Source organism: Capsicum annuum, chromosome 10 (assembly GCF_002878395.1).
Source record: "Capsicum annuum cultivar UCD-10X-F1 chromosome 10, UCD10Xv1.1, whole genome shotgun sequence".
NCBI classification, from domain to species: Eukaryota; Viridiplantae; Streptophyta; class Magnoliopsida; order Solanales; family Solanaceae; genus Capsicum; species Capsicum annuum.
Genome location: NC_061120.1, coordinates 30703264 through 30775352, shown reverse-complemented (window position 1 = coordinate 30775352; position 72089 = coordinate 30703264). Strand labels below are relative to the sequence as shown.

At 34.7% G+C, this 72089-nt stretch overlaps 1 long non-coding RNA gene across 2 annotated transcripts; it reads left to right on the top strand.

Annotated features, from left to right (window-relative positions):
* The first annotated feature begins 56415 nt into the window (after positions 1 to 56415).
* LOC124887962 lies at positions 56416 to 69373 on the top strand. 2 transcript variants are annotated; one of them, XR_007045621.1, is made up of 5 exons: positions 56421 to 57207; positions 65405 to 66044; positions 67076 to 67171; positions 68672 to 68778; positions 68916 to 69373. It is a non-coding gene; the product is annotated as an uncharacterized LOC124887962 (long non-coding RNA). The 2 variants fall into 2 exon arrangements; XR_007045622.1 differs by lacking the exons at positions 67076 to 67171; positions 68672 to 68778; positions 68916 to 69373 and having other exon boundaries at positions 56416 to 57207; positions 65405 to 65915.
* Positions 69374 to 72089: the final 2716 nt, after the last annotated feature.

The window sequence follows — 72089 nt, the reverse complement described above, 5'->3', positions numbered from 1 at the left end:
AGCACCGTTACATACGCTAATCAATCAATGACTCAAAATGTAAATTAGCCTCATCACATTGCATATCAAACTAATGAACAAAAGTAGTTTTAATATCTTTTTATTGTTTGTTGGTCTTCTTCAACAAATTCAAAATGACAATATTGGCTTGACATGGAAATTATGCATCATACCAATCAAAGAAATTGCAACTAGTTCGAAATCAGGATGACAATTCATAGAACAGAAAAAAAGTTATCAATTTAACTTGTTACAAAACATAAACAAAAATGAGATAATATAAAAAAGGAATTACATACACCATAATGCATACAATCGAGGAATCTACGTCTAGGATTGTCATCCGACCATGAAATTCTCACAATTGGAGGAGACCCACATGCACACACAAGTCTCCTATTATAATCCATGGAGTTAGAAATTTTTTTTAGTAGAAGTAATAAAATGAAATTGAGAGAAGTAGATTGGAAGTGGTGGAAGAAGATGATCGAGAAGATGGATAATAAATAGGAGAAGAATAATTAACTTTTTATTGAATAAATTAAAGAGAAAATGGATTTTTTTTGTTTTGTTACCGTTGGAACGGGTGACTTGGACAAAAAAAACTCCATCATGCACGTGATGGAGTTTATAGTCAAACAATTATCTACATCAGACAAGAAGGGTCAGTCGAAGTTGTGAAAAAATAAGTTTGGGGGGTTATTTAAGACGGTTAAAAGTTCAGGTGTACCATGAATAAAAGTTGACAAGTTTAGGAGGATAATTATTACTTCTCTCAATAGTATAAGTTATCATCGCTATCCACATATGAACAGTATGAATAAACTATTGTTCTTGAACAATGTTGTCGATGATCTTTTTCAAGGATGAGAGCTTGCAAATCCTTATTTAATTTGATTACCTTTAGGATGGTGATCAACATTTTTTCATTAAAGAAGATAGTATAATAGCTCATTAAGTTGTATAAAGGATAGATTCTTTTAATAAAAGAGAACAATTTTTATATAGAAAAATTTCTGTTTCTTTTAGCATACAAGCTTCATATATCATGTCAATTATTGTGATATCTATAATAAAACATTTCCAAAGATAATCTTGCATCTTTGAAATATCTTTGTTAAGAGTTTCTATCCATTTTTTAGATTTCCAAAATCTTTTTCTGATTTTTTTAGTTGTGGTTGAACAACTTTCATTATTGAAATGTTGAAAATTTCATGATGATGTTATTACCTATAGGTACTTAGTATCATATAGTATGTATGAATATGCATAGAACAGATATGAAGAAAGATTTCTTCTTATGCTAATAGCTTTATGAAGTATAGAGTTTATAATTAAACCTTTCGACTTTTTGTTATGCTAGTTGTATCAGTACTGCAGTACGTCTCCTTCGATAATAAAATATTGTTTAGCTTATTATGACACTAAGTCTGAGGCTTAACCTGGTATCTTTCCTCCTATAAGACTGAAGATCGCAGCCTTGACTTATGGCTAACAATTTAACTGGAGGAAGGATATAGAAACAAACTCTTTATTCCATTAAAATATTACATAATAAAAATCTTTAATCAGATCTTTCTATTTTACATACTTACACACTAATAAGATACTTTTCCCTAGCGGGAGAAGTGTTTTTCACTCACTCATCCTTAAGGTACCTAACAATTTTTCTAAGATTGGAAGTCTCTAAGAAATTATAGTCTGTCTTCTGTTAAGTTTCTATCGCTCCTTGTATAGATGTAAGGAGGCGTAGAAGTATAATTTTTTATTTCGTTCGGGTCATCCTTCAGAAGTTTTTTATTTCATCTTTGGTCCCTTATCAAGATAAGATTCTCTTTATGGATACATTTTTGTAGAGCTAAGACTCACTTTTATTTGTCTTCTTGTACTGATGGTTTTGACGTAAGTGCTTACATCTCTTGCTCCGTTATTGCCTTTTTGTTGTTTCTACAGATGTCAGTCACATTTTTTCTGACATTGATATGTTGTCGTCATCATCTCCATTGTTGTGTTTGTGATTTAGGAATTTGCATGTTATGGTCCATGTCTCTAGTGTGGCATTAAATTGGTGTGTTTCGAATTCTATAATTTTTTCCCTTAGTACTTCAAATTTTGATCTTTCTTTGGTCATTAGAACCTAATATGTATCCCTGTCAAGGACTTTATAGTTATCCTCATAATGTTTTTTAAGGATGTAATATAAGGTATTCATTCCTAAGGCTCTTCTTGTTCGAATCTATTTTGAATTCAAGTATGGGAGACTTTTATCAATGCCTGTTGCACTGATACTAAAAGATTTTAATTTCTCCACCGCAATATAACTAATTATGGGAAAATATAATTCTGTCTTGAAATTCCATGGATATGCTAAAGAATCTGTTATAAACTCCTTGTCCTTCAGCATAATTTTTAATTGAATTTACCAATTGTCTTGGCAAGTCCTTTAATTCAGCTATATCTAGATTAGAGTAGATTCCATCCTGATATCCAAATTCAAATAATTTTGCCAAATAAACTTGGAATTTCTCCTAGAAATATTGAAATTCTTGGGTACAAACTTTTTATTCCTAGAACTCCATAAGTTTCTGCTTTCATTCAGTAGATTATAAATATATCTATTGAATGCTAGATATTCTTCTTCTTTTGGATGAATTCTTCCAACCTAATATGCCCAAATTACACCTCTCTTACGAAAGAGTAAGCGGTCGCTGTCAAATATAGAACCCAACTAGGTTGGGGTCGAATCCCATGGGGAGTATGGTGCTAATTAAGTTGTATGCAGATTAGTTGACTTTTAATCATTCGTTTTCATAAAAAAAGGGGGAGAATTTAATTCAGTTCACAAATTAATGTTTACAATTTAACAAGATGAAATATGTGTAGTAGTATTCAAATTCAGAGAAATAGCAAGCAAGGGTTATGTCCACCTTGTAGTTTTCAATACTTTCTAACTATGGGCTTTATGAATTCATACATGTATCATGCTTACAGAGAAACATATTGTATTTAATAACACAATCCTAGTGTTTCTCAACTATCATGGACTAATTCACTTTAGTTCTCTCGAATCAAAAGTGTTTACAAAAATAATACGAAATCTCCAAGTAGCTAATCCTGTTAAGGCATTAACATATGAAATAGGGGTTGTAAATCCTATTTTCTTATCTCTACTCTCTTTTTCAAACCTCAACCTTTGTATCAAACAAGTTGAGTTTTAAGGCACATACTCTATGTTTGGAACCACGAGAATTCAAGATAAACGAAGAGAGTATGATATAAGAAGATCAATAAATGATGAATTAAAAAACCTAAAGTAATAGATTGTACGCTACAAGGCTTCCATAACCCTAACTAATAGACTTATCTACTCATGAATAAAACGGAAATTACAATAGAAATATTCATCATACCAAAAACTAGAAGACGATCTTGGTGTGCAAATAGTGAAAACAAGAGAGAAACATTTTCTCTCTCCACCTTAAGCTGCTATATCCTTCTTAAAAATACTACAAAATATTGAATAAAGACAAAAATTCAGCATCAAGTCTTTTTAGTAATCTTTTCTCTTATAATTGCTTTCTAAGTCCTTGAACTAATTATAAATGACAATTAGTCTAGGACATAATTTCTAGGTGCCACATTTGGTCCAACAAGCTACTTTTCTCTTGTGTGATCTGTCATCCGCAATCCATAGTTCCATCACGTCTTTATATACCTCTTTAACACCTAAAATCATGCTAATCACATAGTTTAGCTCAATTACACCAAAGTAGAGTAAAAACATGAGAAATTAGGCACTTTGTTCTCAAACCTTAGCTAAAATATGGGTAAGTTATGGTGCTTAGACATATAAATACACCCAAGATCACCACCCCACACTTAAAGCTTTGTTCGTCCTTGAACAACTTATCTATTTATGCATACTACAAAAGTCTTAACACCCACGAAGGAAGCACAAGATGCTCAAATAGGCCCACACAACAATTATGAACAAGAAGTAGATTCATGAATCATTACTAGAGACAACCTACCCTCAAGAATAGACTCATTAAGTTGGCAAATTCATGCATACCTTTTAAGCAAAGAAATCATATAAATTACCCAACCTTCATCAACCATGTGCCCTCACAACAAGAAAGTTACCCATAATTACTCACAATTATGCAATTTCTAACAATATGGGTATAAGAATCAAGTTGCACTCACTCTCACAAAGAATTCTCAAATTACAACTGATGACCATATGCTTGCCTTTAGTGTTATGCTCCACTAATATCAGAAGGACTATCTTCCCTAAGCACTTTAAGAAACTACATTATGCAATTAATACCAATCTCTAACAACCAATTTCTACTTCTGCTATCTTCACAGATTTGCTTTTCACCCCAGCTCGTTAAGATCAATTAATAACACTATGGTGGGAGTATGCAACCATTTCAAATATTTTTTGTGCACCCATTTCACGTTACGTACCCCTATGATAGCCACCCTCAACTTAAGCGATTTACCTTAGTTGAGGTGCACAATGTCCAAGAAGGCCAGGGACAAAACAGGTTCACTGTAACATGTCCGGGATTAAATTTGGAAATTTTTCAAAAATTTTCGCTACTCCCAACCATATCAATTTCACACGCCAATAACTAGCTTTTAGGGCATCAATTTCACTTTTTTCCTCTTATGATTAAACTCCTAACTCAAATTGATTTTACACTAAAGAGCTTTAGAGATTTTGGATCAAATTATGGTCTATTAAAGAATGAGTTAGGCTATATATGAGGCTAACAAAAGAACAAGCTAAAGTTTCAACGGGGCTAGCTAAGATAATGTCCAAAGGTAGGTCAAAAGAAGGCATGAACAATGGCTGTCAAAGAAATGTCTAAATCATTTCTTAAACTCACAATCTTTATTTCACTTTACACACACACCAGGAAAGTTCTAGCATCAGTTGCAATAAGGAATATACAACAGTCTTACATACTCATGGCAGATGGTAAACTCAAATTGGAGCATTATAGATTCTCGACCCAACGTTTGAATGAATTCAAATAAAACCAACAATCATAACAAGAGTCACAACTTGAGCCTAGGTGTTTCAAATGTAATAATCCATTATATACTTATATTATAATATCATGTGATCAACAAGAATCGTTACATGCAAGTAAATGACTAAATTCCTCTTAAGACGGTCGTCATCCATCCAATATCGAGAAAAGCACCTAATTATGACTAAATCAAACAAACAAACATCTAACAAGAAACAAAATAAACAAAATAACTAATTCTATCACAGAAGTATACTAAGGAGAAAGTACTAATTTCTTACAAAACAAGTAGCAAAGTAACCAACCATCCCACACTTAATCTAGGCATTGTCCCCAGTGTAAATAACAAGCTAAAGAACCTGGCCAGTAGTACTCTTCATCCATATTAGAAGTCATGCCACCTGAATAGAGATCATCATTGGAGCCATTTTTTCTGTATTCATCACATCACTCATTTCATCCACACAAAATAAAACTAACTACAATTAAGATGAAGGTGGTGAAGTTACCACCTTACACTTAATTTGTTAGTATAAACTAATTAAGTTTTATTGTTGGGTACTCAGACTTCTCCGACAAACACTTCGATATGGTGCACCAACATTAGTCGCAATACAATTCACTCACTTTAAATTCCCCAATTCTATTTCAATGAAGCACTTTTTGAACAAAATCATACCCTACAACTTCAACCATGTAAAGATATACAGAACACCATCACTTTCACATAATTTTATCAACATTATGTTCGACACAATAAGATGGAAACTAATGATTACATAACTACCATGTTGGTTGTGAACAATTCACTCACATGTACAAGCTCAAGTACTACAACAATGGTGCTTATCTTTCCAAGATGTTCAAAATCCTTCTTTGACATAGACATGGAAAGAATTTAATTCATAATCCTCAAGATATCAATTAACTATAACAAAAGGTCACAATAACTAAGGGTTAAGAAATTAAAACTTACCTTGAAGATGGAAGATTGAGGAAGGAAGGGGAAAATTCTTGAGATTGTTAAGCAAAGAGTAATCTTGAAGGAAAAAGAGAATGGTAAGGGAGAAATCTTGTATGGCTTGGGGGTGAAATAAGGATGAATTTTGGTATTTAGGGTGTGGAGTCTATTGAAAAAATGAAATCCGGGTTGGGTTGACCCAATTCAAAGATGAATATATGTTGAAATTGGAAGGGTGTGTGGCACATAAGTTATCACACAAGTTTAAGTGTGCGCAGTATTAGTCATCGCACAAGTGAAACAGTGAGCCTATGCGGTATGGTGTGCGACACACATGTTAACACAAAATGGTAAGTTTGCGGTACATATGTTATCACATAAGTTTAAGTGTGCACCGCCCAAGGTATCACATAAGTGAAATAGTGAGGGTATGCAGTTGGGTGTGCGACGCACAAGCTATTGCCAATATAAAAGTGTGTGCCGCATAAGGTGTTGCATAAGTCAAGATGTGCGCCGCACATGGTAGCACCTACTTGAGGCAGTGGGCTTAGGATATGTCTTACGTGACACCTTTGCCATGGCCAGTGTAAACTTGGACACCACACACCCTATAGTACACTTAAACTTGGATGCCATGAACCCCATTCTTCATATAAAGCATTGAGAAAGGTCTATACCATAGGGCTTCGCCCCCACAGACCTACTTAAAAATAATAAAATAAAGTCGCACCGTAAAACTTTGGGGGGCATATTAACATAATTTGGGTCGCAACTTTAGGATGAGTCATGACTCGAGCCTTAACATTTGACCACTCCAACTTACCTGTAATGTCACTATAACTCCTAACTTACCACCATTGATATGGCTCAGATCCAAACTAAATTTGGCACCAATCACCTCCTTAGTACTTCATGCACCTACACTTAATCAAAAACAACTAAAAATGATTCAAAGGATAGGTTGCCTCCCACCAAGCGCCGTAGTTTTAGTCGTGAATTGACTCTAATTTTTGTATTTTTATTTAACATGATAAAATAAAAATAAAAATAAAATCATGGGTTGCCTCCCATGCAGCGCCTGATTTAAAGTCGTGGAATGACTTGATTATCTTGACTACTCAGACTTTGTCAAGATACATTGATGATACCATTTGTACCTCATTTGTTGGATCAAGAAAATTCTTTATTCTAAGTCTATCCAATTTGAAGTCACTCACATCCTTGCTTGCAAGTTCAACTAAACCAGTTGTGGTCTCCATAGAAGGTTTATCCTTAACTAGTACATCTCGCTCATATTCATAGAATACATCAACAATTGAAAAGACACTCACCTTCATTTGTTGTTTCATGGATTTACATACTTCAAAACTAACCTCTTTCTCATTGAGCCTAAATTTCAGCTCATTCAACTCTTGGTCAACTAATACTCTCCTGGTTGCTAAGAATGGCTTGCCCAAAATTATGGGTACTTCAAAGTCCACTTCACAATCAAAAATTACAAAGTCAGCAGAAAATATAAAATCGGCCACCTTTACAAGTGCATCATGTAGAATCCCAACTAGTCTTTTCACGGATCTATCTGCCATTACAAGTAACATTTTTATGGGTATGGAGTCTCCCAAAACCAACTTTTTATAAACACCTAGCGACATCAGATTGATGCTAGCTCCCAGATCATATTAGGCCTTAGCAAAATCTAGAGACCCAATTGTATAATGGATGGTGAATGATCCTGGGTCTGTCGTCTTCTGCACCAGAGATCTTGTAGAAATAGCACTTCAATGTTGGAGATTATCCACTAGTTCATAGCTTACTACTCTTTTCTTCGTCACAAGATCTTTCATAAATTTAGCATATCTTGGCATCTTCTCAAGTGTTTCAACTAAAGGCACATTCACTGTCAATTACTTTAACATATCCATGAATTTGTTAAACTTTCCTTTATCCTCTTTCTTCTTTAATCGTTATGGAAATGGGGGTGGTAGCCTTGGGATTTCAACTGGAGAAACTTCTACCTCCTTTCTTATGCCTTGCTCCACATCACTAACATGCTTTAGCTTAGGAGGTTGTTCCACTTCTGCACTCTTCTCTTTTGAATCTCCCTACTCCACAGGCACCACTGAAGATTCATCAACTATCTCCCAATCCATTTCGACTGCATCAGTATGAGAGGATGCTTCCAATCCTGTACCAGATAACATCGTATCGCTTTTAGTGGTAATATCCATACACAATCAATCAATCCTTGAATTCTAAACTATATCACTTGGTCGAGTCCCATTCTTTCTTTGGTTGAATGTTGTGGATAATTGGCTCATCTACTGCTCCAGTTGTTTAATAGCGATTGAGTGCGAATTTACTAGTTGACTCATGGAAGATATGTTACTCTTCCTAGTAATCACCCCAGAATTTGTCACCTCAACTTCCTTTAATAGTTTCTCAATCATGTCCTCCATGGATATTTTTCCTGAACTGGTGGTAGAATTATCATGGCTTCCAGGAGGTACATACAATCCACCCCTGTCACTTTTATTCTTCCAATCTTCTTGATGGTTCCAACCTTGGTTTCCTTGATCACCGATCTAAAAACCCCCTGGTTATGCAAGTAGTTAGCCTCTTTCTCGGTGTTTGATTCAGCTCCCTTACCTTGGGACCTCACAACTTTTACCTTTTCTATATTCCCGAATAGAAAATGTTTCATGAGCAAATCCATCTAGGTTTTTATGTGAGCCATATCCTGATTATGCTTCTCTTCTCTCCTATATTGCTCTGCTGATATTACACTAGACCCAGTATTACTTGATACCACAGAATCTCTAGTATGCCAAGATCTACTTGTCTTAGTCATTCTTTCTAACATATCTGCAGCCTCAGTAACGGTGAGCTCCATAAAAGGACCTCCTGTAGCATTATCCACTATTGGCTTTGTAAGTGAGTTCAAAGCTCTGTAGAATGTTTCCATCAAGTCTTCATCAGTCATCTTATGGTTTGGGCATTGAGTCAACTTCTTTTTAAACCTCGCCCAAGTCTCATATAAAGCTTCATTAGCGAATTGGAAAAAGTTGTTGATCTCATCCCTCAACTATAACATTCTGGGGGGCAGAAAGAACCTTTCTAGAAAAGCTCCTTTCAATTACCTCTAGTTTGTTATAGAATCAGGAGTTAGCTCATTCAACCACATAATTTCCTCTCCAGACAGAGACAGTAGGAAAAATCTTAAGCAAATAGCATTTTTTCCCACTCCAAGATTATCAAATGACTTACAAATACTGATGAAATTCACCAAAAGTTGATTTGGATCATCACCAGGTAATCCACCAAAGAGTCCTTTCAGATTCAGTGGCTGGATCATAGTACTGGTGATGTTGAATTTCACCCCAGGAGCTAGTGGTGGTAGAATGATTACACCTGTAGATCCATCTCCATCTAAATCATACTCATCATTATCAATGTCAAAGTGCACAGCTAGGCTGTCTAGTCTTTCTCTGAATGGACGATTTTGATTTACAGGTGCAACTACTCACGCTGCACGCCTCCTATTAGCCGAGTCAATTAAATCATGATCTCCCAAGTCCTCTTTATCTAGATTAGGTACCCAACCTGGGTTATTTGCATTCTGTTGATTTAATTGAACATTACCGAAAGTGGCTAATCTTTCAGCTTCTTGTTGGTTAGCCATTCTTTCAATGAGATAAGGTTCAGGATTGAAGGGTAATAATGGTTCTCCTGAACTTCTGGTTCATGGAATAAACAACAATGATCCTGTAATGAACAAAAACAACAAATAAACGTACAATAAGGAAACTTGACTAACAGTCAATTAACACACATAAACTCAATTGACAATCATATTCCCTAGAAACGGTGCCAAAATTTGATACGCCCAAATTACACCTCTCTTATGAGAGAGTAAGCAATCGCTATTAAATATATAACCCAACTAGGTTGGGATAGAATCCCACAAGGAATATGGTGCTAATTAAGTTGTATACAGATTAGTTGACTTTTAATCATTCGTTCCCGTAAAATAAAAAAGGAGAATTTTATTCAGTTCATAAATTAATGGTTTTGGTTTAACAAGATGAAATATGTGTAGTAGTATTCAAATTCAGAGAAATAGCAAGCTAGGGTTATGTCCACCTTGTGGTTTTCAATACTTTCTAACTATGGGCTTTACGATTTCATACATGTATCATGCTTACAGAGAAACATATTGTATTTAATAACATAATCCTAGTATTTCTCAACCATCAAGGAGTAATTTACTTTAGTTCTCTCGAATAAAAAGTATTTACAAAAACAATACAAAATCTCCAAGTAGTTAATCCTGTTAAGGTATTAACATATGAAATAGGGGTTGAAAATCCTATTTTCTTGTCACTACTTTCTTTTTCGAACCTCAACCTTTCTATTGAACAATTTGAGTTTTAAGGCATATCCTCTATGTTTGCAACCACGAGAATTCAAGATAAATGAAGAGAGTATGATATAAGCAGATCAATACATGATGAATTCAAAAACCCAAAGTAATAGATTGAATACTACAAGGCTTCCATAACCCTAACTAATAAACTTAGCTACTCATGAATAAAACGGAAATCAAAATAGAAATATTCATCATACCAAAAACTAGAAGACGATCTTGGTGTGAAAATAGTGAAAACAAAAGAAAAACATTTTCTCTCTCTACCCTAAGCCTCTATATCCTTCTTCAAAATACTACAAAATATTGAATAATGATAAAAATTCAGCATCAATTCTTTTTAATAATCTTTTCTCTCATAATTGCCTTCTAAGTCCCTGAACTAATTATAAATGAAAAATTAGTCTTGGACATAGTTTCTAGGCGCCACATTTGGTCCAACAATCTACTTTTCTCTTGTGTTATTTTTCATCCACAATCCGTAGTTCCATCATGTCTTTATCTACATCCTTAACACTTGAAATCATGCTAATCACATAAGTTCGCTCAATTACATCAAAGTAGAGTAAAAACATAAGAAACTAGGTACTTTGTTCTCAAACCTTAGCTAAAATATGGGTAAGTTATGGTACTTAGGCATATAAATACTCCCAAGATCACAACTTGAAAAGAAGAAAACTTTTTTCCTATAATGGAGTTAGTCCTTTTTTCTGATTTTTTAAGAAACAAATTTAGTTTTCATAGATTTCGTTTCTATAGAGAGTTTTCCCTTTGCTCAGCTTTTGGCTTTGTCTAACAACTGAGCCATTCACATATCCGAGCTTACCATCGTGATATTTTTGGCACTAGGATCTAGTAGGACATCTTCTGCGACTTTGATAAGGATTTTTGGTCCCTGATATTTTGTATCCAGATGTTCACAAAGAAGTTGAAACTCTAGGATATTTTCACCCTCATCTGTATTGAGATGATTTAACTCATACTGCATTTTTCTAGCTTTTTTGGACAAGGCCGCTAATTCATCACGAATGTTGAACAGCATATTGTTTTTTTCATTTATGGCTTCTTAAATGTCATTCATTCTTTGGAATATCCTATTAACCATTACATGCGTTCTATTAAACATATTAGACGTTTATTAAAAGAAAATCTATAAAAATGTTGTCAAATCCTTTAATGTTTTCTACTTTGAATGGATAAAATGACAATAATACCTATCATCTGTGAAATTATCTGTATTGTAGTTCTGAAAGGAGTCTATTAAATATCAATCCTAATATTTGTGTATTATTTGTTCTTACTACAAATGGTTTTGGTAATAAAGATGCAGAAAACTTTCGTATTCCTCATATTACCACTAATAATTCCTTTTCATTTGTGGAATAATTAACCTCTACTTCGTTGACTATTCCATTGTGTATCTGCAGATTTCATTTAAATTTGTTTGTAATAATGCTCCCCAATGGTAGTCGGAGGCATCTGTTTGTAGGACTAAATTTTCCTCTGGTTCTGGTAACCTAAGCTTTGGAAGCTTAGCACATTCCTCTTTTAAGTTTTGAACACAAAGGGAGTGTTCTTTAGTCCATCTGAGTTGATTTGACTTTTGAATGCATTTTGCAAAGGATTTCTTTTCTTTGCAAGATCTGAGATGAATCTCCTGCATAGTTTAAACAACCAAGAAACCTTTGTATCTCTTATTTTTTTGTTAATTGGTCTGGAAATTCTGTTATTTTCTTTGAAATATGAGATTGTAACTCTATTTCATTTTTTGAAATAATCATTCCAAGAAATTCTATTTCGTTTTTGTTTATTTCAACCATTTTTTGGCTTAAAACAATTTCATTATTAACACACATTTTTGAAAATTCCTTAAGATGTGTTAGATGTTCTTGGTAATTTTCTAAATATAACAGGATATCGTCTATATAGACAATTACAAAATTCTTTTATTAAAATATTTTATATTTTGTTCATTGAAAAATTTGTGGTGCATTTTTAATCCAAATGACTTTAATAACAATTCATAATGTCCATTAGGGGTACTAAATGTTGTTAGAGGGATTGATTCCTCTGAGAGCTTTATTTGCCAAAAACTACTTTTACAGCTAAACTTTAAAAAGTAGGGTTTTCCTTTAGCACGGTTGATAAGATTGTTTTAATTTATAATAAAATATCCATCACAAACACAATTTTTATTTAGCCATTTATAGTTTACAACCATTCGAGTTTTTCCTGTTTTTTTCCGCGTGATTTGTAACCATGAATGCAAGACTGTTGTATGGACTTCAGCATCCCCTTATTAATTTGAGATTTTGAAGTTCTTGTATTTGAATTTTAAATTAAGCTTTGGCTTCTTCATTATACAGCATGGGTTTAACTCTTATGATGATACTAGGATTTTTAAGAGTTAAAACTGCTTTTTCAGGACTATTATCCAATTTTCTAATGGACTATCTTCATAAGAATGTTGTAAATCTTGTTTTATTTTTTCAAGATTGAGATATTTACATGAATAATTTTTTGGGTTGTCCAAAAATCTTCTATTAAAAATTTCCTTTTCTTTTACTAAAACATATGGATTATGTTTTCTTGGGATTTTTATAACATGATTACATGAGGTTCTAAAACTAACCATGTATATTGTTTGATAATAATCTTCAAACTGTTGGATGAAATCATTTCCAAGTAATAAATTAGTTTCTAGTTTATTATAGGCAAAAACATGTTTTATCGAAACAATTTTAGATACTAAAATTATTTCTACATTTTCTGTAATACTGATAACAGAATCGTTAACATTATTAGTATTCCAATCTTTTAGTTAAAAAGTCTTGGATAAATTGGCTTTGAAACCATTATCTATTTGACAACATGAAGTCAACTTTGTTTCGTATGTGGTGAATTTTACTAACACTGATAGCCTAAACGAGGTTTGTTTTGGCATTTAGATTTTAGGAATAAAACAAGTTTTTTCTCCTAATTTTATTTCAATTCTTTTCTTTTGGATGTTATATTGATCCAAACTATTAAGAAAAAATCCTCCTATGATTATATTAAAATCATTTTCATGATTAGTAATATAGTAAGGAATGGTTATTCTGATTGATTAAAGTTGTATTGGTAAATTTACCATTTTTGAAGAATTATATCCATGTCTTTCAAAGGTTTTGTAAACTTAAGGTATACCTACGTAGGTAGTTAATCCATCCAGGATGCTTTCCTTGACATGGTTTGTTGAAGATCCTGACTGAATTAGGACGGTTTATTTGTTCCTATCGCTTCCATTGAAAAATATTCCTAAAACTTTTGTAATATTATTTGAATATTCATTTGTAAATCTCTTAGAATTACCTCTTCGCTTGGAATTTTTCTATATTCTATTAAAAGTCTTGGATTTGAAGCACTTGAGCTTCCTATCTCTAGGGCTTTTCCAACCTGAATTTCATATTCGTCCGAAATTTTTGCTTGTTGATTTTTTGCTTCAACTATTCTTTCTATTCTTGCACATTCTTGATCAATTTTGACCAAGCTTTTGTTTTTATAAATATTTCCATTGTTTGAATTGGTAACTGTATGAAGATCTTGATAATAAATGCTCATTATATGATTACTTGGCTTAAAATGATCTTTTTGTTTTACCCGAAAATGCAAACTCAGCGCTTCATTAAAGTTGGCATCATTTAGAGATATACAATACCTGGGATAGTAGGTAAATAATACTTTGGTGTTAACCAAATTTCCTTTAACAATACCTAAGTTTCCTTCTAGGGTATTTATAAACCCTTCATCTGAAACGTCAATGACTTCGGACAATTAATTCCTTATTTGAAGATAGATTTGACCATTATTTGGATTCCTCCCAAATTAACTTAATTCATCATATTTCTTTTATTTTCTAAAATTTTACGTAAAATTTGATCGATCATAGGCTTCGTTAGAAGATTAAGCTTATGTCTTCTAGTGGTCTGAGTAATTACTATCACCTTTTCAATTTCTTGGTACTTATGATAAAAGATTGTATTTCTAAAAAATATCCTTTATAGTCTACTAAGTAGACAATCCTCTGCTCTAAGATTGAATTTTAATCCTTGGATCTTTCTTAATAATTCTCCATCGAGTATTGCTCTTAATGCATATCCTCGCTGATCTTCTTCACCTTCTATAACCTAAGTAGTTTCTTCTTCTAGATTCTCAATTTCTAGACAATTTCTTCAGACTCGCTACTAGAATCTGAGAGTTCTTCATAAATTTCTACATAAAAGTCATTATTTTTAATGGATGTTATTGATTTTAGATTAGAATCAATTTCTTCTCTATCTATTTTTGAGATTTTAACTCTCTTTTTGTTATATTCATAACTTTTATGGCCTTCTTTTCCACAATTGAAGAATTTACACTTTTCTGTAGATTTATTTTTGAAGTTTCTCAATTTTTTATAGTACTTTTTTCTTGGTGCATAATTTCTTTGTGAAATATTTTTCCTTTTAATTAATCATTTATTCTTTCTTTTCCTTTTTAAAGGGTTCTTATCATGACATCTCCATTGTGATCCTTCCTCAGCAAATTTGGGTTTTTATTCTTTTAGCTTTTCTTTGTACATTATGAATCATACAAAGTTTGCTAAGTCTCTGATTAAGGAATGAAATCCTTTTTTCAAGTGAATCATTTGTTTGATCTTCTTAAGCATATTCTTTCCTACTTGCCCCAAATCCTGATGGCTTTTGGAAGTTTTCATCCATGTGTCGCGTTCATGATACTATCAAATAAATTATAGTAGTATTCTTCGAATTTGCATGTATATTCTTGAATACAACTTATTTTACAAACATATAGTTTTTCTAGCCATTCTACTGCTAGTAGCTTTTGTTTCTCTTTTCCTTTAGAGACATCTCCTTGACCTCCTAAAAATTCGCATCCTACGAATCTTACTATAAGGTCTATTCTTACTCGAATTGATTTTTCAAATTGTTCTAAGACACTAATTTGAAGACCTTTTCAGAGTCCTCAAATACTCCATTAAACCAATTGTTTACCTTTTCAGTAAAGGTATTTATGGCAATTAAATATTTCTTTTCTGTGGTATAATTGACTCTTGTACCCAAAATGAAAAATAATTCTAGGTTTTTTGCCAGTAAATCAAGAAATTCATCTGGTTCTCTTTACAATCTAGATCTAAGAACTAAGTAGATCCAGCGTCTCCTATTAGAAGTCTATTCAGTATATATTTAGCCTTATAATTGTTATGGTATTAACTCGTGTAGTCCTTTCCTTTCTTGGATTTAGGTAATAAATTATGTTTTTCCATAGGCCCTGTGGAAGAACTTAGTTCTTTTTTAGATTTTTAAAGTTATCCTGTTGTCCTTCTGTATCTCCATTGTTCATCAGAACATGGTAATTTTGATCTTTTAGATCAAATTCTTTTAATGCATAGACTAACTTGTGGATATCATTCATTTTCTTTTGTTTCTTTAATATTTGAATGTTCTTCTATTTTATTTTTAGAACTACAACATTCTTATAACTCTTTTTTTTTTTCTAAAAAACTACATATAATTTTTTTCATCTAGGCTTTCTTTTTGATATATTCCCTTTTTAGAGAAAGTAGTAGTAAATATTTCTTTCCTAATTCTTTATCGAAAGCATCAGTTTTTTCGATAAAATTATTCATCTTTATAGGTGAACTGTCTTTGATGGTCTTAATTTCCTTTTCTATTAGGTTAATTTTGACAACTACATGCCTCTGTGTTTCTATAAGGTCATCAAGTTTTTGTAGAATTTCATTATTACTCATAGAGAGTTGTTATAGGTTATGTTCGAGCTTATGCTCATAATAAAAAATTTCAAGCTCTATTTGAAGTATAATTTTCCTTTGAAAAAATAATGATTTTTCACATATTCCTGCTAAAAGGTTATATTCATAATAATTTTTTTGAAAAATAAGCTCTTGCCCTTTTTATGAAAGTAATTTTAAAATTTGTTGTTTATCCATAGTCTCTGATACCAACTTGGATGTGGCTATTCGAAAATAGGGTCTTTGAGAAGAATTTAATTTTTTTATTCAGAGAAATAACTTTCATGAATGGTTTGCATGGCTGCCAGAGACTATGTTTGTTGTTTATCCATAGTCTCTGATACCAACTTGGATGTGGCTATTCGAAAATAGGGTCTTTGAGAAGAATTTAATTTTTTTATTCAGAGAAATAACTTTCATGATCCGAGTCGGGGCCTTGGCCGTAACAAACATCCTGAACCATGAAGGCCCAGGCTCCCCTTTCTTTCTGGCAGCCATGCAAACCATTCATTCAATATAAAGAATTTACGGAAAGATATAACAAAACAAAACTATGGCCAATTCATAATACTTGAACAATTTGGAAAGAAATTCTTAATATTCAAAACATATGACACCAATCTGCGAAATCTCTAATACTACTATATCTAACATATGTCTAAAAGAAATTGGGGCATGGCCCCCAGTCAGACCATAAATCAAATAAATGACAATATTTATATAAGCCCGGCCTTTCATAATAGAGAAGGGTCACCAACAGCGAGTCTCAGAACCACCAATCTACTACTTAGCTGGACCCCAGGACTGTGCGTTAGATCCTAACATATAGAGGTCAATACGGATGTACTGGTACGCAGAGAAAATCCAAAATAATGTACTTTTATATGTAACAAAAGCAGGAGCATTTCATAAAACATTACACATGAAATAATTTTAAACACATGGGCATCTTCAAATGATTTTCAAAATAATTCTGTAGATGAAATATCATTCTTTATTTTACTTCTGAGCTAGATAGTACACCCTACAATCTATAATTCTATGGGCTATATGGAATCCGCCCTTAACTCGGCGGCCAAGCCCCTAATCTAAGTTTGCAGCAAGGATTGGAGTATCTTAAGGGGGACACGCAAGATCACACAACAGGGTGCCAAATTCCCCAACAAATCAACATGTCATGTTAGCGCGTAAGATCACAAAGCAGGGCTCCTAACCACAGTCCTAATTTGGGACGACATGACTCAAGGTACAAAAGATCACAAAGTAGGATACCATAATCCCATGTCAGCAAATCATGATTTCTAGCGTTGAGTCTTTCGAATTGTACTTTCTTTGGGTAACCATCTAAATCTCTTTAAGCCCATTATTAACATTTTCTAAATATGTATCTTTCTGAATTCAAAATGTGAGTAAAATTTGTATTTTAGTCTGTTCTGAATCTGCTATGTCATTCATCTTTATGGGTATTGTCATACCAAGACTTGAAAGTCATATTTCTAAGCCATACATTATAAAGTTACAACTCTTTTCAAGAAAAATAATGTTTAGACCACCAAATCAATCAAACAATGCAAGAGAGTTCTTATTTTCAAAATGTATTTCAACTATGCAGAGATTCTCTCTTTTCAATATTTCACCAAACATGTGGTGGTCAAATATTTTGTAATAAACCATGCAACTCTTTAAAATCATCGCTTATACTTTATATAAACAATAAATACCCTCTCTTCAATTCATAATCAAAATCAAGTCTTTACCAACAGTAAAGACATTTGTAACATGTTTCTCAATATGAAATTGAATAATTCATAACATATAAAAACAAGGGAATTTATAACAAGAGAGGGATTATAATTCTTCTTGCTCTCAATTCAAATTCCAAACATCAAACCACATGTGTATATATATATATATATAAACAAAATCGAGTTTAAGGGGTAAGGCCTCAAGACCAAAACATTATTGTCAAGAAGGATTCACAATGCATAATTGTAAATGTAAATTCAAGACCCCTTTGTAAATTCATAATTTCTCAATATTTAAACATAATTAAAATGATTTCACCATGCCTATGTTGTTTAGAAAAACCCCACATACCTTATGTTGTTTAGTTAGAGGATTGGAACTCTAATCTAGACCCTTTTCTTGAAATCTTAAACTTAGAGGAAAACCCTAGTTTAATCTTATTTTTGAGAGTGGAGAAGATTTAGATATTTTAAAACTGTTAAAAGTTGATTAATAATGCTTAAGGGTCAACTTAATTCGTGGGAAAGCTTTTTTTAGTTAGGAAAAGACAAAAATACCCCTAAGGAAATCAAAGAAGTCGCAGAATTTCATCAGCTAACGACCATGGTTGATGGCCCATCACTCAGGTGATAGCTCGCCATCTAAGTCGTCACTTTTGGGCTGGATTTTACTACTTACTTCCCTAGGCTGATGACTAGAGCTGATGGGTCATCACTTAGTTGACAACCGGTCAACTTGGTCATCACCTACTTGATAAGTCATCAACTTCGTCACCACATTTTAGCAGACAGACACTTCAAAGTAAATTGAGCATAACATTCTACTCCAATATCGAATTAAGGTCAATCCTATTGTGTTGGAAAGAGGACTCAAATATATTTATTTTGGTATATGGTAGGATACGTAACTCACTATATACTAGGATTAATGGTTGTTGAAAGTCGATCCAAGCTGAAACATTTAAAAAAAAATTAATCGATAGAAACGTTCTCAACTCGTCTTTGAGTTAGGAGATATTTATGACCTCAATTTGTATCCAAAGGTACTCCCACCCTATTGAATTGATCATAAAACATACAGTAACAAAGAATCATTGGATTCAGGTCTATACACATAGGAACGACGTTTTGAAATCTAGCCTGAAAAAATGCGGGGTGTTATATTATGTCCCCCTTGGAATCATTCTTCCTCGAATGATGAGTAGAATTTTGTTGAAGCTATAGAATTATGGAATAAAGAGCATAACCTTACATTAGGAATTCTGTTTTCCACAATGAAATATACATGGTCATTCAAGAAGAGCTTTATACATCACCAAGTAAATTGTGTAGGCACAAAACATTATATAATGATGGTTGGCATAGACATGATCTTGGCATGTGTTCTATGGAACATGATCATAACATTGTAAGGCATGAATTTTCTCATGAATCCTCAGCCTAATAAAGATTGGTACAAGATATGAACTGAGATTCTCGCGGGATATAAAATAGAATAGAAACATTCTCCACCTCAATTGGTATGTCTAAAAGCCTTTAAATTTTTGCAACGCTTCTCCACTATGATTTCAACTATGAATACAATATTTCAACATCCCAAATATTATAATTTCCCCTCTAAATACATAACTGTAAGAGCTTGAGTCTAACTATATCGTACTTCTATGTTGAAGCCTAAACCGGAGTAAAAGATGGTAGCTTAAGCTATAGGACCCCATGTTCTACATCCCTCTAAGAACACTTCTCCAGCTTATCATTATAATCGAATAACCTTCTACCTTAAATCGAGTAGTACTAACCACATAGTGTATTGGTTGCATTTTCATGAAGCACAATATTCAATCCTATCTCTGCTATACCCATTTTATAGATCTCCCTACTAAAACCAGCAACTTCAATCATTCTCACAAAGTTTTTTGTCATATATCTCCTTCCTAACTATTTCACATAGCAAAAGTTTGTCTTCTTCTTCCCCCCTTCACCTATAACCTCAGCTAAATAAATCACCTCAAAATTTTCACATTTAAGAACATCTACTCCCCTACCTAAAACATCACTACTTTTCCATAACTACCATCATACTATCATAGGTGGGTCATTGAAGGACCCGAGTATGAGTATCATGAAAAGGAGAGTGACACTATTCAACTATAACTTATACTTATTTCCTACTCAAGGTAGGATATAAGATGAAGATACGACACATTAGGAACAAAGTTCTTCATATATCAAATGTCTAGATCATAAGTAGAGAGTCGTTCTTGCATAAACACAACACACAACATGGATTATTAGGATTGGGCACGGTGTAAAAGCATGAGTGCACATGTCAAGAGTTGTATAACATAATGCCAGAATTCATGAAGTCAACGATTGAAACAAGGATTTCTACTTGGATCCATTGCTCCTCATTTAAGAACTGAACATGGCCATGAGTTTTCATAATTTTATCTTATTGGGCTAGACCCGACATAGCATGAATCGGTAACACATAGAAAGAACAGTTTTCATAGAACCAAGTATGTTATCAGACATGGATTTTTGTATGGATCATGATCATCATATCATAGGTCTTGAATAAATGAAAGGCAGGATTTATCGAGACATCATTACTTCTAGTTTGGAAGTTCGAGCATGACATGACTTTTACATAGATAACTCAAACCTTAGACATCGGTAGGACTTGAATCATAAGACAATGGTAGAATGAACTCTTAAACTGAAGTAGGATGAATATGCTTGAATAGGAATAGGTTTATCCTGACTCTTCCTTGACTTGCCACAATTAGAAAATTCAGGAACTACCTTAAGTCACCATCTCCTCCTTAGATCAAAGACACACAATCCTAGACTTGAGAACATAACCTCTCATCAATCTATAACCACAATTCTCATTATAATAGATGGGTATCAATATACACCTGAACACACACTTCCCTCAATAATTCAACATAAAGACACTAAATTCTTTCTGGTACATCCCCCTCAGGGATACTAATCATAACTTCCTCTAACCCCCAAAGTCATTACCTTATGACTAACATTATCATAGGCATGGTCATCCACGCTTCTAAATATTTAACACTCCATCTTCAACTCCTTAGGATACTAGCATTAAACCTATAATCACATAACTTACAACTTAAAAAAAATTGTAAAACCATACCAAAGGCGCACATTGCCTACAATTTTTTTCCTCAATTGAACTCTAAAGAACACTATATAACAACTTTCTAGACTTCTCCATACTATAAGATTCAAGAACACAACTAGGTACGCAAAAGACCTATACATATAAAATTGTATCTAACAACAAGCTACCTTGGAGGGGGGTGTCAAACTTATTCTTATATACCCATGCTCTTATCCGCTTAATGACTCAACCATAATTCATTGTCCTAACACTAGTCTCATGTACATAAATATCGCAATTATCCACTCTTTTTCCACTAGTTACCAACCTAGGTTATTGCACACATAAAATCAAGCCTACTACTTACTCCCACAAAATATGTATCATTAACCTTAAGCTATGATTCTTACCACCACAATCAACATCTAAAGTTCAAGCCTATTGTCTAGCACCAATCATGTAACACCTATGAAGCATGTTGTATATTATGCTAGCCCACCAAATAGAAATATCAACCTAAACCTCTTACTTCACTTAACTATAGCCCATAAGTTCATCCTCTTCACGAAATTACTACTACACCTCAAAATCTACTACATACCTTCTCAAATACCGTACTAGTCTACAACTACTAAAGAAAAGCAAATCAAGGGGGTAAAGTCACATAATAAGGATAGTTGATCTTAATCTTATAATATCACCCATTACCATCTATTAACATTTCCCACTTTCTCATATTATATTCACTTACCCATGCATACATCACAACCACCTTTGAAAATTCCATATACAATAATAAGTCTATACCTATAACTTATTGAGTAATCTACTCTTTTCCCTTCACAGCCTATAAATGATTTTTACAACCACTATAACTATTCATTCTGAGATCCTTCCCTATTTTAAGTAAAGAATAATCATATTCAGCCACTTCTTTCACAGACTGTCATACAATCTATAATTATTGCTACCATATTAGTCTATCACTATAAAATAGAAACCCATCTCTCAATAAATGGTTACATAACTAAACTAACTTCTTTACACAAAATTACCCTTCTTCTGACTTCTAAGCTTATGTCTTCATGTCACCTACTTCTGGACCATCTCACTACCAATAGGTCATGACACTTTAACATATACTACTACTCGGGTGGAAATATTATTCCATCATTTTGACATATATCACTACCTTTAAGCATGATATCTGCAACAAGAATTTTAGAAAAAGGGACTAGATACACTTTATACCTCTGGCTAAAATGCATGACTAATGTAGATAAGGATATAAGCTTAAATCAATACACTTTAAAGCATGTATGGAATCCACTCAAGTCCTTATGCAACTTCACAATCTTTTATGACTTCCTTAGAAGGGACCACATCATTTAGACTCTAAGCTTCAACACTTGAATCACCTCGATAATGAAACATATCTAACTAGAGTAAGCAAAGAATTGGAATAACTTTCATATGGACAACACAATGACACAATCTACATCATGAAGAAAAAAGAGACATTCCTAAACACCTTGCAAGCCTCCTCCTTATAAGTGTAGTGCACTACATACCCGTAGAAAGGAATCTACCCGATGCAATTTTATAGACACCCTGGGACCATAAACCATGCTCTGATACCAAGTTTATCATGACTTGAGCTGGGGCCCTGTCCGTACGAGCATCTTGAACCATGAAGGACCGGGCGCCCTTTTCTTTTTAGTAATTCATTCAATATAAAGAATTTACAAAAAGGCATAACAAAATGGAACCATGGCCAATATCATAACACTTGAACAATTTGGAAAGAAATTTTTAATATTCAAAACATATGACACCAGTTTGTGAAATCTCTAACACTACAATATCCAATATATGACTAAAATAAAACTAGTACAAGGACCCCAGTCAGACCATAAATCAAACAAATGACAATATCTATATAAGCCTGGTTTTATAGAATAAAGAAGGCTCACCAATAGCGAATCTCAAAACAACCAATCTATTGCTTAGCTAGACCCTAGGATTGTGCCTCAGATCTTAAAATATATGAGTCAATACGGATGTACTGGTATGTAGAGAAAATCTAAAATAATGTACTTTTATATATAACATAAGCAAGAGAATTTCATAAAACATTATGCATGAAATAATTTAAAAGACATGGGTAGCTTCAAATGATCTTCAAAACAATTCTTTAGATGTAATACCATTCTTTATTTTACTTCTGAGCTAGATGGTATACCCTACAATCTGTAATTCCACGGGCTATATGGAATCCGCCCTTGACTCGATGGTCAAGCCCTCTATCTAAGTTTGCTGCAAGGATTGGAGTATTTATAAGGGGGACACGCAAGATCACACAGCAGGGTGCCAAATTCCCCAATCAAATCAATATGTCATGGTAGTGCACAAGATCTCAAAGTAGGTCTTATAACCACTGTCCCAATTTAGGATGACATGAACCAAGTTACACGAGATCACAAAGAAGGGCACCATAATCCCGTTTTGGCAAATCATGGTTTCTAGCATTGAGTTTTTCAACTCTTGCTTTCTTTTGGTAACCATATAACTCTCTTCAAGCCCATTTTAAACGTTTTCTAAACATTCATATTTTTGAATTCAAAATTTGAGTAAAATCTGTAATAAAGTATGTTCTGAATCTGCTATGGCATTCATCTGTATTGGTATCATCATACCAAGACTTGCAAGTCATATTTCTCAGCCATACATTATCAAGTTACAACTCTTTTCAAGAAAAATAATGTTTAGGACACCAAATCAATCAAACAATACAAGAAAGTTCTTACTTTCAAAACGTATTTCCACTATGCAGAGATTCTATCTTTTTAACATTTCATCAAACATGTGGTGGTCAAGTATTTTGTGACAAACCATTCAACTCTTTAAAATCATCACTTCTCCTTTATATAAAAAAGAAACATCCTCTCTTCAATTCATAATAAAAATCAAGTCTCAACCAACAATAAAGACATTTATAACATGCTTCTCAGTATGAAATTGAATAATTCATAATATATAAAAATAAGGGGATTTATAACAAGAGAGGGATTATTATTCTTCTTTCACTCAATTCAAATTCCGAACATCAAACCACATGCATACATAAATATATAAATATATATTTATATAAACAAAATCAAGTTTAAGGGGTAAGGCCTCAAGATCAAAACATTATTATCAAGAAAGATTCACAATGCATAATTGTAATTGTAAACTCAAGACCCTATTATAAATTCATGATTCCTAAATATTTAAACATAATTAAAATGATTTCACCATGCCCATGTAGTTTGGTAAAAAGCCACGTGCCTTAAGTTGTTTAGTTTGAGGATTGCAACTCTAATCTTGCGCTTTTCTTGACATCTTGAACTCAGAGAAAAACCCAGGTGGAGAGGATTTGAGATGTTTTAAAATTGATAAAAGTTGATTAATAATGCTTAACGTTCAACTTAATTCGTGGGAAGTGTAACACCATAAGTCTGTGCCCCGGATGCTATACGATACTCAGAATTCTGAAGGACCACAAGCTAACCCATGACTGGTACCTACTGTAATAATTGAGTAATAACACTATATAATGAGGAATAATGGGATGAAATGAGACAAGGTTCAAAAATGTAATACTGATAAAAAGAACATGATAAAGTCTATAAAACATCAGAATTTGAAATACTGAATACTGTCTAAACATTTAGTATGAAAATCCTCTAAATTGAACTGTCTGAATAAGGAGTTGATAGGACAATCCCCCAACTAACTCCATCTACTAAATTACTAAATCTAGTGAGATAATGAAATAAAAAAATATCCTCGAATGATGAGGACTCACTACTAGTCTGGTGCTGCTGGATGAATGTCTGAACCACTAAGAATGCTTTGGGGTCCGTACGTCTGAACCTATGGTATAAAACACCATAGCTCAAAGAAAAGTATATGTCAGTACGTGTGAATGTACTGGTATGCAAAGTGAGGTAAGGCTGAATGCAATGGTTCATATGCATGAATTATAACTGACTGAATAACATGAACATGACTGCGTGAGAATACATACATGAATACATAACTGTAATTGAAGTCATAAGAATTTTGAATAGTGAGTTTACTGATAATATGGATTACTGATAACTAATATAACTGATATACTGTTTACTGAATGACTGTATATGATAGACCTATTTCTGATGGAATTAGTTGAGTTTTGTACGAAGATGAGTGACTGTACTAACGTCCTAAAATCTGTAGAACTAGCTGAGTTCTTTACTGAACACTGACATTGAGATTGTGGGAGGTAATCATCCAATCGATATTCCTTTTTTCTGAATAGATTTGGGGTATAACCTATAACCCTAGTTGGAAGGTTCTCAGTACCGTGCCATGGGTAAAGACACTGAAGAGATACCCTCATTTGGAAGGTTCTCAAATGAGAATGGTGGTACCCTAAACAGTCAAGTTAACCCACCTCATCAACCATCAACTAGTAGGTTTTGATGTCTCAACCTACACTGGCTACTTAGTTCTAGAGCGCAAGGACTGCTTCTAAGAATCACACCCTCTACTGGCAGGTAAGTCCCCATCCTTAGAATTACTCGATGCTGAATCCTACTCCCCACTGAATAGACGCTAAACTTATTTCCTAGTTCATACTAGGCTATACTGATTTATTATTGATTGTACTGTTTTACTGAATTAAGCTAAGTTTACTGAGTTTTCCTGAGTTTTGTAACTGAAACTAATCATGACATGACTGAGACTATTTTGTAACTGACACTGGATCTAGGCACACAATCAAATTATCGGGTATTAAATACCCCTAAGACTCGATAACATGAAAATAATAAGACATGACTATTCTTGAATACTTTACAATAGTCAACAACTCAAATACGAGCTATAAGGCATTTAATCAATCACTTGAAAGTCATGAACTTGCACATGAATAGGAATACATACTAACACATCATAATTTAATTAAACTAATCTCATGAGCATTCCATCAAACACATACAAGGTATAGCTAACATGGAAGACATTGTGAGCATGTGGGTATAGCATAAGTTCATCGTTTAGACCACCAAATGATCACAAAGCACCATAGTCTGAATTTAGCATTTTATCAAACGTATAGTAGGCATAGGTATGATCAACAATGCTAGTGCATCATGACTTCATAATTTAAGGGTTTCAATATAAGAGAAGCAAAATTCAACTTACATGCTATCATAATATCAAGAAGCACACAAAGATTTCAACTTGGAATACATTCCACAACATCCACATGATTACATTCAAACCCACTACATGGAAATTACAATTCATGTTTTCTTAAAGAGGTTTCTTGAACTTCAAGGATAGAAGGGACCCTTGGATGAACACTTTACATACCTTATTGAAGAATTTATGGATATTAATGGTGAAGTCTCTTGAATTTGATTCTTGGATTAATAGACCTAGGGTTTTGTTCTTGAGGATTTTATGAATAATGATTGTATTATGCCTTTAAAGGGCTAAATTTTATGTTATGGGGACTGAAGATCATAGGAAAAAGACCCAATTACTCCTTGAGACACAAGTTTTAAATAAGTGAAAACTGGATTGCTGACGCGTAGGTTGATGTAGCGCGTCGATGGCACCGATACGACATCCACCGTGTCCTGCCAAGATCACATCGACTCACTAGAATTTGACGCTGGTAGCAGAGTAAAATATGAACCAACGCAATAAGCCATGCAGCACACCAAGATCGCATTGATACACTATTTTGGGATTCCAAAGGAGCTTCAAACGAAGTCTGAAAAATCCAAAACTTATCTGGGAACACCTATTGACCTTCCTGATCATGAATTAACTAAAATATAGACATTTAAAGGACTTTAAGGTCGCAAAATGAGATTGCCAACTTTTGAAGGCCTAAAATAAACTAAGTCTGAATACTTAGCTAGAATTTTCTAAGTCTGGGACCCCTTAACAAGCTTGAAGGACTGGATTAAGCTAGAAGTTTTATTTGGTCTTAAAATATATCCCCCTTGGGAAAATTCATCCTTGAATGAGACCGAATAAACTAAGAGTACTAGTAGGCTCAATCTACTTATTGGACATGAACATCTGGGACATGACTATAGGACGGATATTACTGATATACTGAATTACCATGCTGAACATGCATATCTGATGCATGAGTACATAACTGAGCTGGGTCATGAATACATGATTGGGAGTACTGATAAGCTAAGTTTCTCATACTGATCATGCATATCTGATGCATGAATATATAAGTGAACTGACTCATGAACATATAACTGAATATGCAAAGGTAATTGATGACAAGTTTGTAATGGAAATCTGAGCATAAAACTGAATAATATTAAGGAAAGCCATTACCTTAGGCTGAGTCTAGATTAGCAGAAAAGAGGTAAGGATACTTGGTCCACATATCTGCTTCTTCTTCCTAAGTATCTCCCTCAACGGACTGATTCCGCCAAAGAACTTTGACTAGAGAGACTTATTTGTTCCTAAATCTGCGAGTCTGATATCCAAGGATTTTTAATGGAATCTCTTTGAAAGAGAGGTTATTTTGAACATCTATGCCCTCTATAGGGACTATAATTGCTGGGTCACCTATGTACTTCCTTACAAAGGAAACATGGAACACTGGATGAACTGAAGATAAATCTCAAAGCAATTCGAACTCATAAGCTACTTTGTCAAAGCAACTGATAATTTTGAAGGGACTAAAATATCGGGGACTGAGCTTTCCCATATTGTTGAACCTCTTCACTCCCTTCATGGGAGAGATTTTCAAATATACATAATCACCAATCTCAAACTCGAGCTTCTTTCTACGCATATCATCATACGATTTTTGTCGACTCTGAGCTATCTTGATCCTCTCTTTGATCAACTGAACTTTCTCTAGGGTATCGAATACTAGGTCAGGACCTACAATTGTGAGCTCACCCACCTCGAACCAAGCGATTAGAGATCTACACCTCCTACCATAGAAAGCTTTAAATGGAGCCATCTGAATGCTGGAAAGATAGTTGTTGTTGTATGTAAACTCAATCAAAGGCAAGTGGTCATCCCAACTACCTTTAAAATCTATCGCACACGCTAGAAGCATATCTTCCAAAGTCTGAATAGCCCTTTCTACTTGACCATCTATCTGGGGATGAAAGGTTGTACTGAGGTAAACTCGGGTACCAAGACCCTTTTTGAATGCCTTATAGAAATGAGAGGTAAACTAGCTACCTCTATCTAAAACAATGGACAATGGAACACAGTGCAATCTGGCCAAATCTCTGATATAAAGTTTGGCATAATCCTCAATTGAATACGAGGTATGGACAGGAAGAAAGTGGGAAAATTTGGTCACCCTTTCTACGATGACCCAAACTGAATTATGTTGACGACGAGTATGAGGCCAACTCATCACAAAGTCCATTTTCACTTCTTCCCACTTCTAAGTAGGGATACTGAACACCTTTATGGACCTTGATGCTCAATCTTAACCTACTGATATGTTCAGTACTTAGCCACAAATTCTTTAATGTCTCTCTTCAACCCACTCTAGTAATAGATCTTCCATAAATCATGGTACATCTTAGTGGCCCATGGATGAATAGCGTAACACACAACATACACCTCTATAAGAATTCACTACCTTAAGTCATCCACACCTGACACACATAGAGGACCCTGACAATGCAAAACACCATCTCCCCTTTAGGAGAAAACATCCACCTTTTGATCTTTGACTAACTTTTATGACCTGACAAAATTGGGATCTCTATCCTACTTTTCCTTTACTTCAGAAACTAGAGATAATTCTGAACTATTCTAGACCCATACACTACCTTCTATTGAATTAACTAAGCGGATACCTAGTCGGGTAAGCTGATGAACTTCTTGAACTAACTTTTTATTATTATCTGCAACATGAGCAACACTACCTATAAACAATCTACTAAGAGCATCAGCCACTACAATGGCCTTGCCTGGGTGATACAGAATGCTCATATCATAGTCTTTCAACAACTCCAACCACCCTCTCTAATGGAGGTTTAAGTCTTTCTAAGAAAACACATACTGAAGGCCTTTGTTATCTATAAACACATCTACATACACCCCATAAAAGCAGTGCCTCCAAATCTTTAAGGCAAGCACTACTACTGCTAACTCGAGATCATGAGTCAGATAATTCTTCTCATGGGGTTTAAGATGTCTGGAGATGTAAGCTATGACCTTACAATGCTGCATGAGGACATAAACCAAACCTACTCTGGATGCATCATAGTATACCACTAACCCATTAGAACTATTTAGAAGAGTCAAAATTAGGGATGAAGTGAGTCAAGTCTTCAACTTCTGAAAATTCTTCTTGCATAAATCTGACCACTAAAATTTGAATTTCTTCTAAGTCAATCTAGACATAAGGGATGGAATAGATGAAAATCCCTCAACAAACCGCTTGTAATTTCCAACCGAACCCAAGAAACTCTTTATATCTGATGGAGAGATAGGTCTGGTCCAGTTTCTCACCACTTTGGTCTTTTGGGGATCTATCTTAATGCCATCACTGGAAATGATATGGCCAAGGAATGCTACTGACATTAGCCAAAATTTGCACGTACTGAATTTGGCGAATAACTGATGATTTCTTAGATTCTATAATACTATTCTAAGATGTTCTGCATTATCATGTTTACTGCGGGAATAAAATAGGATGTCATCTATGAAAACTATAACGAACATGTCCAAGTACTGCTTTAACACACTATTCATCAAGTCCATGAAATCTGTTGGGGCATTGGTAAAACCAAAGGACATGACTAGGAATTCGTAGTGACCATACCAAATTTTAAAGCTATCTTTAGGATGTCATATTCTTTGACTCTAAGCTAATGATAGCCTGATCTAAGGTCTATCTTAGAAAAGTAACTAGCATCATGAAGTTGGTCAAACAAGTCATCAATTCTAGGAAGGGGATACTTGTTTTTTACTGCGACTTTATTTAATTGGCGGTAGTCAATGCACATCCTGAGAGAATCATCAATTCTCTAATTTCTAAAGGTGCCAATCTATATGGAGGAATCGATATAGGCTGAGTATCTAGAAGAAGATCAATTCTGAAATCTATTTCCCTTTCAAGAGAAATTCTAGGAAGATCTTCGGGAAACACATCTGATAATTCACATGATACTGACACGGATTCAAGAGTTGGGGTTTTTGAACTGGAGTCCTTGAATCACACAAAGTGATAGACACATCTCTTAGATATCATTTTTCTTGCCCGACTGTAAGAAACAAGTTGACCCTTAAACGCGAAAGTACTACCCCTTCACTCTAAGATGGGTTTATTTGGGAACTGGAATAGGACAATTCTATGTCTGCAGTTGATTAAGTCATAGTAGGAATAAAGCCAATCCATGTCGAGAATAACATAAAAATAAGTCATCTTTAATTCGACTAAGTCCGCTGAAGTTATTTTCTGAGATACCATAATCGGATAGTTCCTGTATACCCATTGGGCTATGATGGATTTACTCACTAGGGTAGATACTGAGAAAGGATCTGCTAGAATTTTAGGACTGACTCTAAAATCGACTACTATATAAAGAGTAACAAAAGATAAGGAAGCTCTTGGATCTAGCAAAGCATAAATATGTAAGTGATAAACTTGTAATGTACCAGTGACCACTTCAAGTAAACTTTCCTGATCCTATTGGTACTGAAGAGCATAGAGTCTATTTGTACGTTGGCCACTAATGGTGCTAGAGGAGGCACCTTGCTGATTCAGGCGACCAGACTGAGCTGGAGGACGGTTTTACTGACCCTGAGAACCTGACTAGGGACAATCTCTAACTCTATGGACAAGCTTGCCACATCCAAAAAAAACATCACTACCAGCTCTGCAAATACCCTGATGGTTCTTGATACAAGTCTGACAAAGAGGATTGGTTTGGGCACTACTGACACTACCCTGAGACCTAGAGCCTGGAGCCCTATCTCTATTGTCGTCTATGAATTTTTACACTGGAGCACTAGCAGGGGATGGAGATAGAGCTGAAGATTTTGGGAAGAACTGAGATTGATTCCCACCCTCTGAGTAAGGCTAAGAAAAGTTGAAACTACCTATTCTAGATCTCTTGTTCTTCTTCTCTCTCTCTCCTTATTCTTTTACTCTTCTATCTACTGAACATGGATCATCAGCCTAGCCAAGTCCATCTCCTAATAAAAATTGTGGTCCTATACTATTTGACCACACTATCATTCACCCCAAACATAAAATTACTCATTTAGGATCTGTTATCTGCCACCACATAAGAAGCGTATCAAGCTAATTGAGTAAACTTGAGAGAATACTCTTTTACTGTCATATTGCCCTACTTTAGGTTAATAAACTCTAACATGTTAGCTTCTCTCAGCTCTAGGGGAAAGAATCTATCTAGAAAAGCATTGTCAAACTCCTTCTATTTAATGGGCCCTGCATCCACGGCCCTCTCTACTTTCCACTGTTTGAACCAAGTGTGAGCCATATCCTACAACTGATATATAGCTAGCTCAGCACTGTTACTAGTTGTCACCCCCATAATATTAGTAATCTTTTGCACCTAATCAATATACTCCTAAGGGTCCTTATCTACCTTAGACCCAGTAAATGATGGAGTGTTCATTTAGTTGAAATCCTAAATCTTAGCTACTGCAGTATTGCCCATTGGGTTGGCCGAAATAGCAGTTGGACGTTAATTTTGAATAGCAACTGAATGAGCTAGGGTGGTGAAAGTTGCTCTGAACTCAGTGTGGGAGACATGTTCACCCCTTTATTTGGATGAATGGGCTGAGGGGCTGACGGATCTCCTGTTCCTCTTTCTTGAGTCCTCTTTGGAGGCATTTTCTATAGATGGAAGACAAACTTAAATTAAAAAAGAGTTTATTTGGAGCTCAAGATCACTCGCATGACATGAATACTAAAAAAAAGAAAATTTTTCTTAAAATATCTCATAGCCTCCTATCCATAAATGTGACACGCTACACACCCATGCACAAGACTCTACTAGATGCGGTTTTCAGACTTCCTAGGAAACTGTTGAACCTTAGGCTCGAATACCATGTATGTAACACCCTGAGTCTATACCACAGATGCTACACGATGCTCATAATCCCAAAGTACCATAAGCTAACTCATGACTGGTACCTACTTCAATAACTGAGTAATGACATTGTATAATGTAGAATAATGGGCTAAATTGCCATAAGGTTCAAAACTATAATACTGATGAAAAGAACATGATAAATTCTTATAAAACATCTAAATCTAAAATACTGAATACTTTCTAAACATCTAGTCTTAAAAGCCTCTAAACTAAACTGTCTAAATAAGGAGTTGATGGAAAAATCCCACAACTAACCCTATCTACTGAAATGTTGAATCTAATGAGATAATGATATAAAAGAATATCCTTAAATGATGAGGACTCACTGCTAGTCTACTACTGCTGGCTGAAAGTCTGAACCGCTAAGAATGCTTTGGGGCCTGTACATCTGAACTTATGGTATAAAACACCATAGCTCAAAGAAAAGTATATGCCAGTACGTGTGAATATACTGGTATGCAAAGTGAGGTAAAGGTGAATACAATGGTTCATATGCATGAATTATAACTGACTGAATAACATGAACATGACTGCGTGAGAATACATGCATGAATATATAACTGTAACTGAAATCATAAGTATTCTGAATATTGAGTTTACTAATAACATAGATTACTGATAACTGATATAAATAATAACTGATATAATATTTACTGAGTGACTATGTCTGACAGTCCTATTTTTTATGGAACTAGTTGAGTTCCGTACTGAGCTGAGTAATTGTATCTGATAGTCCTGAAATTTGTAGAACTAAGTTCTTTACTAAAGATTAACACTGAGACTATGAGATATAATCATCTAATCGACATGCCCCTTTTCTGAATAGATTCGGGGTCCAACTTGTAACCCTAGTTGGAAGGGTGTCAGTATCGTGCCACGGGTAAATACACTATGGTAGGTTCTTAAATGAGAATGGTGGGACACTCAACTGTCAGATTAATCCACCTCATAAACCCTCAACTAGCAAGTTTTGATGTCTCAAACTACGCTGGTTACGTAGTTATGGAACACAAGGACTGTTTCTAAGAATCACACCCTCTTCTAGCAAGTAAGTCCCTATCCTTGGGTTTACTCGGTGCTGAATCCTACTCCTAACTGAATAGACACTGAATTGATTTACTAGTTCATACTAGGCTGGACTGATTTTTTACTGATTGTACTAATTTACTGAACTAAGCTGAATTTACTGAGTTTTCTTGAGTTCTGCAACTAAACAAGACTGCTACTTAGCGTGACCTGATTGAGACTGTTCTGTAATTGACACTATCTCTAGGCACACAGCTAACTTATCAGGTATTAAATACCCCCAGGACTCGATAGCATGAAAATAATAAGACATGATAATTCTTGAATACTTGACAATAGTTAGCAACTCCCAATACGAGCTATGAGGCATTTCATCAATCACTTGAAAGTCATGAACTTTCACATGAATAGGAATGCATACTTATACATCATAATTTCATTAAATCAATCTCATGAGCATTCCATCAAACACATACAAGGTAAAGCTTTAACATGGAAGACATTGTGAACATGTGGGTATAGCATAAGTTAATCGTATAGACCACCAAAGGATCACAAAAGAACCATAGTATCAATTTAGTATTTTATCAAACACATAGTAGGCGTAGCTTTATATTTGGGTATGATCAACTATGCTAGTTCATCATGACTTCATAATTTAAGGGTTTCAATATAAGAGAATCAAAATTCAACTTACATGCTATCATAATATCAAGAAACACACAAAGATTTACACTTGGAACACATTCCACAACATCCACATGATTACATTCAAACCCACCACATGGAAATCACAATTCATGTTTTTTTTTTTGAAAAAAGTTTCTTGAACTCCAAGGGGGGAAGGAACCCTTGGATGAACGCTTTACATTCCTTGTTGACGAATTTCTAGAAATTAATGGTGAAGTCTCTTGAATTTGATTCTTGGATTGATAGCCCTAGGGTTTTGTTCTTGAGGATTTTTTGAATAATGATTGTATTATGCCACTAATAGTCTAAACTTCATATTATAGGGACTGGAGGGCGTGGGATGAAGATCCAATTAACCCTTGATGCACGGATTGTAAATGCATGAAAATTGTACTGTCGATGCATAGGTCGACGTAGTGCGTCGATGACACTGATACAATATCCAATGCATTATGCCAAGATCACACCGACATACTGGAATTTGACACTGGTAGCTGGGGAAAATATAAACCAACATGATAGGCCACGCGGTGCGCCACGATCACATTGATACACTATTTTGGGATTCTAAAGAAGCTTCAAACGAAGTCTGAAAAATCCAAAACTTGTCCGGGAACACCTATTGACCTTCCTAATCAAGAATTAACAAAAATATAGACATTTAAAGGACTTTAAAGTCGTGAAATAAGATTGTCAACTTTCGAAGGCCTAAAATAAACTAAGTTTGAATACTTAGCTAGAATTTTCTAAGTCTAGGATCCCTTAACAAGCTTAAAGGACTAAATTAAGCTAGGAATTTTTTGGGGTCATACAATATATTTCCCTTGGGAATATTCGTCCTCAAATGAGACTGACTGAACTGAGAGTACTAGTAGGCTAAATCTTCTTACTGGAGATGAACATCTAGGACATGACTATAGGACTGATATTACTTGTATACTAAATTGTCACACTGAACATGCATATCTGATGCATGAGTACATAACTAAGCTGGTTCATGAAGACATAACTGGGAATACTCATAAGCTAAGTTTCTTACAAAGATCATGCATATCTGATGCATGAATACATGACTGAGCTAACTCATAAACAAACTGAATATACAAAGGTAATTGATACCATGTGTGTAATATAAATCTGAGCATGAAACTAAATAAGCTTAAGGAAAGCCATTACCTTTGGTTGAGTCTGGATTAGCGGGGAAGAGGTGAGGATATTTGGTCCACATGTTTACTTCTTCTTCCCAAGTAGCTCTCTTAATAGACTAATTCCGCTAGAGAACTTTGACTAAAGGGACTTTTTTGCTCCTTAATCTGCGAGTCTGATAGATAAGGGTTTTGATTGGAAGCTCTTTGAAAGAGAGGTTGTTCTGAACATCCATTCCCTCTATAGGGACTACAACTACTGGGTCACCTATGCACTTCTTTAACAAGGAGACATGGAACACTGGATAAACTAAAGACAAATCTAAAAAAAATTCTAGCTCATAAGGTACTTTGCCAAAGCGACTGAGAATTTTGAAAGGACTGACATATCAGGGACTGAGCTATCCCTTCTTCCAGAACGTCTTCACTCTCTTTATGGGATATATTTTAAAAATACACATAATCGCCAATCTTAAACTAGAGATCCTTTCTATGCACATCAACGTACGATTTTAATTAGCTCTGAGCTGTCTTGAACCTCTCGCTAATCAATTGAACTTTCTCTAAGGTATCTGTAATACCTTGATCATTCCCTAATTATAAATCTATCTTTTGAGTGGATAGAGGTGGCTTCCAAAGTGAGTGATGTTTATATTGTGTGTTATTTCTCCAATTTCTACTTTTTATCATGTATAGAAATGAATAAGCTTTCCATCAATACCAATTTCATCAAAATCTAACCTCGAATGACGAAGTTATGGCCATTTTACTGAGCATTACCAGAATTGCCCAGGTTTGATGGTCGATCTAATGGACCATCAAGTCCTTGGCAGACCATCAGTTTTCTCGTAAATCCTAGGTAGTAACCCCTTTTTCTGGCCATCATACGATGGCCAAAATGGTGGGCCTCCAAAAATTTGATTGACTGTCAAGTCGAGGTAGAATGTCCTATTTTTGGCCCTCGAGTGACGTACGATCTAGTGGACTATTAGTTTCCTGACAGATCATCACTTTGACTATCACATCAAGGTAGAATGTCTCAATTTTGGCAGTCGAGTGATGGATAATCTGGTGGATCATCAATTACTCTGACAGACCATCAGTTCGACCATCACAGACCCCGATCAGCAATTTTTAACTCTTTTTAAAAGGGCATTTTGGTCATTTCCACCCCCTTTTTGTCTTATATATATATATATATATATATCCAAGTAGATAAGAGCCATTCATTTTATCTTTAATCTCTTCTAAGAAAATATCTAGAGAACTAGAGTTTCTCTTTTCCAAATCCAAATCATCTCACAGAAATTCAAGAATCATCCATAGATTTCTCCAAGTTGTTCAAGAATTAAGTTCCCCAAGTCAAAGGCATCAAGAATATTAGCCTAAACGTGTGAGAAATAAGTTCCAATCAAGTCTCTTATTCTCAAATTTATAATCCAAGGTATGTGGGGTTAGAACAAGAAAACTCCTTTCATTCTTGTGCCCAAAGATTTAATTTTTATTATTTATTTTCATGAAATTACAAAGTGGGTTTACAACCAAATTACTTTATTAATGATTTTATGAGATTTGAGATGTTCAAGTTCTATATATATGATTATTTCATCATCTTATTTCTTAAATTGAGAACTTACGCCATGAATTGTACATTGCTACTATGAATTGATGATTTCTAAGTGATAAATAATAGCATTCATGATTTTAAGATTTTCCATGAGAAGTTGATTATTGAATATATGTATCAATATTGAGCTTGAGAGTCAAGGATGAGTCCTATGATGTTTCCTTGAAGCTTTTGATATTTGAAATGATTTGATAAGCAAGCGTACTTGATGTTGAGAAAGATTTTTTTGATTTTAAGTCGAGTCAGGAATCCACAGTTGTATATGATTTACAGATGAGATATATTTATGTTTCAGACTTTATGATAGACCCATGAGTTGATATTGATTAAGGTGCATTTCCTAACGCATTTTGAGCTGAGTCTGGGAGGAGTATTTAGCACCGAGCAGGAAATGTGCCATTTCTTCGAAACTACGTGACACTATAGTATTGATACTGATAATTAAGGGATAGAGGTCGAGTATGGGATTGTGATAACAAAATTGAGGTTGTACTCCCTGGAAAGAGTACGACGCTCCCGCCAATGTGGGGTTCTCTCCTTAGGAGGGCAAAATACTGGACTCGATACGGCTCACATGGTTTAGCTTATGTCGGTTATAAGAAACTCCTAAGTCCATAATGATCTAAGTTCCTTGAGTTACCAAGTCAGTCTAAGTCATGAGTCAAAGAGTTTGAGTTGAGTCCAATGATTTATGAGATTTATGAAGCATGTGTTATTATTGATTATTTGTGGAAATTATGTCTCAGGAAATTCAAGCGAAGAGAGTCATTATTGTCACCATGCATGATTTTATATTACATTTATGATATTATTTTAAAATATTGCATACACCCCCACATACTCAGTACATTCCCAAGTAGTGATTCTCATACTTTTCTGTGTTTTATATTTCCTCACGATATAGGTTCAAGTGCTCAGTCTTAGCAACGACAGTAATCTTTGAGTACCTTCATCTATTTTTTTGCAGTTGGTGAGTCCTTATAGTTCGAGGACTTATGTCCCTGATTTTGTCTTGTTAATAAATGGTTGTTTCCTTTCAGATCAGTATAAGTCAGTTGGGGGATCTGTCCCAATGGCTCCTCAGTCTTGTGCAGTAGAGGCTTTGTCAGACTAGAGTACCAGTATGTGCAGAACTTCAGTATTTTGATTGTACAGGATAGTATCTCTTCATATTCCAGTATTTTCATAGCATGATTATTCTTTCTTACTCTAGCTTGATTTTTGTAGTAGTGAGTTCGAAAAGTGATGACAGGCTTAGAGGGTTAGCTTGAGGCCACGTGTGACCTTAAGCACCATGTGATGTCTCGGGATAGGTTCTCGGGTCATTACAAGCTTGGTATTAGAACCTAAGGTTCAAAGATTCCTAGGGAGTCTAACAAGCCGCGTTACGTAGAGTCTTGATCATCAGTGTGTAGTGCGCCACATCTATGAGCAAGAGGCTACGGGGCATTTAAGGAAAAGCTATTTCATTTTTTCTAAAAGTCTATCGTGCCTATGATTATTTCTCTCTGCTATTAATTTGTGCTCTTTTACGACAGAAAATGCCTCCTCGTAGAGCTCACAAAAACAACGAACGACCTCGACCCGTTGATTCTTTAGGTGAGACAGTGTCCCACACTGAGGCAGCTTTTTAGGTGCTAGCCCAGGCAGTTACCGCTAATGCTCAGGCCAATGTTTAAGCTGCAGTTCCACTCTACAATAAAGTAATTCAGCAAAAGCTCAGGTTCACAATTTTATGCGGATGAATCCGCTAGAGTTTTATGGGTCAAGGGCAGGTGAAGACCCACAGATGTATTTTGATGAGTTGAAGAAGATCACCCAAATTATGCATGTAACAGAGGAAGAGAGTGTGGAGCTAACTTTATATCACTTGAAAAATATTTCTTATGATTGGGTGGAGATGTAGAGGAAGAGTAGAGGCAAGGATACCGCTCCCATGAATTGGCAGTTATTCTAGGATGAGCTCTTAAATAAATTCTTTCCCCCAAAGCTGGGGGAAGCGAAATTAAAAGAATTTATGAACTTGAGACAGGGCTCTATGAAAGTTAAGGAGTATTGTCATAAGTTCAACTAGTTATCTAAGTATGCTCCCGGTATGATGGCCGATTCTATAACTAGTATGAGTAAGGTTTTGGCTGGTGCATCTGGTTATGTTGTGAAAAAGTGTAGGTCTGCTATGCTTAATAGGGATATGAACCTTTCTAGACTAATGATTTATGCTCAGCAGATTGAAGCAGACAAGGTAAAAGAGAGAGAGAGAGGGCAAGAGGGAATAAGAGACTTAGATTAGAGTAGCATGGGTATGGTCAGGCTAGATTTTCTGGAGGGAATCGCCCTCAGTTGTAGAACCGTTCACTTATGCCAACGCCTTCATCAACAAGTAATCCCATATTCAGAATCAGGCAGGAGCAGGGTCATAGGTCTACTATGTCCAGGTCCCAGGATAGTATGAGACAAACCTCATCCTCCCCCATGTCCAAAGTATGGTAGGGACCATTCTGGTGAGTGCTTAGTTGATTGGAGGGGTTGTTTTGGTTGTGGTAAGTTGGGCTACAAATTTAGAGATTGCCCATATTCCAGACAAGGGAGTCATGATGTTCATCCCTAGAGTCAGGCTATTAGTGCTCCAGCCCCTTTAGTTCGTCCTACTCCTCCTCAAGGTGCCTCATCTAGTACTACAGGTAGTCAACGCCAGAATCGCTTTTATGCTATACCACCCCGCCAGGAGCAAGAGTATTCACCAGATGTTATTACTAGTACGCTGTGTGTATTTTATTTCAATGTGCATATATTGATGGACCTTGGGTCAAGTCTTCCTTATATGACTTTATTGGTGGCTGTGAATTTTGAAATCAGTGCTGAAAAGATTCCTGGTCCTTTACTGGTTTCTACACCAGTGGGTGAATCTGTTGTTGCTAAGCAAGTGTATAAGAAGTGTCCTATCACTGTCCTTAACAGAATCATGTTTGCAAATTTGATTAAGCTAGATATGGTTGATTTTGGCATTATTCTAGGTATGGATTGGCTTCACTCTTGATATACATCTATAGACTATCGTACTCGTGTAGTCAAGGTGGTCCGAAAATTTTGTAGCTCCCAAGAGTCATTTTATATCCTACCTTAAAGCCAATAAATTGATATCTAAGGGTTGTATCTATCATTTGGTTTGAGTTAAAGTCACAGAGTTCAAGACTCCGACTATTCAGTCTATTAGTATTGTCAAAGAGTTTCTTGATATTTTCCTAAAAAATCTCCCAGGGGTACCTCCCGATAGAGAGATAGAATATGGGATTGATCTTCTTCCCGATACACATCCTATTTCCCGTAAAACTTAAGGAGTTGAAGTAGAAACTCAAAAATCTCTTAGAAAAGGCTTTATTGGACCCAGTGTTTCCCCATGGGGTGCACCTGTTCTATTTGTGCGGAAGAAAGATGGTACATTACGTATGTGCATTAACTACTGTCAACTCAACAAGGTGGCTATTAAGAACAAGTACCCTCTTCCTAGAATCGATGATTTATTTCATCAGCTACAGGGTTCAAGTTATTTCTCAATAATAGATTTGAGATCCGGTTATCACCAACTTAAAGTCATAGAGTGTGATATTCCAAAAACAGCTTTCCACACCCTTTATGGTCATTTTAAATTCCTGGTCTTGTCCTTCGGGCTAACAAATGCCCCAGCAGCTTTTATGGATCTTATGAACCGAGTATTTAAGCGGTATCTAGATTTGTTTATTATTGTGTTCATAGATGATATTCTTGTATATTCCCGAAGTGAGGATGACCATGTGGATCATCTTCGAATTGTCTTGCAGACCCTTAGAGATCATCAGTTGTTTGCCAAATTTAGCAAGTGTGAATTTTGGCTAAGGCCAGTTGTCTTCCTGGGTCATATTGTTTCTTCTAAAGGTATTCGAGTTGATCCTCAAAAGGTAGAAGCTGTGAAATATTGGCCTAGACCTATCTCTCCATCTGATATTAGGAGTTACTTGGGCCTAGTTGGTTACTACCTTCGTTTTATGGAAATTTTCTCTTCCATTGCTGCTCCTTTGACCCGGTTAACCCAAAAGAAAGTTAAATTCCAGTGGTCAGATTCTTATGAGAAGAATTTTAAGGATTTGAAGACTCGACTCACTTCAGCCCCTGTGATTACCCTGCCTAATGGTGTAGATGATTTTGTGGTGTATGGTGATGCTTTGAGAGTTAGTTTAGGGTGCGTGTTGATACAAAAGGGTAAGGTTATAGCCTATGCCTCCCGACAGTTGAAACCTCATGAGAAGAATTATCTGATCCATGATCTCGAATTAGTTGTTGTGGTTTTTGCCTTAAAAATCTAGAGACACTACTTGTACGGTGTTCATATTGATGTCTTTATGGATCACAAGTGTTTGCAGTATGTATTTACTCAGAGAAAGTTAAACCTTCGGCAGAAGCGATTGTTGGAATTGCTAAAGAACTATGATATGAATGTGCTGTACCACCCGAGCAAGGCCAATGTAGTAGCAGATGCCCTTAGCAGATCGTCCATAGGCAGTGTAGCGCATATAGAAGAAGATAAGAAGAAGTTAGACTATGAAGTATATCATTTGGCTAGGTTAGGTATTAGATTTCTTAACTCAGCTCAGGGTAATGTTTGGGTTCAGAGTAGTTCCGAATCTTCCATAGTTTTGAAAGTGAAGGAGAAGAAGGATATGGATTCTTGTTTAGTTGAACTGAAAGGGTCCGTCAAAGACCAAAAGGTAGAGGTTTTCTCCCAAAGGGGAAATGGTGTATTGAGATTTCAAAATAGATTGTGTGTGCCTGATGTTGATGATTTAAGGGAGAGAATTATGGCTGAAGCGCATAGCGCATGATATTCTATTCATTCCGGTGCTACCAAGATGTACCGTAATTTATGGGAAATTTATTGGTGGAATGGTATGAAAAAGGATATAGCAAAGTTCGTAGAGAAGTGTGTAACTTGCCAACAAGTTAAGATAGAGCACCAAAGATCTGATGGGATGATGCAAGAATTTAGCATTCCTACATGGAAGTGGGAAAAGGTGAATATCAATTTCATGACTGGTTTATCTCTCTCTCGTCGTCATCATGATTCTATTTGGGTAGTTATAGACAGGTTGACTTAGTCCGCGCATTTCCTTCCAGTACATACATCTTTCACCACTGAGGACTATGCTAAGATGTACCTCCGAGAGTCAGTCAGGTTGCATGGAGTTCTGTTGTCTATCATCTCCAATAGAGGTACATAATTTACTTCTCAATTTTGGAGAGCCTTCCAGAAGGGTCTTGGCACCCAAGTTCATCTTAGCTCTGGTTTTCATCTGCAAACCGACGGTTAGGCTGAAAGGACTATCCAAACTTTGGAGGATATGTTGAGAGCATGTGTTCTTGATTTCAAAGGGAGTTGGGATGAATATTTTCCATTAATTAAATTTGCGTATAACAACAGTTTTTATGCTAGCATTGGAATGGCTCCATTTGAGGCTTTGTATGGTTGGAGGTATAGATCACCCATAGGTTGGTTTGAAGTAGGTGAGGCTACTGTGATTGGACCTGATGCTATGTTTGAGGCTATGGAGAAATTTAAGTTGATTCGGGAGAGGTTGAAGATAGCTCAAAGTCATTAAAAGTCGTACGCAGATATAAGGAGAAGAGCTCTTGAGTTTGAAGTTGATGATTTGGTGTACTTGAAAATTTTGCCCATGAAAGGGGTGAAGAGATTTGGAAAGAAAGGGAAACTTAGTCCCTGATATGTAGGTCCTTATAGAGTTTCGAATCGTGTTGGGAAGGCAGCTTATGATATTGAGTTGCCTATAGAGTTGTCAGCTGTCCATCCTGTATTTCATGTTTCTATGCTCAAAAAACACATTGGTGATTCTGTTGTTATTGATCCATCAGAGAGCTTTGATGTTCAAGATAGTCTTTCTTATGATGAAGTTCCAATCGAGATCCTAGATTATCAAGTCTGAAAACTAAGGAACAAGGAAGTTTACTTGGTTAAAGCTTTGTGGCGAAATCAATCAGTCGAGGGCGCTACTTGGGAAGCTGAAGCAGATATGCGAGCCAAGTACCCCCATCTCTTCTCCACTAGTTCAAATCAAGCTGAAGGTACTATTCTTCCTCAATTCAGTTTTGTATTCATCTATATGATTACTCTCTCTATGATTCATGCATTCTATGTAATACCCAAAAGTTTAGAGTAAAGTAAGCCCTTCAAGTGGGTCGTTCCAGCTGTGTGTCCTCATTTTTCTTTTGTTCTTAAACTATCTGGCACCATTTGAGGACGAATGTTTCCAAGAGGGATATATTGTAATACCCCGATCATTACTTAAGCATAAATTTGTCTTTTGAGTAAATAGGGGTGGCTTTCATCGATACCAATTTCATCAAAATCCAACATTGGACGAGAAAGTTATAGCCATTTTATTGAGCGTTGCCGGAATCGCCCAGGTTTGACGGTCTATCTAGTGGACCATAAAGTCCTTGGCGGACCGTTAGTTATCCTTTCAAAATAAGGCAGTAACTACTTTTTCTGGCCATCATGTGACGGCCAAAATGGTGGGCTGCCAAAAATTTGACAGACCATCAAGAGGACCATCAAGTCAAGACCGAATGTCCCAATTCTGACCCTCGAGTGATGGACGATCTGGTGGACCATCAGTTTTGTGACGGATCATCACTTCGACCATCACGTCGAGGCAGAATGTCCCCATTTTGGAACTCGAGTGACGGATGATCTGGTGGACCGTCAGTTGCTCTGATGGACCGTCAGTTCGACAGTCACAGACCCCGATCAGCAATTTTCAACTCTTTTTAAAAGGGCATTTTGGTCATTTCCTCCCCTTTTTCGTCTTATATATATATATATATCCAAGTAGAGAATAGTCATTCATTTTCTCTTCAATCTCTTCCAAGAAAATATCTAGACAACTAGGTTTTCTCTTTTCCAAATCCAAATCATCTCCAAGAAATTCAAGAATCTTCCATAAATTTCTCCAAGTTGTTCAAGAATTAAGTTCTCCAAGTCAAAGTCATCAAGAATCTTAGCCTAAAAGTTTGAGAAATAAGTTCCAATCAAGTCTCTTATTCTCAAATTTATAATTCAAGGTATGTGGGGTTTGAACAAGAACACTCCTTTCGTTCTTATGCCCAAAGATTTAATTTTTAATATTTATTTCTATGAAATTGCAAAGTGGGTTTACACCCAAATTACTTTATTAATGATTTTATGAGATTTGAGTTGTTCAATTTTGATATACATGATTATATCATCATCTTATTACTTTAATTGAGAACTTACGCCATGAATTGTACATTGCTACTACGAATTGATGATTTCTAAGTGATAAATGATAAGAGTCCTGATTTTAAGATTTTTCATGAGAAGTTGATTATTAAATATATGTATTGATATTGAGCTTGAGAGTCAAGGACGAGTCCTATGATGTTTCCTTGAAGCTTTTGATATTTGAAATGATTTGCTAAGCAAGTGTACTTGATGTTGAGAAAGATTGTTTTGATTTTGAGTCGAGTTAGGAATCCATAGTTATATATGATTTACAGATGAGATATATTTATGTTTTGGTTTTTATGATAGACCCATGATTTGATATTGATTAAGGTGTATTTCCTAACACGTTCTGAGCTGAGTCTAGGAGGAGTATTTAGCACCGAGTGGGAAATATGGTATTTCTCCGAAACTACGTGCCACCGTAGGATTGAAATTGATAATTGTGGGCCAGAGGTTGAGTATGGAATTGTGATAATGAAATTGAGGTTGTACTCCCTGGCAAGAGTACGACGCTCCCGCCAATGTGGGGTTCTCTCCTTAGGAGGGTAAAACGTTGTACTCCATGTGGCTCACATGGTTTAGTTTATGTCGGTTATAAGGAACTCCCAAGTCCACAATGATCTAAGTTCCTTGAGTTACCAAGTTAGTCGAAGTCATGAGTCAAAGAGTTTGAGTTGAGTCCAATGATTTATGAGATTTATGAAGCATTTGTTATTATTGATGATTTATGGAAATTATGTCTCAAGAAATTCAAGCGAAGAGAGTCATTATTATCAGCATGCATGATTTTATATTACATTTATGATATTATTTTAAAATGTTGCATACACTCCCACATACTCCGTATATTCCCAAATACTGATTCCCATACTCTTCTGTGTTTTATATTTCCTCACGATGTAGGTTCAGGTGCTCAGTATCAGCAACGACAATGATCTTCGAGTACCTCCATCTACATTTCTTTAGTTGGTGAGTCCTCATGGTTCGAGGACCTATGTCCCTGATTTTATCTTGTTAATAGATGGTTGTTTTCTTTTAGATCAGCACGAGTCAGTTGGGGGATCTGTCCCAATGGCTCCTCAGTCTTATGTAGTAGATGCTTTGTCAGACTAGAGTACCAGTATGTGCGGAACTTCATTATTTTGATTGTACAGGACAGTATATCTTCATATTCTAGTATGTTCGTAGTATGATTATTCTTTCTTACTCTAGCTTGATTTCTGTAGTAGTGAGTTTTAAAAATGATGATAGGCTTAGAGGGTTAGCTTGAGGCCACATGTGACCTTAAGCACCACATGATGTCTTGAGATAGGTTCTTAGGTCATTACAGTATCAAATACTAGGTCAGGACCTACAACTGTAGCCTCACCTACCTCAAACCAAGCGATTAGAGATCTGCACCTCCTGCCATTAAGAGCTTAAAACGGAGCCATCTAAAGTCTGGAATGATAGTTTTTGTTGTAAGTAAACTCAATCAAACGCTAGTGGTCATACCAACTACCTTTAAAATCTATCGCACACACTCGCAGCATATCTTCCAAACTCTGAATGGTCCTTTCTGCTTGACTATCTATCTGGGGATGAAAGGATGTATTGAGGTGAACCCGGGTACCAAGACCTTTTTGGAATACCTTCCAGAAATGAGAGGTGAACTGGGTACCTCTTTCTGTGACAATGGACAATGGAACACCATGCAATTTGACCAACTCTCTAATATAAAGTCTGGCATAATCCTCGACTGATTACGAGGTATGGACTAGAAGGAAGTGGGCTGATCTGGTCACCCTGTCTATGATGACCCAAACTGAATCATGCTAATGACGAGTATGAGGAAAATCTGTCACAAAGTCCATGTTCACTTCTTACCACTTCCAATTAGGGTTACTAAACTCCTGCACGGACCTACTTGGCTTATGATGCTCAATCTTAACCTGCTGACAAGTTGAGCACTTAGACACGAATTCTATAATATCTCTCTTCATCCCACTCCACTAATAAATCTCCCACAAATCATGGTACATCTTAATGGTCCATGGATGAATAGATTAACGTGCACCATGCGCCTCTACAAGAATTCACTGCCGCAATTCATCCACACCTAACACACATAGATGACCCTAACAACGCAAAGAACCATCTCCCCTTTGGGAGAAAACCTCCACCTCCTGAGCTCTAACTGACTTTTTCAACTTAACTAAACTGGGATCTCTATCTTGCTTTTCCTTTACTTCAAAAACTACAGATGGTTCTGAATTATTCTGAACCCACATACTACCTTCTGATGAATCAACTAAGCGGACACCTAGTCAAGCAAGCTGATGAACTTCTTGAACTAACTTTTTGTTATTGTCTGCAACATGAGCAAAACTACTAATAGACAGCCTACTGAGAGCATCAGCCACTATATTGACCTTGCCCGGGTGATACAGAATGCTCATATCATAGTCTTTCAATAACTCCAACCACCTTCTCTGATGGAGGTTTAAGTCTTTCTGAGAAAACACATACTGAAGGCTTTAGTGATCTGTCAACACATCTATATGCGCCTTATACAAGTAGTTCCTCCAAATCTTTCAGGCAAACACTACTGCTGCTAACTTGAGATCATTAGTTGGATAATTCTTCTCATGGGGTTTAAGCTGTTTAGAGGTGTAAGCTATGACCATACCATGCTGTATGATGACATAACACAAACCTACTCTGGATGCATCACAGTATACCACAAACCCATCTGAACCATCTAGAAGAGTCAAAACTGGGGCTGAGATGAGTTGAGTCTTTAACTCCTGAAAAATCTTCTCGCATGAATCTGACCACTAAAATTTGACTTTTTTCTAAGTCAATTTGGACATAGAGAATGCAATAGATGAAAATCCATTAACAAACCACCTGTAATAGCTGGCCAAGCCCAATAAACTCCTGATATTTGATGGAGAGATGGGTCTAGGCCAATTTCTCACCACTACGATCTTTTGGGGATCCACCCTAATACCATCACCGGAAATAATATGGCCAAAGAATGCTACTAACCTTAGCCAAGATTCGCACTTACTAAATTTGGTAAATAACTGATGATTTCTAAGAGTTTGCAATACTATTATGAGATAGTCTGTATGATCATGTTCACTACGTGAGTAAACCAGGATGTCATCTATGAAAACTATGATGAATATGTCTAAGTACTACTTGAACACACGGTTCACCAAGTCCATGAAATCTATTGGGGAATTGGTAAGACCAAAGGATATGACTAAGAATTCAAAGTGACCATATCGAGTTCTGAAAGCTCTTCAGTATGTCACATTCTCTGACTCTGAGCTGATGATAGCCTGATCTGAGGTCTATATTAGAAAAGTAACTAGCACCTTGAAGTTGGTCAAAAAATTCATCAATTCTGGAAAGGAAATACTTGTTTTTGACCTTGACTTTATTTAATTGGCAGTAGTCAATGCATATCCTAAGAAAATCATCTTTCTTATGCACGAATAAAATTAGTGCACCCTACGGGGACACACTGGGACTGATGAATCCCTTATCTAGGAGATCCTTCAACTATTCTTTCAATTCTCTGATTTCTACAGGTGTTATTCTGTATGGCAGAATAGATAAATTCTAAGTATCTGGAAGAAGATCAATTCAGAAATCTATTTCTCTTTTGTAAGGAATTTCAGGAAGATCGTTGGGAAATACATATGGTAATTCACATGCTACTGACACTTATTCAAGAGTTGGGGTTTCTGAACTGGAGTCCTTGACTCGCACAAAGTGATAGATATATCCCTTAGATATCATTTTTCTCGCTCGAAGGTAAGAAACAAGCTAACCCCTAAATACTGAAGTACTACCCCTCCACTCTAGGACGGGTTCATTTAGGAACTAGAACTGGAAAATTCTATTTCTGCAGTCGATTGAGGCATAGAAAGAATAAAGCCAATCCATGCCGAGAATGACATCAAAATCAGTCATCTCAAATTCGACTAATCTACTGAAGTTATTTTATGAGATACCATAATCGGATAGTTCTTGTATACCCTTCGGGATATGAATTTTGGCATCTCTATTGCCATCTTTGAATTTTGGCACTGGAGCACTAGCTGAGGATGGAGCTAGAACTGAAGATTTTGGGTGGAACTGAGAACGATTCCCACTCTCTAACTTAGGCTTAGCAAAGTTGAAACTACCTGTTCTAGCTCTCTTATTCTACTTCTCTCTCTCCTTATTTTTTTGCTCTTTTATCTGCTAAGCATGGATCATCAGCCTAGCCAAGTCCATCTCACTAATCAAAATTTTGGTCCTGCACTCTTTGACCATACTATCATTTACCCCAGACATAAACTAACTCATTCAAGATCTGCTATCTCCCACTACATGAGGAGCGTATCTAGCTAATAAAGTAAACTTGAGAGAATACTCTTTCCCTATCATATTGCCCTACTACAGATTAATAAACTCTAACACCTTAACTTTTCTCAGATTTAGGGGAAAGAATCTATCTAGAAAAGCAGTTGTAAACTCCTCCCATTCAATGTGCCTTGCATCCACGGCCCTCTCTACTTTCCTCTATTTGAACCAAGTGTGAGCCACATCCTGCAATTTATATGTAGCTAGATCAACAATCTTACTTATTGTCACCCCCATAATATCAGTAATATTTTGCACCTGATCAAGATACACCAGAGAGTCCTTATCTAACTTAGACCCGGTAAAGGATGGAGGGTTCATTCGGGTGAAGTCCTGAATCCTGGCTGTTGCAGTATTGGCCACTAGGTTGACTCGAATGGCAGTTGGATGTTTATTCTGAGTAGAAAATGAATGAGCTAGGGTGGTAAAAGCTACTCTGAACTAGTGTAGGAGATATGTTCACCCAAAGGATTTGGCTGAACGGGCTGACTGATCTCCCATTCCTCTTCCCTAAATCCTCTTTGGAGGTATTTTATGTAGATGAAAGAGAAACTTGGATTAAAAAAGAGTTTATCTTGAGCTCATTCTCACTCGCATGACATAAATACTGAAAAATAAAATTGTTCCTAAAATATCTCATAGTCTCTTGTCCATAACTGTGGCGCGCTACACACCCATATACAAGACTCTACTAGATGCGACTTTTAGACTTCCTAGGAAAATGTTGAACCTTAGGCTCTGATACCAAGTTTGTAATGCCCCGAGTCTGTACGCCAGACGCTACACTGTGCTCGTAATCCTGAAGGACCACTAGCTAACCCATTACTGGTACCTGCTATAATAATTGACTAATAACACTATATAATATAGAATAATAGGTTGAATGAAATAAGGTTCAAAATTGTAATACTGATGAAAAGAACATGATAAAGTCTGATAAAACATCATAATCTAAAATACTGAATACTGTCTGAACATCTAGTCTTAAAAGCCTCTAAACTAAACTGTTTGAATAAGGAGTCGATGGGACAATCCCCCAACTAACTCCATCTACTAAAATTCTAAATCTAATGAGAAAATAAAATAAATGAATATCCTCGAATGATGAGGACTCACTGCTATTCTACTGCTACTGGATGAAATCTGAACCGCTAAGAATCTTCTGGGCCCGTACGTCTGAACTTATGGTATAACAAATAATAGTGTAAATAAAAGTATATGTCAGTACATGTGAATGTACTGTTATAAAAATTTAGGTAAGGATGAATGCAAGGGTTCATATGCATGAATTATAACTAACTGAATAACTTGAACATGACTGCCTGAGAATATAGCATGAATACATAATTGTAACTGAAGTCATAAGGATTTTGAGTACTGATTTTACTAATAACATGGATTATTGATAATTGATATAACTGATAACTGATATACTATTTACTGAGTGACTATGTCTGACAGTCCTATTTCTAATGGAATTAGCTGTGTTATTTACTGAGCTGAGTAACTGTATCTGACAGTCCTGAAATTTGTAAAACTATCTGAGTTCTTTGCTGAAGACTGAGACTGAGACTATGGGAGGTAATCATCTAATCGACATGCCCCTTTTCTGAATAGATTCGAAGTCCAACCTGTAACCCCAATTAGAAGAGTGTCAGTACCGTGACATGGGTAAAGACGTTGAAGAGATACCCTCATCTAGCAGGTTCTCAAATGAGAATAGTGGGACCCTTAACTGTCAAGTTAATCCACCTCGTGAACCCTCAACTAGCATGTTTTGATGTCTTAACCTATACTGGCTAGCAGGTTATATGCTTTGGTGCAGTTCCCTATTTACTTAGGGTATTTTTGAAGAACAAGCCTATTTTTGTACATTACTCCCTACATCCAAAGGAAAATTATTAGTTTTAGGTGAAACCACTCCGTATTGACCTCGTTAAATCTTTGGTTTGGATCTTGTCATCTTTTAGGTGTTCCGTCATGTTTGGACTTCCATCTTAATTCCCCATTAAAATAGATGTAATACAAAAGTAGACAAGTAGAAAACATATATAGATTTTCAAAAGTAATTTATTTTTAAAAAAATTGAGTTTCAAAAACTTGTATAAAAAATTTTAGAAAATTTTTGTCAGTCATGTCTGTGTTAGCTAAATGAACATCGTCTATATGTGGCTCAATTATTTCTAACATCTATGGAAGCTTTTTGTATACTCATTGTTGTTGCTAGGAAGTTCCACAACATAGTTTTGTAAAAGTTCTGTCATAGTTAGAGATTTTGTCTATCTAGAGACTTTCGCAGCCGGTTTTTCTAAAGTTTGACTTTGGCTTCCTGGTGTTGGGGAATTTGGAATTCATTATAGTATGTTAGTTTAAATTTTAAGGACCTCCTCAAAATTTCTGCCCCAATTTTATACTGTTTGAGATGATCTTACTTGCGAGGGTCTCGATAATTTTTCCCAACGTCTTTGTTGGTCTTTATTCTCTTTTTTCAAATTAAAATGATATTGTTTTGACTTTTTGAGAACCCTTCTAGAATTTCTACACTAGTTTCAATTTCTTGAGGTGATATGAATAAGTTGTTGGGGTACCAGCATATACTACTGAAGCAGTAAGCTGGTCAAACATTGTTCAGGACTATTCTAGGGATGTAGAAAAATCTAAATGGTTGACCGAAGCCGACATTGGCTGCCTACACATCTTATTCTTGAGACTTTAGGTCAAACATAGATTGCACATAAAATGGGAAAGGTAGCTTATCCTAATGGTTTGATTGAAATTGACATAATCCACCTGCATATATCATTCTTGATAATTTAGGTCAAATGTAGTTTGTACATAAAATGAAAAAGGTACATTTTTCTAAGGGGTAGACTGAAGTTGACATAGGCCACTTACGTATCTCATTCTTGAGAATTTGGGTCAAACATGGTTTTTACATATAAGGGACTGATAAATTCTCCTAAAGTGTAAAAAGAAGACAACATAGGCCCACATACATATCCCTTTCTTGTGAATTCAGGTCAGACATAGTTCTTACATAAACAAGGAGGGTAAATTTTTCAAAGGGATTAACTGAAGGCGACATAGGATGCCTACATATCTTATTCTTGAGAATTTAGGTCAAACGTACTTTGTACATAAAATGGAAAGGTATATTTTCCTAAGGAGTTGACCAAAGATGACATAGGCCACCCACATATCTCATTCTTGAAAAATTAGGTCAAACATAGTTCGTGTATAAAACGAAAGGTAAATTCTCCTAAAGAGTTGACCAAAGTCAATGTAGGCGACCTACGTTTCCTATTGAAGAAAGAATCAGTTCACACATAGTTTAGAGCTATGCTAGGGAGACATAGAAGAAACTAAAGGGTTGATCGAAGCTGACATAGATCACTTACATATCTCATTCTTAGGAATTTAGGTCAATCATAGTTCGTACATAAAAAAAGGGAAAGGCAGGTTATCCTAAGGGGCTGAAAAAAGTTGACATAGGCTCCTTCTGCGTCTTTTTCTTGAGAATTCCAATTAAACATTATTCATACATAAAACAAAGAAAAGGTAGTTTTTTCTAAGTGATTGATCGAAGCCGACATAGACCATACATATAAGGGAACGATAAATTCTCCTAAGGTCAAACATGGTTGGTAAATTCAGGTCAAACATGGTTCGTACATATAATGGAATGATAAATTCTCCTAAGAGGTTAAAAGAAGCTAGCATAGGCCCACATACATATCCCTTTCTTGAGAATTCAGGTCAAACGCGGTATGTACATAAAAAGGAGTGGTAAATTTTCCTAAGGGTTAACCGAAGCTAACATAGGATGCCTACGTATTTCATTCTTAAGAATTCAAGTCACACATACTTCGTACTTAAAAGGGAAAGGTTTATTTTGCTAAGGAGTTGACTAAATCCAATATAGGCCACCTACATATCTCATTAGTAAGAACTCAAGTCAAACGTAGTTTGAAATATCATAGAAAAAGTTGTATCAAATTATTTCATTCATTAATCTTTATCACATTAGGGGAAATAGCCACTTGTAAAACTTGATTCCAGGAAGAGGAAAGTGATCTTCCTTTTTTCAAGTCGACTTGTGCTTCATGGATGGTCCAACACGAATTCCAATTAAATCTTTCTAATTCTGATCAAGTAATCCAAATTAAAGTAAAAATCATGATATTTCTCAATGGCATGACTTTTGATTCCATTATGATAATGGTAGATGCCATCACCATCCCTCCATTTTGTAGACCCATTATTTTTTTTTCTCTTATCTGGATAGAGGATTTTTGCTCATACCAACTTGAAGTAGATGACTTCCTATTTATCCTTAAAAGTCGTGAATTCCAAATGATGAATTGTGACACCACTAGTGATGAGCATTCTTGATACAACCTTATCACATGCTAGTGTGGTGTGTGGTCCATGCAAGTGAGCAATTTTCCCTCTATTGATCAAGCCACATTGTTGGCCTTCAATACATACATTCATTTGTTGTATGCCTATTTTGGATCAAATTTTAGGAACATCTATTATGCTTATATTTGGAGTCATTGAGGTCCTCGTGTCTTAAGTGGGAACAAAGTTCTCACAACCTATAACATTTGATAAATCTATGATACTTTCATTATTTCTTGTTCTCTTAAGTAGCTCATTGCATTTTGTTTTAGTATGATATATTTGTCTTCTTGCCTGATCATTGGAAGGAAAGAATGTTTTGTCTGCGTCTTGTGACCACTTTCATTTATCTCATAAGTTCCTTAAGTGTAATTTGTATTCCTTCTTGCATGAGGATTTCGTTCTGCTATCATCTTTTCAATCATCTCATTGGTATTCCCTCTTGCATGAGGCTTTTGTTCTCCTATCATATTTCTAATAATCTTAATGGCTACTTCAAATTTCATAGCTAGTTGTTTGATTTCTATACCAAGGTCCCTTATTGGCGTTTCCTTTCCTTTTTTCAAATATTTGGTTCAACGTAATGATTTTTTTTTGGTTAGGGAAATTTGTTCCTTCAATTCCCTTTTCTTTGTCTTTGCAGCATCCTCTTCTTATACAGTCATTCGATTGACTTTGGCAATTTTTCTATTGGTTGAAACAAACTTCTTGACCACTCTTTATTTTCCACTTTTAACATCTCATCCATTTGGTCTAGCTCCAATAATTCAATGTTGTCCTCAGAACTTCTCCTATTACACTCTCTAGTCCTTCTAGCTCCAATAATTCAATGTTGTCTTCAGAACTTCTCCTATTACTCTCTAATCCTTCTTACTGTGGATTGTTTTGAATCTATAGTCGACCTTCCTGAAATGGTAGAAGTAACTTTTAGGAATTTTGAAGAATGGTTGGGGGATATTTGAGAGATTTGGTAGACTTGGAGTTTTTTGGTTGAACTTTGTATAGTGGGTGTAAATTTAGGGGCTTTAACAAGTAGGAGTGGATAACTTCACCTTTGATTCGAATAAACATAAAACATATAGATAGTTATGCCACATGAGCATGTTATATTATGCGTGCATCCTAATTTAGTGGCCCTTTTGAGCCTAGAGTTGGCCTAATGAGTTTTGAAGAACGTATATGACTTTTAAAAAAATACATTATCCCCAAAAATTATTTTTATAAATATAAAAAATGACATAAATACCAAGTAAGTAGCAAATGAGGATAAAGTCTGTGGGAAGGAAAATAAAAGTAAGTAACAAATAAGGATAAAGTCTTTGGGAAGGAAAATAAAATGCAAGAAAAACTATCACATGTAGCGGATAATATTAAAAAAATACTAGCATCCGGATGATACCTTGTCGGCCTTCAACCTTTTAGTTTTGTTCATCTTATGCCATACGCGATATCAATTGGTGATCAAGTGTCTTTCACATAATTGTAAATTCCATATCTGTTAGGGAAGACAAATATCCTACATTGGTTTTAAGGATTTTCATGACTTCACCGATCCTTGAAGTAATTATTTAGCTTTAAAATTATCTTGAATCTTTTTACAGGGATTGGTTGATCCATATCTACATGAAAGAAAAAAAGGTGATCCTTTTCTCTACCTCAAATAATAATCTATTAGATTAATTGACATATACTTTTTCAACACATAAACATGATTCATTCTGTGATTGACTCATGGTCAAAGGACGCAGGGCAAGTTTTATACATAGGCCCAAAATCTCCCCGGATATTGGATCATCCGTGGCTCATGCCTAAAGAGGTTTTGATTTTTCTTTATCCTAGGTATCTAAAGTAGACTTTGACCAAGTTTCCAAGTGGGCAACTTGGGTTTGAAATTTAATAGCCATCAGACGCCGAGCATACCAATAAACTATTGTATTTCCAACACTTTCATTTAGAATTGATCAATAGTGCCCACGACAATCTTGAACCACCAAAAAGTTAAATATTAATATGGAAGAATGCTATGAATGTAACAGTTAATAATTGTGAAAATTTAAATAATTAATTAAACATGAAATTTAAATATTACAAAATTGAGTAGTTATTCAAATAACATTAGTTCAAATATTCGGTTAGAATCTAATTAGAATCTCCACTAGAGTCACCGTTTTTGTTTTGTGAGAAAATAAAAGAAATAAGGTGAGCCTTTCCTCCAAATTCCAAATAATAATGGGTTACATTTATCGACATATACTACTTCAACACAAAAACATGATTCGTATGTGATTGACTCGTGGTCAATAGATATGGGGTAAGTTTTACTAATAGGCCCAACACCTCCTCAAGTATCGAGTCGTCCTAGGCTCATGCCTAGAAATGATTTTGATTTCACTCTTCATAGGTATCTAAAGTGGGCTTTGACGAGGTTCATAAGTGGACAACTTGGATTTGAAAATACGAACAGTCATCAAATGTCTAAAGTAGCAATCCACTGTTGTATTTTTAACAGTTTAATTATTGATCAATGGAGGCCACTACAACTACAAAACACCAATAGCTAAATATCAGTGAGGAAGTATGTCATGAATGCAACAATTAATAATTGAGGAAATTTAAACAAATAATCAAATAATAAATTCAATATTACAAGATTGAATAGTTAGTCAAATAATGTTATTTCAAATATTTGGTTAGAACCTGATTAGAATCCCAGTGGAGTTGCCATTTCTATTTTGCGGGCAAGTGACTTCTGATATTTTCTCAAATTCAAACACTTAGATAAAAAATTTAAATTCCATTTTCGGAAAAAATAGAGTTGGCACTTACTTTACTTAGGAAAAATTAAGAAACCTTTAAAAATATAAAATAGATAAATTCTTTTGATGTTAAGAAATATGGGTAAATGATTCTTATTAATATTCTTGAAAGGTTGTTAAGGCACCAAGAGTCTCCGCTAACTTGTGGTTATCCAATGTATTTGAAAACCAACTTAGAGTAAAATAATTTGATTGATTTTTGAGGAAAAATGCTTATTCGAAAAGATGTTTGAAAAGTGTTTAGGTAAAACTCATAAAAAATCAACCTATTTATATATCTAGATAAAAAAATATCAAAATATGCATGTGAGTCAATTTTTCTGATTAGCAATTATACATTTTCGTATTCGTGTATGTGGGAGCATATAATTATTTGTTACATAAACAATTATTCTATAAAAATTAAATTTTAATCAAGGAGTATCTTGAAAATTAGTTCAAATATGTATATCTTAATTTACATATTATTTATTCTTAAGAATAATTTATTTGAAAAATATTTATTTGATTTTATTAAACCAAGCGGCTCAGAATTAAATCGGTTTTTAATTGTCTCAAATTCTGATTTATTTTGCCAACTTATTGAATTTGACAAAACCTAAAATCAAATCGACCACAATTACATTGCAATTGACCAATTGATTTTCAAGATGGTTAAAATTTAAATAAATGGCTAAGTTCCTAACTAAATAGGCTATTTAAATAATAGCCTTCCTAACCTTTCTAAATCCTAGCACTTCCCTACCCCAAGACCAGTGGCAACATCAATAATACATCATTATCGTAGGCCAACCACCCTTATAACTCTACTCTCTGTCTCGTACAACAACATCAGCCTACAAAACAACAATAATATCATCGAACAATGGCAAGTTCACCAGTAATAAAGCAGCAACATACAACCTTAACTACAATAACAAACAACATCAACTAGTGACAACAACCAATACTCAACAACTTTGTCTCTTATTCCTCCAATTCTTTTCATCTGCGCACAAGATTAAACTTGCCAAGCATGCCCTCCATACCTTCAAAAATGTTCCAGCAATTTTTCTTCAAATTTATCCATTTCCCTTTTAAAATTCATACTAATTAGTACGAAACTTGCCTCATACAACCTTATCCTCCCTTCAAAATTAAAAATCCATCTGCAATTCTCCCCAAAACCCCATGAAATTTATGCAATATTATCCTGAATTTCCATTTGTGGCACTCCTATGGGTGAAGGTATGGTGCCAAGCTCAACTTATCGTCGTCCATTTTCAGATTAATTAACAGCCGTTGAAATTAGTATTTCTCCAAAATCCCATATAAACTGAACCCAAAAATTGGGTCCTAATAATTTCTCATATAATCCTACTGTTCTCACTGAAGGGGGAAGGGGAGAGAAGATTCGTCAACAAAGAGCCCCAAAGATGCGAGGTATTCACTTGAAAAAAAACGAGAGTGATGCAAGTGTAAAAAAAAATCTGATTTCTTCATGATGCAACAAGAATTTCGATGAAGGCTTGAAGTCCTGATTTGCTGCTTTGAAAAAGGTAAACACCTTGCTCTCTCTTTTTAGCTACTACAACAACAACAATAAACCCAGTGTAATCCCATAAAATGGGATTTGAGTGGGTAAGATGTACGCAGTTCATGCCACTACCACTGAAGAAGTAGAGAGTCTGTTTCCGATAGACCCCGGCTCAACATGAAGAACATTAAACAAAGGGATGTATGGCATAATAGAGAAGTCAGGAATAAGAAATAATAAAATAGGAAGTACGAACTACGAAACATATGGGTGACACGAAATAAGAAAAGTACTAAGACATAAGACAAAGGACACCTACCTAGTAGTAAGCTACACTAACATAACACGTCACCTATGAACACAGACTTAGGTTTACTAACCTGGCTACAAAGGAACTCACCTACCTGCATGTTGCACCCCACACATACACCTTAGCCATCTACCCTTATCCGCAACCTCCACATTTTCCTATCTAGGGTCATATCCTCAGTCAGCTGGAGCTGCTCCATGTCATGTTTAATCACCTTCCTCCAGTATTTCTTCGGTCTATCTCTGCTCCTTTTGAAGCTATCCAAAGCTAGTCTCTCACACCTCCGAACTGGAGCATCCGTGCCCCTCCTCATCACATGCCCAAACCATCTCAGTCTTCCTTCTCGTATCTTGTCCTCCACTAAAGCCATTCCCACCTTTTTCCGGATAATCTCATTCCTAACCTTGTCACCTCTAGTAAGCCCACACATCCAATGCAACATTCTCATTTCCGCCACCTTCGATTTTTGGATGTGAGGGTGTTTGACTGGCCAACATTCCGCTCCATACAACATGGCCGGACGTGCTGCCACTCTATAGAATTTTCCTTTAAGCTTAAGGGTCACGTTCTTATCACACAACACTCCTGAGGCGAGCCTCCACTTCATCCAACCTGCTCCAATACGTTTAGAGACATCCTCATCAACCTCACCATTCCCTTGAATCGTAGATCCAAGATACTTAAATCTGCCCGTCTTGCAGACCTCTTGAGAGCCCAACCTCACCACCCCTTCGTCCTCCTGTCTCAATTCACTAAAATTGCATTCCAAATACTTAGTTTTGGACCTACTCAACCTAAACCCCTTAGACTCAAGGGTTTGCCTCCAAATCTCCAGTTTGTCATTCACACCCCCTCGCGACTCATCAATCAACACTACATCATCCGCAAATAACATACACCAAGGCACCTCATCTTGAATACTCTGCGTCAACACGTCCATCACCAAAGTAAACAGGAACGAACTAAGAGTCGATCCTTGATGCAGCCGGGTCTCGATCGGGAAATGCTCTGAGTCTCCTTCCGCCGTCCTTACCCGGGTCTTTCCTCCATCGTACATGTCCTTAATAGCTCTGATGTACGCCACCGGAACCCCTCTCACCTCCAAGCATCTCCAGAGAACTTCCCTTGAGACCCCTCTCTTTTTAGCTCCTGTTAAAGATTTATTTTTATCCATTATTAGATGTAGTTAATGTATTGTTGTTGTTGGAATCTCACCAAGTGAGAATGCTAGAATTATTTGTTGTATAACACTCTAAAAGCCATAGGGTTTTTGTTGATGATTAAGGTTGACCTTACGAGTTAGTGTTCTTATTTCTTTTGATTCCAATGTTCTTGTTTTAGCTCCTTAAGCTTACTATTTTAGCTTTCTAGCTTTAAATCCATTGTATTATTTTAGTTTGAGTGTTGCTTGCTATAGTTTGATTCATTATTTTAGTATTAATCAAATGTGCTGGCTTTAACTTACCCTTTTTAGTTCACTGTTTTAATTTAAAGCCTTTGTTGGAACCTTAGTTTGTTGTTTATTTAGTCTAAGCTGTTTACTGTACTAAGAAAATTATAGTGGGTCACTTTCCTTAGAAGTAAATATCCCATGAAGTTTTGGGGATTTACAGTGTTGTTGAAAGTCGGATAAGTTCATTAGTAAAATTATTAATGAATCATCGATGACCTTTTTGTTTGTGGTCTAATATCACCGGCCATAAAGAGGATGAGGATGATCTAGGGTATTTGTCTGTTTTTCTATGATTTTTCATTGATTTAAAGAATATCCTTATTTTTTCAAGCTATTTGTGTTACAAAATGAATAGGAGTCTAAATAGTTTGTGTTGGGTCATAAAACCATTGAGATATTTACTTTCTCGTCTTTCTTTTCATCTACTTTTTCTATTGATTCCCAGGTCCCCCCGCCCCCCTCCCCCTCCCCCCCTTCCTTTCTCCTAAATGATGACGTCATATGATGAACGGTGGGAATGTAGAGTCTTCATCTCCAACGTGCAAAGTTCAAAAATGGCTATCTCAAGTTTCAATAGCTTATTTGTTTGTTCGAAACACCGCTTTGTGATTAATAAAAATAAGTGATTGAGGTTGATTTTGTCCAGGTTTTGATCTGGTTTAATTTTAGACCATTATATGAAACTTCATTTTTAAGATTACTTAGAAAGAATTCACGTGTGTATGATGATATCTATTTCTTTTCAGAATTATGTACTGTAAGAGTTGAGGTATATTGCGCTGTCACTTGGTGTTCTAGTTTGGATATCTATGTTAGATAGATTTAATCTGTTCATAAGCATGTGTACCCCTTTCCCTTCTCCCCTGTATGATCACTGTTTTGGGGTTTGTTTTGAGTTTGCTCTGACTAAGCTATGTGTGTATTCAAAAATCAGTTAGCTACTTGCATCCACCTACTTGCAACGTGAGACTTTTTAGCATGTAAGGTGAGTTGATTTTGTGGTTTTACTGAAGTTGTCTATGGTTGATACTAGTTGGTTTCAAACTCTTGAACTTACTAAGAATTTCGATTGACGTGATTCCGATTTAAACTTGAATAATCCCACTAGTCAAGTTTCTAGCTGCAACACCTTCTTGATAATCTCTTTCGTGATCTGAAATTGAACCCATATTATTTTAACATGTTGCCCTATGTTTGTACATTGTCGGTTCATGTTTTCTGCATTAGCATGACCACATTGTCACTGTCCAGTGATATTACACATAGGTTTTTAAATGAAATTTGAATTTAAACTTCTCGGTATGGGTTCACCAAGTGTTTCGGGTGAAACCGGTGAATGATATCTCCTCTTGAAACATGGAAATTTGTGTTGTTTGAATTAAGAGTCAGACAAGTCTTTCCTTATAATGTTCACTTGCTTTTAATTCCTTAGTTGTAATGAAGTTTGAATTAAAATACTTATTCTTGTCAAGTATATTGTTCCATCACCTAGAGAATGTATATTAATTTCCTTTTCTTTGTTTGAATCATGTGAAACCAAAGCATTTGAGTCCATCATGGACTCATCCTTGCATTTCCCTGTGAAGACAAGAAAGAAATGGGCTACAACCCAAGTGAAGTTGCAGGGGCAAATCAAAAGGCTCTAAAAGTCCAAGATTAGCCTAGGACAGGTGGGCAAGACCCAAATTAATTAGGACAGACGCAAAAAGTGAATGGGAATAGTCATACACTATCATAGGCACTTCTAATTTCTTTGGAGATTAGGCTTAACCCACTTCAAGTTGGTTGTCCATTTTTGACACTCGTAGGGGTTTGAGCCTTAATGCCTAAACCACCTTCGAATTTGGGCCTTAATGCCTAAACCACCTTCTCCTATCTCATACTGAAAATTATGTCATAGACTCAAATATGAGTGACTTTAGATATTTGACTTCAATAAAAAATGTCTTTAAAAAATAACCTTCTTTACTTTTTAAGTATAGTAGAAGTACCATTTTGTTCCTCTACACCTCAAATATATTTTTTAAACTTTCCATACTTATTTGTCTCTCAAATTTTATTTTTTATTATTCACTTTTTATTTTTTCCTTTAATTTGATTGTTCTATTTTTTATTATTTTTACTTTTTTATTTTTTCCTTTAATTTATTATTCTATTTTTTAATTATTTTCACTTTTTATTTTTTCGTTTAATTTTATTTTTATTTTATTTTTTTATCTCAATCTTTATTTTTTTTCTCTTTTTTTTTTCTCAAGAATTATCTATTTCTTTTTTTTTTCCTTTTTTGAATTCATTTGTTTTTAACCTTTATTTTTCTTTTATTTTTGGTTTTTATCAGTTCTCTTCTTTTTTCCCCCCTCATTTTTCTCAAATTTTATTTTTATTTTTTCCTCTCATTTTTTATTTTCTCAATTTTTTTTAATTCTTCGTTTTTTTCTTAATTTTTATTTTTTTCTTGCCTTTTTTTTCACTTTTTTTTCTATTTTGTTTGATCGCTTTTTTCTTTTTTTAGTTCTCTTTTTTTCCCTCATTTTTCTCGAACTTTATTTTTATTGTTTCTCTCATTTTTATTTTTCTCAATTTTTTTAATTCTTCATTTTTTTCTTGATTTTTATTTTTTTCTTTTCTTTTTTCCTCGATCTTTTTTTTATTTCTCTATTTTGTTTGATTGTTTTTTTCTTTTTTCTCAACTTCTATTATATTTTGCTAATAAATAAAAAATTGGATAATCTGCAAATGTATCTTTTTTTTTTTGACATCAAAGCAAATTTAAGGGCATGAATTGTTGTTATGAAGTTTTTTGAAAATTCTTGATATAAGTCGTGTCTTTGTAGAATATCTCGTAAATAAAGGCATAATGTGGTAGTGTCAACTCTTGTCCGTGGGGCATAGTTTATTATTTGAAAGTCCTTAAGCTAAGACAAGAGTTGTAGAATATTTCATAAATGAAGATATAATGTGATAGTGTCAACTCTTTCCCGTGAGGCATAATTTGTAGTTTGAAAGTCTTTGAGGTAAGTTTTTCCTTTAAGGCAAGAGTTGTAGAACATCTCATAAATAAAGACATAACGTGGTAGTGTCAACTTTTGCCCGTGGGACATAATTTGTAGTTTGAAAGTCCTTGAGCTAAGTCTTGCCTCTAAGGCAATAGTTGTAGAATATCTCATAAATGAAAACATAATGTAGTAGAGTCAACTCTTGCCCGTGGGGCATAATTTGTAGTTTAAAAGTCCTTGAGCTAATTAAGTCTTTGCTCTAAGACAAGAGTTGTAGAACATCTCATAAATGAAAACATAACGTGTTAGTGTCAACTCTTGCCCGTTGGGCATAATTTTTAGTTTGAAAGTTCTTGAGCTAAGTCTTGCTTCTAAGGCAATAGTTGTAGAACATTTCATAAATGAAAACATAACGTGGTAGAGTCAACACTTGCCCATGGGGCATAATTTGTAGTTTAAAAGTCCTTGAGCTAATTAAGTCCCGCCTCTAAGGCAATAGTTGTAGAACATCTCATAAATGAAAACATAACATGGTAGTGTCAACTCTTGCCCGTGGGGCATTATATGTTGTTTGCAAGTCCATGAGCTAAGTCTTGCCTCTAAGACAATAGTTGTAGAACATCTCATAAACCAAAATACAATAGTGTCGACTCTTGCCCATGAAACATAACTTGTTGTTTGAAAATTCTTGAGCTAAGTCTTGCCTTTAAGACACTAGTTGTAGAACATATCTTAAATGAAAACATAACGTGGTTGAGTCAATTCTTGCCCGTGGGGTATAATTTGTTGTTTGAAAGTTCTTGAGCTAAGTCTTTCCTCTAAGATAAGAATTATAAAATATCTCATAATTCAAAATATAATGTGGTAGTATTGACTCTTGCCCATGAAACATGACTTGTTATTTGAAAGTCATAAGTCTTGTCTCTACAATAATGTAGTGTCAACTCTTGCCTATGAAACGTAGCTTATTGTTCGAAAGCCCTAAGTCTTGCCTTTATAATGTGATAGTGTCAACTCTTGCTTATGAGATGTAACTTGAATGGAAGAAATTGAAAAAAAGAACAAAAATAACAAAAATTGTGGCAAAAAAAGAAAATGAAGAAAAATATTAAAAAAAATAAAAATCAAAGAAAATGTAGAAGTTGAGAGAGAATAGGAAAAAATAAAAGTTGATAAAAATAAAAAGATTAAATAAAAATAAAGGTCGAGAAAAATTTAAAAAGAAAAAAATCAAAGAAAAATTAAAAAAAATATTTTTTTTTTAAAAAAAAAAAAAAAAAAAAGTTGAGAGAAAAAAAAGTAAGGGTTGAGAAAATTAAAAATAAAAAGAGAAAAGAAAAAATAAAAATCAAAGTAAAATTAAAAAGAGAAAAAAAATAAAAGTTGAGAGATATAAATATGGAGTTGTTATCCATTATGAGGATCATTTATGTAATTTACTCCATTGATCAGGGGCAATTTTGTCCAAAAGAATATTAGTTAATAGATAAAGGCTATTTTAAGAAAGCTTTTTTATTTGGGACTAAAATTTGAAAGTCATCCCAATTTGGGTCTATTTTTTAGATTCACCTTATCTCATATTTGCATATTAATTGTATCATTATAAATTATTTGTAAATGCAAAATTTATATTTAACTTAGTTGAGAAAATTGAAGGAAAGATGTCTTTTAAGTCTTGAATGAAGGATTGGTGACACTGACCAACAGATAGGGTCAAATATCATTAGGAAACTTGATTAAGTTAATTGTGGACTTGATTAATATTTTCAAAACTTTCTAATCTTTTCAAAAATACAAATCAAGCCAACCCACACCTGTCTTCAATCCAAATCAATCACTCTCTCCTCTCTCTCCTCTCTCTCCAACTTCTTTCAACTCTCTCCCAACCAACAGTTCTGCAAAATTTCTCCCTTCAACCCCCGACGACTTCTACCTCCGGGGACAAATAGTTGGGCTTCGAGTTCCCCTCTTTTCTCCCTTCAACTTTCAGCGACAAATAATTGGGTTTCGAGTTCCCCTCTTCAAATTCAATCAACCTGTCTCTTATCCCTCTCTCGACGGCTTCTCTCAACTCTCTCCCAACCAACTGTTCTGCAAATTTCTCATTTCAATCCTCGGCGACTTCAACATCCGACTACAAATAGTTGGGCTTTGAGTTCCTTTTCGACTTCAACCTTCAAATGACGTGACAACCTTGCTCTCCGGCCACAACAACTTCGAATTCTTCATCGTTCATTTTCTTCTTTCACAGGTAAAAATTTATGGCCTTTTTAGTTTTGAAGAAAATAAGGAACTTGAGCCAACTTCTCTTATAGTATTAGTTAACAATTTCTATATTTGTTGTACTAATTTGAAATGCTGTCTGAAATGGCCTTTTTATTGTTTGTGTTTATAAAAACAAAATGACAATTTGGTTTGATTTGTTCTGTTCTTGTTCTTGGTAAAAATGGTGAAATTGTTGTTTTTTTGTTAAATAAAATTGTGCTACTATTTTTTGTTTCCTCCGACAGATTACTCATCTAGTGCAACATATTAACCATCTGATGCAACAGATTTATTATATGATGCACCAGATTAACAATATGATGCATCAGAGGAACCATCAGATTACAATTCTGATGCAATAGATTAATAAACTGATGCAACAGATTAACTATCTGATGCAACAGCTTTACCATATGTTGTAATAGATTAAGCATCGGATAAAAAATCTGATGCAACTAATTAACTATCTGGTGCAATGGAAGAACTATCAGATTAATGATTTGATGCAACAGATGAACCTTTTGTTGGATAAAATCCTATCAACTCTTCCTACAGGAAATGTCTAAGACTTGATTTTTTCAACTGATCATTCATCTTCCACGATAGATGACCCTCTATCCTATGTTGGAAGAAATCTAAACAATATTGATCGTTGATAACTGTTCTAACAGATCACTCATGTGTTGCAATAGATGTGTGACTTATTGCACAGACCATTCATCTTTCTCAGCAGATGAGTGATGTTTTGTATTGTCGCAACAAATTACTCAGTCGTTGCTGCAGGTTAGTTAACTGCTCTAACAGATCACTCATATGTTGCAACAGATGTGTGATCTGTTACACAAACCATTTATCTTTCTCAACAGATGAGTGATATATTTTGTACTATTGCAACAGATTATTTAACTGTTCAAACAGATCACTCATATGTTGCAACAGATAATGTCATAACAATTTTCTGATCTGTTGAAAAGATCATTTATCTGTCTTAAAAGATGAGTGATATGTTTTGTATTACTACAACAGATTACTCATCTGCTGCAACAGTTTGGTTATATGCTGCAATAGATATACTATCTGGTGCAACAGATTGATGATATGTTGCAACTATTATTTTACTGTTTTGCTTGTTTGATTTACTGTTATCCTTTTTTAACGACAATAATATATTATTTTATGTTCCTGCTAATTTTAGATAATATGGTTTCGAAAAGAACAGAAACCGAATCAAGTCCAAGTAAAGGAACAAGTGAAGCAGCTAGGCTACATCCACTACTCTATGAGCTTGCTTTATAGGCGTTATCAGATGCTAATAGCCCTTTCACCGAAGAGCTGGTCAAAGCCTTCAACATTGATCGTTATCCTGTGAGAATGCAGTGTGATGGTGTCGTAGATTTAACGGGTGATTTCGTGATTAAGTCAGCCATGGGAAATCTTTCGACGCCTTCAGAAAAATACTTCGAGAACAAAAGTTGGATGCTTATTTCAGGGACAACTGCTTTGGGAAATATCTTGATTTGTCGGAGGACAATAATGCTCGTTTCCAAATGAAAATGGTATATGAACTACTCAAGCGTAAGTTTATGTATGAAACAAAAATAAGATAGATGAGGTGTGGATAAATTACTGTGGCATGCTTGGTTGTTTTGGTTGGAAGGAGTTTGTCATAGTTACTGGACTAAAATGTTATCCTCCTTCTCAAGTTATACCTATTCTAACAAAAAAAAAAGCTCCCCGCACACCCAACAAAGGCAAAGGCAAGTGTGATCGTGATGACCTGGTGTCCATTGTTGTTTCAAGCTTCAAAAACAAAAATTTGATAGAAGCGCTAAAAGGTAAAGGACTTTCAAAGAATCACAAGCAGTCATTATGCTTGGTTTGGTTTGTACATAATATTCTTTGAGTGAGAGACGTTAACAACATCATAAGCCTCGGTTTAATAAAGCTCTCTGAGGATCTTGATTCGTTTAACAACTATTCTTGGGGATATGTAAGCTTCAAAATGATTGTCAAGCTTCAAGCTGGCCTCCAAATTCAATTTTTGCCCTCAATCCAATAGCAAAAATTTAGTTTAGTTGAAGGATGCAAAAAAAAAAAAATCCAAGAGCAAAAATTGAATTTGGCCAAGAAATGTTTAGAAAAATCGATTGCTCTTGATGAAATTGAATAAATAGATGACTAGCAAGTTGCAACAGACGCCACAACTGATGGAAAAACAAACTGATATATCCATCTGTTGCAACAGATTGTCCATATGTTGTAAGTTATCTGACAGGTGGAATATATTTTGCAACAGATTACCAATCTTTCTCTTTCGAAAATACAAAAAAAAAATAAAATATTATATTTAGATCCCTTTTTTTTTCTAATTTACTTATTAATAAAGTCACCAGTTTTATTTAAGTAACACTAGCACATAAATTTCGGATAGTTTCAGCAGTATTACATTAAATTCCGGATAGTTTGCTAATTACATCTTACCCCGGAATTTCGAATTGTGATACATATGTTAAGCAGTTATACATATGTATATGTATCACTAGTATATACATATATATACCGTAGTGATACATATATCATATGTATTACTAGTAAATATGAATTCGGGATTTTATGTAATTTTCTTAAAACATTAAGGGATATTGTGTAATATGGTGTCTTAAATGGGATTTGTGTAAGTTTTCCATTTAAGGGGTATGAACAGTCGTGGTTTTTTGTTTGACTAAGTCCAGTCCCTTCCAATTCAATCATTTTATAAATAGATCCCTCCGGTCTCCTCACTCACTCTCGTTCATTCTACTATACTTACAATACTAATATGTCAGATCTAGATTCGTACAAGAAGGTTCATATCGAGTTCTTGCAGGAACTTCAAAGGCAGTTTGATGAACTCTGGAGGGATTTGGCCGACTTCCGAGCAAGGCTGAGGAGGGCCTTGCTGCTGCTGAATGAAAATTGTCAGGTTGACAATAATAATATTCTTATTTAATATTTAATTATCATTCTATTTATTCCCTATTCTTAACATGTCAGCGGTTGGAGTTAGGGATACGGTCATGATGAGAAATTCTCCTAAAAATGGTTCGTTAATAAATAATAAGGAATTAAATGATATTATAATCGTAAAAGAAAGATTATTTAATTTAAAAAAAGTCACAACATTAGATTAATTTAATTAATATATATATATATATATATATATGATTTTTAAGAAAAAATTTAATAAATAGTCGTGACTGTGACTTTTGTCTAAACACATTCAACAAACAAACAAAAACAAAAAACGGTTCTGATGCATCAAATTCCTCATCTATTGCGACTTATGAATCAGTTAGAAGAAATAAAAAAAGCTCCTTAAACAGATGGTCGATTTATAGCAACAGATGGTATATCTGTTGAAATAGATGGGTTATCTGATGCAACAGATATACAATCTATTGCCATAACTCAATTAATAAAAATAGTTATTAAAGAAACAGAATGGTTATTGAAAATCAGGTGTATTCGATTTTTAAATTGAGAACAAAGTTATTTAAATTTAATAAGCTTAAAAGTCATGACTTGTCACAATAATAAAAAAACTCACCACCAGCTTGATTTAATTAAGTCATTTCTTTTCACAGAAAATAATAAGAAAATAAATGATAAACACAATTTAAATCATAAAAAACTCACCAGAAATATTCTTGTTTTTAAATCTTCTTTATTAATTTATATAATTAAAAAGTCAGAAAATTTGAATGTCATTTATTTTTTTTAAAAGATATATATATAAATATTATATGTTGCAACAAATATATTATCTAATGCAACAGGTTAACTATTTGTTGCAACGGATGATATATTTGTTGTAATAGATGATTTATCTGATGCAACAGATATATAATCTGTTGTCCAATTCAGTGTAAAAAAAAAATGATTTCTGGAAATAACTAATTATTAATAATAATAAAGCTGAAGAGTCATGACTTATCATAATATTGATTAATTTAATTAAGTCATAACTTTTTACAGTAATCAAGAATGTCATTAATAAATGGAGGTGAACAGTTGTGCCTTTAAATCTGCTTTATTAATTTATGTAATTAAAAAGTCAGAAAATTTGAATGTCATGAAGATAATTTTTTTTTTGAAAAAACATATATATTATATGTTGCAACAGATATATTATCTGATGCAACAGATTATCTATTTGTTGCAAATCATAATAAATCTGTTGTAATAGATGATTTATCTGATGTAACAGATATACTATCTGTTGTCCAAGATAGTGTAAAAAATTGGTTCCTAGAAAGAACTAATTATTAATAATAATAAAGCGAAAAAATCATGACTTATCTTAATATTGATTAATTTAATTAAGTCATAAGTTTTTACAGTAATCAAGAATGTCATTAATAAATGGAGGTGAACATTTGCGATTTTTTGCCTAACTCATTCAAGTTCAATCCTCTATAAATAGGTTCTTCCGTACTCAATCGTTCGTTCTACTACACTATTTATTTCTCGCTCTTGTTACACCTTCAACTACTTTCTCTTCAAGGACTTGATAGCTTTTTCCTATCTCTGGTAAGTTTTTTTCTTGATTTTTGTGTAAATATACGTTGTATTAAATTACATTCCAATTCTTTCTATTTTTTACTTTTGTGTTTACATGTGTGTTTTGTCAACTTATGCGTTTTTTAGATATGACTGATCCTGTGTAGGATGTCGCTATTTTATGAGACGCTATGAGGGAACTGCAGAAGGAGGTTCATGGCCTGCATTGGGAGTTAGCCGCCGTCAGAGTAAGGATACTGCGGGAGATCCGCAGGCTGCGGAGGGGGCTGCTGCTGCCCTTTGAAGATTGGTCGGCTGGCCATACAAATAATAATGATGTTAATAATGATGATAATAATAATTAAGCTTTTTTTCGTTATCTATGAATTTTTTTTTTTTTTATAAAAAATTATGTTTGATGTACTTGACTTTTTATTTCTTATTTAATTTTCATGCTGTCTATTTCTATTTCTTCACGAATGACATGTCTACAATTAAGGAATAATTTGATTCCAGTATCAATAGCAAGAACATATGAGTTATTTGTTAGGTTTTGTGTGTGACAGGAGTTGTATCTGAATTTTGTTGTTCGAAACATATTAGTAATCTGATGAAATAGATTATTTATCTGTTGAAATAGATTACTAATCTGGTGCAACAGAATACCCATCTATTTGATTCGTATTACGGGCACCTAAAACCCTTAAACATGAATTCATCCAACATGAGTCTACTATTACAACAGAACATTTATCTATTGTCGCAGATAATGGATCTGTTTAAACTAATGTTCTTATATTGCATTCATGTTCGCGTGCAGGTTATTGTTGAAAAAACAACACATTAACAATTATCCAGATTCAACTAACAAGCATAATCTGAATTACCAAAGTCTTCTCTCAAGTAAATTTCAAAGTTGAAAGTGATTTACGAAATAAAATTTGACATAAGAATTTGGTTAGAGAGCAGCAGTTGGGGTAACAACAACAACAACAACAACAATGGTCAACAAAAAGAATACGAAGATGATAATGAAGTATAAGATGATGATAATGAATCAGAAGAAGATGATAATGAATCGAAAGATGATGAATAAAGCAACAGCAACAATGAACAACAAATATCGCGAAGAGAGAGAAAATAACAACGGATGAGGAGAGAGAAAAAGACTTTTTTTCCCTTCATTCCCCGTTATATATTAACTAACATTTAGATCAAAGTATAAATTTAAAAGCTTGTGGGTTATTTTGAAATTTTTAAAACTTTCTTAAACCATAATTAAGTAATTGTCACCTCTACTCAATTATTAAGAATTGTGTCACCTACACCTCATTTTAAAACTCTTTTATCACCTGTGGCCCAAACCCCCAACTTAGTTGAAATCCTTTTTAGAATTGTCGTGTTTTTCAAATAATTTTCTTATGAATTAGATTAATTTGGTTTCTATTTTTTTTTTAAAAAAATTAAATTGGTTTTCCTTTTTCTCGGACTTTTCTGGATAAAGTTTCAATTGGAATAAAGATGAGAATTTACTTTACTTTCGTCTAAAAAATTTTCAAATCTCTTTTTAAATAAGCAGTTTTTACTCAAAAATTAATCAAATAATTTTACTCTTAATTCATACAAGTTGATTTTCAAATAATAAAACCACAAGTTAGAGGATATTCTTGGTGTCATAACAACCTTCAAGGAGTATTAATGAGAATCATTTACCAATTTCTTAAATTCAAAAGACTTTATCGATTTTAGTCTTTTGAATATATTTAAAAAAAATTTTAATTTTTTTTAAATAAATTAAGTGGCTACTTTGTTTTTTTGAAAATCAAATTTGAATGTTTTTTAAGTGTTTGAACTTGAAAATACACCAAAAGTTATTTTTCCACAAAACAGAAATGACGAATCTACCGGAGATTCTGACTAGGCTCTAATCAAATATTTTAACTAGTGTTATTTGACTAACTATTCGTTTTACAATATTTGAATTGTTTATTTTTTTAAATTCCGACAATTATTAACTGTTGTATTCATGACATACTTTCTTCTTGATATTTAACTATTTGGTGTTTCACGGTTATCATGATCCTATTTATCTTTTTTCAAATAAAAGTGTTGGAAATACAATAGCTTTTTGATATGTTAAGAATCTGATGGTTGTTTGTATTTTCAAACATAAGTTGTCTACTTGGGAACCTGATCAAAGCCGACTCTAGATACCTAGTATAGTGCGAAACCAAAACACTCTTTAGACATGAGCCCAGGATGACCCAATACCTAATGGGTCCATTAGTAAATCTTACCCTACATCTATTAACAAGTAGATCATTGATGAATCATGCGTTAGTGTTAAAGGGGTATTGGGTCCATTAGTAAATCTTACCCTACTTCTTGTGCATTCTCCTCTTCTGTTTTCTCTTTATCTCATTTATTGTTTTCTTCTTCACAACCACTTTTTTTATTTTTATCATCTTTATCCTGCCTGTCTTTGTTATGATCCTCCTTCTCCACACCAGCTGATCCATCAACTTTGTTTTCTTCTTCACAAATAACTTCTTTATTTTTTTCTTCTTCTTTCTCTGCATTACCTTCATCGAGATTTTCCTTCTCTACAACAGTTGCAACCTCAGGGATCATTACCTCATCAGCATTGATGGAGGCTTGTTCCAAAGCTGCTGCCTCAATGAGCGCTTCTTTAATGCACCTGTCATCGCGGACAGCCCTCGCCATTGAATGCTGACTTTGCACCTGCACATATGCATTTTCAAGTATTTACCATATATAATAAACTAAGATATCGGTTGATGAAGAATGGTATAGATTCTATTATTAAGTAAAAGGGATTATATAAAATATGCAACTTTTATAATATATAGAGCAGATATTACTTTTAGCTTCAGCTCTCTTCTTTTGCTTCTTTTTTTCTGCTCTGCTCAGCCTCTCCTCTTTCACAAAATCAACGATGTTCTTGATCGACTTCTCCTTCCTAAACACACGCTCTTCCATATTTTCAATCATCGGTGTCTTTCCCGATGCTCTCGGCTTACTTGTCCCCACACCTCGAGTGAGATGCCTTGAAACAATATTTTCACCCAAATCCTGGTCATCATTCCCATCCTCACCATCCTCCGATGAGGTGATGATAGTCACACCCTCCAGATGGGCCTTCAAGCTATCTATGAATACATTCTTCGGTTCATCCGTGAATTCTTTGAACTTTTTCATGTAGTGCTACTTCATTTCACGGACTATGGGGATAAGGTACGGACGTACTCTCTACAGATAAATAGACAAATATGATTGATTAGCAACACAATATTGGTAAAAGTATTCTTCAAAAAAATAGT